At 49.2% G+C, this 70726-nt stretch overlaps 1 protein-coding gene and 2 long non-coding RNA genes across 6 annotated transcripts; all 3 read right to left on the reverse strand.

The window, feature by feature from the left end:
- Positions 1-540: 540 nt before the first annotated feature.
- LOC143435196 (uncharacterized) lies at positions 541-2992 on the reverse strand. Its single transcript, XR_013105269.1, has 3 exons — positions 2911-2992; positions 1347-1423; positions 541-1067 (listed from the first exon to the last, which is right to left on the reverse strand). It is a non-coding gene; the product is annotated as an uncharacterized LOC143435196 (long non-coding RNA).
- Positions 2993-9205: 6213 nt separating this feature from the next.
- On the reverse strand, positions 9206-28486 carry LOC143435163 (uncharacterized). Of its 3 annotated transcripts, XR_013105216.1 has the most exons (8): positions 28017-28486; positions 18449-18793; positions 18220-18298; positions 16576-16746; positions 14449-14528; positions 13154-14261; positions 11877-13014; positions 9206-10600 (listed from the first exon to the last, which is right to left on the reverse strand). It is a non-coding gene; the product is annotated as an uncharacterized LOC143435163 (long non-coding RNA). The 3 variants fall into 3 exon arrangements; XR_013105217.1 differs by lacking the exon at positions 16576-16746 and having other exon boundaries at positions 13154-14257; XR_013105215.1 differs by lacking the exon at positions 16576-16746.
- Positions 28487-48527: 20041 nt separating this feature from the next.
- On the reverse strand, positions 48528-52335 carry Cryaa (crystallin alpha A). 2 transcript variants are annotated; one of them, XM_034524572.2, is made up of 4 exons: positions 52062-52335; positions 51738-51806; positions 50568-50690; positions 48528-49272 (listed from the first exon to the last, which is right to left on the reverse strand). In XM_034524572.2, the coding sequence occupies exons 1-4, from the start codon at positions 52248-52250 to the stop codon at positions 49063-49065; spliced, it is 591 nt and encodes a 196-aa protein (XP_034380463.1). In that variant the 5' UTR covers positions 52251-52335; the 3' UTR covers positions 48528-49062. The 2 variants fall into 2 exon arrangements, with proteins under 2 accessions (XP_034380463.1, XP_034380464.1); XM_034524573.2 differs by lacking the exon at positions 51738-51806 and having other exon boundaries at positions 52062-52333.
- Between the last annotated feature and the right edge of the window lie 18391 nt (positions 52336-70726).

A 70726-nucleotide genomic window follows, 5' to 3' on the forward strand; every position in this document is an offset into this window, starting at 1 on the left:
TTCTTTGACCCAGTGTGAAGGAAGCCACAGGAGGCTCAGACCGTCAGCAGTCCTAGAGATTCATGCCAAAGAGACCTCGGAGAGAATGGAAGGTGACCAGAGGGATGTGTACAGGCTGCTTATGTGGCCAGTGGTAGCCTGGCTCCGTAGCCTCCGGGTGGGGGGGGTGTCTAAGGGAAGTCCACAAAGTGAATTTCCCCAGAAGATTTTTCTTAAAGATGTCTTTATTTGGGGCTGGAGAGATGGCTCAGAGGTTAAGAGCACTGACTGTTCTTCCAGATGTCCTGAGTTCAATTCCCAGCAACCACATGGTGGCTTACAACCCTCTGTAATGGGATCCAATGCCCTCTTCTGGTGTCTGAAGACAGCTACAGTGTACTCACACACACAAGGACTAACATCACTTCACTTTAAAAAAAAAAAAAAAATTTATTTATTATGTATACAGTGTTCTGCCTGCATGCATACCTGCCACCAGAAGAGAACACTAGATTACATTATAGATGAGCCGCCATGTGTTTTCTGGGAATTGAACTCAGGACCTCTGGAAGAGCATCCAGTGCTCTTAACCGTTGAGCCACCTCTCCAGCCCCCCAGAAGAATTTTGACAAGTACAGAACAGGAATGAAGAATAAAAATGTCAGATTTACCCTCAGGGGGCTCCCAAGGCCACCAGAGGATGGTCTGTGCTAGGTGGTGTCGGTCTTTAAATAAAGTGGCCAAAGAAAGCCTTTTATGGTCACAGTTGGACTCATGGCTTGGGGTAGCTCTCGTTCTTAATCAGGCAACCTCGGGCATCCTGGCTGACCCCAGAGTCCACACCCTCCCAGCAGAGTTAATTATAACACATGTAGTAATCCCAAGGGTCGGCATCAAAGTCATGCAGCTGTCAACTGGAGATCACTTTTAAGTGGGCCACAAACGCCCTGAGATTCTGCTGACACCGACATCCCCATTCCACAGTTGGGAAGGAGGTGCTTCAGGCTGTGGCAGATTCCAGACCAGGGTGTCCAACTGTGTGGGCTCATTCCAGCGGGGGCCCTTAAGGGGAGCTGGGGTGGCTGGCTCTGCAAGAAAGCCAAGGATGAGGCCTTAGAAGGTGATTCTGGGAACCTGAGCTCTCCTTGTCCTACTGAGACTGGTTGTCCAGGAAAAGCTGAGTGGCCAGGCAGACAAGAGCAGTTTCCAGGGAAGCTCAATACCAAGAGAGTTATGTACAGGGAAAAAGTGAGAAAGTACCCTTTTCCAGCCTGTGAGTTCAAACGGTGGCAGGTGGTATGCCGAGGACATACAAGGGCTTCCTGAAGGATCAAGGTAGCTTCTTCAACCACACCCCTCAGGCTTACCTCAACCAAACCTTGACCTGTGGTGCTGAGCCTAGAAACCAACTCCTGTGCTCTTCCTTGACTCCAGGACTCAGCCTCTATGGGAGAGAATCGGCCTCCATGAGCCCCAGAGAAGTGGTCCCTCAGATCTGCTTTCTCCCTGATGTCCACCCCCATGCCCATACTGATATCCTCAGCCAGGCCACGTTTTGGAAGCCCACAGCACAGTTTGTGGGTCCCTGGGGGCCCACAGACTGAATCCCATTGGCTCCTGGGGGCTTATGTCCCCTCCAGCTCCCCAGATCCACTCTAGGCAGCATGTGCCAGTTTCAGCACCTTGAATCCAGAGTGCTTTGTTTGGACTGTGTGGATCCAAGAGACTGGGGAAGTGGAGGGAGGGTCCAGACCATGGCGTCTCCATCTTGGACAGTATTTATCCTCAGAGCTGGTCAACAGTAGCCACTATGCTCACCTTCCTGCCCCGGGACAGGGACATCAAGCCAGAACTCAGTGTGCCTAGTGCGGTGACGTGATCCAAAAGTGTGTGTGTCCCCCCCAAATATATGAGTTGATACCTAACTTGCAAGGGGATAGTTACTAGGGATGGGAGCTAACACGGTGACAAGAGAGAGCCCCCAGAAAGGAGGTGAGGTCCTTGAAAGTTAATCCTGATTGTCAACTTAATGGGCTTTGGTGTTGCCATGGAAACAAGCATCTGGTTGTATCTGTGTTTTTAGACTTGGTTGGTTGAATTAGAGAGGCCCATTCTAAAAGGCAATGGCAACCCATAGGCTGGGGTCCCTGACTGAGCACAAAGGAGGAAGAGAATTGAGTACCAGCATCCGTCTCTGTTCCCTGACTGGCCAGCTACCTCAGATGCTTGCTGCTGTCACTTTTCCTACTGTGACAGACTGTGTGCCCCTCCAACTGGGAGCCAAGATAAGCCCTCACCTTCTAAAGTCGATTCTCAGTCTCCTATTTTGTTCATAGTTGTGAGAAAAACAATAAACACAGGGCCCTAATAGAAGGGACACCAGAGCGTCTCCTTTCCCTTCACCCAGTCAGGACTCAGCAAGGAAACACCATCTACCAAGCAGAAAGTCGCCCTCACCTGACACCAAATTTTCGGGTACCCTGATATTGGACATCAGCCTTCAGAACAGTGAGTGACAAAGTTTTCCTCTGTGGCCTATTCATGGTGTCTTTGCAGCCCAGATAGACCCCAGCAGGCAGTAGCAGGAACTGTCCTTTCATTTTAAGGGCCAGAACAGCTGCCCCTCCAACACAAGTTCTCTGTCACGCCACGGACCCAGACAGATCCTACAAGAGCATTAGGATCAGAGAGCTGCCCTCCCCAGGCTCTATTCCTGGGGCTCAGCTGCAGCTGACTCATGCCGGGCACCGCAACCTGTCAACGTGGGACGTGACTCAGCCCGTGTCACTTGGCCCAACCCATGTTACCTGCCCAGAGACCAGATGGGTGTCCCTTCACCCAGGCCAACCCCGCCCTGCCCTATTAGCCTTAACCCAGATGCCTGCCCCTGCCTCCTCCTGCCAGGCAGCCTCTGTCTCCTCGGCTGCTCACCTCATTGCAAGATGAAGTTATCCCAGGAACCAGCAGGCTCAGTGTGGGACCAGAGCCAAGGTCCTAGTCACACAAGCATGGCAGGCCCAAACAGGCTTGCTGCACACTCTGGAGAACAGTAAAACAGCAACACCGCCCCCTAGAGGTTAGCCCCCTGGCCAGCCCTATCTGGAAGAAGGGATTTTTTGCATGGTCTCTGGTGCACCCCCACTCAACCTGGGGGGGGGGGGGGGCTCTTGACAGCTCTTTCTCCATCCCTCGCCTTTGTCCTCAGATAACTGGACCCTGGCACTGGCCCACAGTGATGTTCCTTACAGCGGAAAGCTGGTGTCTCTTATGGTAACTCTAACTTAGCCTCTGCACCCAGGCTGATAAAGGAGGTATCAATGCCTACTCTGGTACCAGGGATTTTCTTACAACTCACATAGACCCACCTAGCCCTCTCCTTGTTCATGTTCCTTCTAGACAAGTAGTACCCATGAGCAGAGCAGGAGGTATGGGTTCCAAAGCCTTGACCTTGACCTTGACCAGACATTCTATGATCAGGAGACATCAGTAGGCCAGGAGCGAGAGGCAGAGTGAGAGCCATACACCGAGATATGGTGAACTCAGGGCAAAAAAAGAACCTAGCTCTTCACACAGTAGCAGAGCCACGGAGTAAGGGGCCTGAAGCAGAGACCTCCTTTGTTCCCTTCCCACCTGAGGGCTTGGGGATCCTCCCGACACCCCAAGCCCAGAAGCAGCAGCCTCTACAAGCCGGCCTTGAGTTCCAGTGAGCTTTCCTGCAGCTCCGCTAAAACTGTCCAAGGACTGGCTGTTGAGCCACAACGCCCTCCGTCCCCTGATGGAGGTGGTGGGAACTAGGCTCTTCCTCAGGGGAAGGCCGCTGTGGCCAGGAACTTCCCCTTTTAGCCCAGGTTGGAAGAACACACTTCCCAGAGTCTCTTGCAAGGCCCTGTGCTTTCTGCTGACTCAGTGCACACCCCAGACAGGGAGGAAGTCTCTGGAGAACACCTCTACTGGGGCTCCAGACAGGAATGCAGATTCCAGAGTAGCTGGCAAAACAGCTCGAGGATTCATCCATCCATTCACTTCCTGTGAGGAGGTCCCACCAGCCATAGCTTTGCTGCCATGCAGTCTGAGGATGAGGCTCTGGGGTCTGTTGGCACTTCCTTCCAGTTAGCCTTTTCAACTGTGGGACGTGGGATGTGGGACTCAGTCCATTCTTCCTATCTCCCCTCAACTCGTCTTCAGGGATGAACCTCCACAGAAGGACCTGTTCAAGTTTATCTTTCCTTCTTATGCACACATGTCCCCAGCCTTGGCAGGACCCCAGAGGACATTGCCAACCTGCTTGGAAGGACTTCTGACCTTTCAATACCCCCTGCCTGGTTATATCCATCTCACAGACCTGTAGCGTCCCCAAAGGGCCCTCGGAGCCTGGATGGAATCCGTTGGTGAGACCTTTACCCGTATTTCTTTCCTCGCCTCGGCAGAAATTGCTAACAGAAACCCTGGCCTAAATGGGGGTTGGGGGAGGGGCACAGCAGAAACTGAAGAGAAGCTGGTTGGTTTCCACTGTGGGAAGAGAAGCAGGCATGTACATTGCAGATTAGTGACTGGGGGCAGCGGGCATTTGCTGAGTAGCTGTTCTGAGACAAGGGAACACGGAACTGGCAAGGGCAAGGCTAAAGGAAGCCGCTGTCACTCAAATGTGTTTGGCCTTGGCACCCCATGAATCAGAGCCTTGGTGAGTCCAGGAGAGGCCAAGCCAAGTTGGCTGGACTCAGCGTCAGACCCAGCGTCAGTCCTTCTGCTCCTTCTCTGGATCCTTGCTTGCCCTTCAAACAAGGCCCTGCACCCAGAGAGAAGGAAACCAGATTCGCAGCAGACTCATGAGATAGGTTAACGCTCGAAGGTAAGGTCACAGCAGGAGCATTCCCTGAGGGCCAACCCTGATTTTTCTAGACAGCTTGATTCTGAGGTACTTATCAGGATACCTTACACCCATCCCATACATTCACTCCTTCCACACAGAGCAAGAAGGCAGAACTGGTCTCCTGCGTCCCTCATAAAGCCAGGAAACTGAGTCCTTCTCATAGCACCAAAACTCCTAGACAGCGATCTAAAAACTTAGACAGAAAAGGAAAAGACGGGAGGTAGCAGAGGACTTTGGGGGTGAGGTGGGGATGGGAAACAGACTTAGTTCCCATCAGATAGTCTGACCAAAAAGAAAAAGAAACTCAAAATGAAATCATGAGAATGTATTTCTGAAGATTTAAAAACCCACTTTAGGATGGGGTTGAGTAGAGAACTCGGACAAGGTGCAGGATGTACCGCGGTGAAGGAGCCCCGAGGAATGGAGCCCCTGAGCACAACAGAGATTCCTCCTTTTCTTAAACATCCTGAGACGCAGACCCCTCCTTTCTTGTTGCTCTGCCGTCTTTCCAGTTCCATTCTCATCTTCAGACCCCAAAACAGCCGCTCCGTGTTCCTCCCCCATCCCCCTCATCTTTACTTCACTGAAGTCAGCCCTTCTTGTAACACACCATGAGGTGTAGTGGCTGGAATCCTTAGCCGGTTCCTTCTCCCATCGCAGAGGTCACCCTGCCAAGCCCCGCCCCCAATTCTGACAATATAACTTTTGCTGCCCCAGGCTCTGTTTATGGCCACACTCAGCACATAGGGCTGGTTCTCGAGGTTTCTGTCACTTTCGTTGGCACCAAATAGCTGTGGCATCTCTGGCGGGGAGGCCTCTTGCCCTGAGAGGATGGGAGAACCAAACAGAGCCAACTTCCCCAGGGAAGGCTTAATCCACCTTATGGTCCTGTGACCCTCTGAGCATGACAACCAACCTTGAGCCAACCTAAGATAGGTTGCTCATGAGAGCCTAAAGGAACTGTGCTGCCAGCCAGTAATTAGTCTCCTTCCCTTTAATCGATCCATCATTGAGTGATAAGTTACTAAGTCACGGAGATGATAAAATCTCAATTCAAAGGGACCCTGGAAAATGTTTCTTGGTTGTGGCAATCCTAGCTGGCTCCACCCATCCCTTTTCCCAGTCCCAGACCCAGAGTGCCTGAGTATACCGAGACTGGAGGCTGCGCGGGGTTGGGTAGCAATCATCTGGCCCTGCTTGACCCCGGGAAGCCTCATCCTCAAACCCTTGCTGCCATGGCTCCTAATGGCACATGATGACAGGCCACCCACCAGCCTGTGGCACCTGACAGGCAGCCTGTGAAAAGAAATGAACAAGAAGTCTCTGAAAAGCCAGTGGCAGAGCCCCCACTGGGCGGGCACACTCAGAAACTCGTGATTTTTCTCTTACTTACAAACTAAAGAGTTGATTTGGGAAATTGCAGCCTGTTAATGTCTCTCTGGCAGGTCCCGAAAGGTACCTCCCTCTGAGAAGAATAGTGCCATCCTCTTTGCCCACAGCCTTCCCTCCCTCCTGGAGCCTCTGGAACGGCTTTCCAGAGGGGCTCCTCATGGTGGGGCAGAAACAACCTCTGTAGGGAGCGGGCAAATGCTTTTCCTCCTGGCTTACTGGATCTGAGGTTTGCTGTAGGTTAGCCTCGGAGACCCACACACTGCTAATGGATTCTAAATGGAGCAGGCTTGGGAGAGCCGAGCTGAAACAGAAGGCCAAGATCCAGCAGGGGCTTCCCAGGGACCACACACACCCTGAAGAGGCCTCGGGTGACTCTGGAAGACACTAGGGCCAGGAGCAGGAAGTGAAGAGGCAATTGGAGGGAAACAGTCCTGTTTCCTTCATTCACTTCTGGGACCCCTGAGCCATTCCTAACCCTGAACGAACCAGTGTCGGGCGAGCGACAGAATGAGAGCGAGGCTTGCTGGCGCAAGCACTAGAAGATTTACAGGAATGGCCTGCACCACCCTCTGCTCGGGTAGAAAGCTGGGAAGAGACTGCAGATCAGGCTTAGACTGGGATTCTTAGGTTTTGCTTTCCTCAGTCATCACGTGGTCATCAGGTGAGCAATGTTGGGGCGGTCAAGAAAGACCACAGCGGAGGTCACAAGGACACAAGCCACCCAACGGTTGCATCTGAAGGTCCCACAGGGTGGATGCTGTTGCCTGGTAAATGGTGGACACCGCCCCCGTCCCACCCACCCACACACCCCCAAAAGACTCATTCATGTTCTTTCCCAGTAATTTGGCTCAGGCTTCTCTTGCAGATCTGACTGAGATCCTGTGATGAGGTCACCCAGTTTATGGCAGACCCTCACCCAAGGGCAATCAAGCATTCTTAGCCACTTAGAGGGAAGGCCGGGTGACAAGAGTCGCATGACAATGATCGAGGAGCCACCAGGACTTGGGGAGTCAGGGACGTCTTCCCCGTATGGTATGCGGAGTCTTGTCTAAATCATGACTTAAAAAAAAATCTTAAGATGTTTTGAACCCTTAAAAATTTTGAATATCAAAGAAAGATCGTAGCACACACACACCCAGCCCCACCTTCCCATCCACCCACCCAATATCTGATTGGCTGAGTGCAGCTTTCATGTTCAACCAACCCCGTTTCCTTTCCCTCCCATTACTTTAACTAACTCTACCCCAGGGCCAATCCCTCTACCTCAAATCAATTCCTAAAGACTCCCTTGAGTGACTCACCTCACCTATTACTCTCTGCTCAGCTTTCTGAAGCCCCTCTAAAGGCTCCAGCTCTGGCTCTGGCTCGGCAGGTCGGCTTTCTGATCTTGCTGCTTTCCCTGCGGCCCTTGCTCCAGACTGCCCCGCCCCATCTGTCAGAATGGTGAGCCGGAACATCCCTCAGTAGCAGAGTGAGCTGACCCCTCTCTGTTACTCATACATGAAAAATGAGGTCACCCTCCGCCCGAGGCCCCTCAGTGGTGGCCATTCGTTGGGGTGAGGATGCCTGGCTAAGCAAAGAGGGTAGAAAACACGCCTGTAAATACGCATAACCTCCATGCTGGCCCATGCTGATAGCTGATTGGCTCTGACAGAGGCTGGCCTATTCACCACCATGGCCCAACTCCATCCCTGACCTTGGCCAGGTTCTTAGGATACCTCTTTCTGCTCCATCTCTCCGAGGTCTGCTCATCTGATGGCCAGCGAAGTCAAGTTTCTGAGGATCAAAGGCTATTCCACAGACCGGAGTGGGGAAGACAGGCCATTCTAGGCCTCTGACCTCTAGTAGTATAAACAAAGCACTTTGATTTTTATTATTAAAACAAGCAAAACATGAAGTTTACAGTTAGCTTAAACAAATACAAGTACAGAGAGAAAATACACCTGGTGTTATGTTTTAATGTCTTTGGCCATGTGAAAGAGTCAATAATATCTCTCCCAGGCTGTCTTAGGGTTTTACTGCTGTGAGCAGACACCGTGAACAAGGCAACTCTTATAAGGACAACATTTCATTGGGGCTGGCTTACAGGTTCAGAGGTTCAGTCCATTATCATCAAGGCGGGAGCATGGCAGCATCCAGGCAGGCATGGTGCAGGAGGAGCTGAGAATTCTACATCTTTATCTGAAGGCTTCTAGCAGAAGACTGGCTTCTAGGCAGCTAGGATGAGGGTCTTAAAGCCCATGCCCACAGTGACACATCTACCTCAACAGGGCCACACCCACTCCAACAAGGCCACACCCACACCAGTAAGACCACACCCACTCCAACAAAGCCACACCCACTCCAACAAGGCCACACCTCTAAATAGTGCCACTCCCTGGGCCAGGCATGTACAAACCAGGCATGACACAGGCCTTGGCCTTTGCCTTCTTTGCAGAGGTAATGTGAACATATTAGAGCATTTTAAAAATGTTTTTATTTTTAAATCTATTTACTTACCATAGTTTATGCAGTTTTTTAATAAAAGAACATTTTATACTGTGTCCCATTTATAGTTCACAGCTTTTTGACACAGGTTCCCACCCACATCCTGAGGCATGGCGGATGGATGTCGACATGGAGAGAGCTCACATCTCCATCCCGCCCACCTGGAGAACCTTGGCGATTCCATCTTACCTTTTCCACACCTGCCTGTCAGGGCTGGCCCAAGCCAGCTCACCAGAGCCTAAGGCCCATCAGCCTACCACACTCCCCTTCTTTGAAAACACATTACCTTACAGAGAAGAAGATGCCCCAACTCTGATGGTGGCAATGTCACTTACCTGGAGACTTCCTGTACCCTTTACTGCTAACACAGGAATAGCAGGGCATCTTTGAGGATGGCAGAACCTTTCTCAGCTCTGGTTGTGTTTAGCATGAGAGACCAGGGTCCTGGAAACTTAAAGGCCACCGAAGCCACTCTAAGCCACTTGTCTCTCAATGAATGAAATTCACAGAGCACAGAGGATGCTATAATAAAGAGAAGTTTATTATAGGTTTGTAGGTAGAAGCAGGGAGGGAGAGAGGGAGAGGGAAGGGAGAACTCCTATTAGCAGAAGGGGGTCCTAGGAAACAGGTACCATGCAGCCTTTAGTCTTGCATCCTTTTTAAAGAATTAATGCCACAACCAGAGTTAGGTAGGGGGTGAGCTGGTCAGTCCAGATATCCACCCCTGTGTGCAGATATCCGCCCTGGTGTTCAGGCGCCTCCTCTAAGTTTCAGGCATGTAGCCACGACGCCTCTAGGCAGAGGTGCTCGTACAGGAGATTTCAGGGAACCAGATGACAGAAGTGTTCTGCGCTCTGTGACTTTGGTCCTCGCCACAATCCTCAAGTAGCCAAAGGTATTCCTGTCCCATCTTCTGAAGGAGGAGGCCAAGGAAGCCATGACAATGTCAGTCTCAGTGACATGTGACACAGAGTCAACGCACTGAATAGGCAGGATTGACGAGCTGACTCATGGTCCCTGAATGCCTTACTCTGGCCCTCTGAGTGTTACTAATATAAAACCATGCACCCTGGCAGACTGTAGGAGACCCAACTACCATAACCTGAAGAGACCCAGTTGTTTCTGGCTGGGGCACTGGATACAAGATTCTGATTTGCTTGTGTTTGCCTAGTCAGGAAAGGATATTGCTGGCTTACCCACAGTGCCTGGTCTTCCCGGGAGGATGCTGTCCATGTACTCTGTGGGCCTCGGAGATACCACAGTGACCTACAGCACAAGTGTAGCAAGCTTTGCCCATGTCTGTCCTGGGAGGTGACAGACTTGTGGGACCAGACACAGGATCCAAGAGGACTGGAAATCCAGCCTTTGCGACCAAGCTCTCCTCAACTCTTTCCGGCAACAGCGTGGTTAAGGAGAGCAAACCTCCAGAAATGAATAATGGCCACCCAGGCAGAACAGTCCATGTAGACAGCAGGAGGGACTGCATGCTTGATGAGGTGGCAGCCCAGCCATGTGACAACTCCAGCATCAGGCTGCCCCTTCCAGAAAGATGACAAGCAGGCACTGGGGGATGAGGCTCTGAACGAACTCCAGCCACCCATGGGACTCACATTGTTGGTCGAAGAGAGAACAGGGCAGCTTTGTAAGCCAGGTCAGCAGTTTTCTTCCAGTCAGTGCCCACCCCTACAGTCCCTAAAACAGCCCAGTCCACACAGCAAGACAGCCTTTAGCCCTTATACAATGTGGAGCTGTGTGCCAATTTGCCTGCAGCCTGTCACGAGGGCTAACGGTTTCTCTGTGACCAGCAGGTCCCCTATTCCTGCTAACAAGGATAGTTGCAGGGAATTGTTGATTTCCCCCAGAAAGCTTCGCCTGCAGGAGAAATAACAGAAACACCTGCTCGCACAAGCACACGAGTGTAGGTAAGGGAAGCTCTTGGGAAACAGAGCTAGCTAGCTAGACACCGCTCATGTAGACTGTCAACTCGGCACAATCTAAAAGCACCCAGGAGCCAAACCTCAGGGAATGTTTGTGAGGGTGTTTTTATATTGGGTTAACTGAGATGGGATGACACCCTAAACATGGGTGGTGTCTCCCGTGGGCTGGGGTCCCAGACTACACACAAAGGAGACATATCTCTCTCTGCTTCCTGACTGTGGATGAGATCTGACCAGGTCCCTCCAGTTCCTCTCACCACTCCTTCCTGCTGTCATGGATTTCATCCTCAAGTTGTGAACCAAAATTAACCCTTTCTTTTTCAAGTTGCTTTAATAATAAAAGTAACTAACCAGCAAGCTTGTTGTATTTAACAAAATCTCAAACGTTCGATTTTACCAAGAAAGACTCAGGAGCCAGATGTTGGGGTGCAAGCCTGCTAGCTCAGAGAGGGAGAGGAAGCACCCAGTGGACCTTCCTCCTTAGCCAAAGTCTCAAAAGAAAGCTCTCCCTCTCCTCTATGTGTCAAAAACCCCTTCAAACTCAATGTCCCACCCTTCTACTTCCTGTGTGTCTCTTGATCCATCCTCCTGACTTCCTCTTGCTCTCTATGGTTCTTTCCTATGTTCACTATGTTCCTATGTCATCTGGTTGCTTGCTCCGCCTCTTGCCCTACGGATGAAGTCATTTAATCTTGTTCACAACAAACAAAAACCTCTTCGATTAAAGGTACATGCTCAGGCTGAGCCACACCACAACTAGAAACAGATTTGCTTTTTTTCCCCCAGTACAGCACTAGACGCAATATCTCAGCTATTCACCTGAGTGGCCCCAGCCCCAATCCACTTGACCGGATCCACTGTGCCTCAAGAATGTCTCCCAGACACAGTAAAGGTCACAGGTGTCTCTCAGCCTCCATTGCTCCCTGATAGTTTACCTGGGAGTCCCCATGGAATCATGCTGAGCTAGATTTTGACAGGCCTGAGGAGGCATGGGTGGGTACTGTCCCCCAACACTAAGGTCTTCCTTACCCAGCTGCCTCCTGACTCCTGACTCCATTACCATCCCAACTTTTCTGTCAGCCGATTAAGATCCAGTAATCACCCATAGAGGAGAACTCTTTTGAAGGAGCGTCAAGCAGGCTTAACTAAATCTGTGGTACCCGCCCCCGCCCCCAACCCCATATAAGAAGCCCTTGGAAAACATAGGCAACCTTCGAACAAGTGTGTGCTAGAGGTGACTGGCTGTTCACGCATGAACCAAGAGAGATGCTCGCATCTTCAGAGGCAGAAATCCGACCTGAGCTCTCGCACACAGAGCTCGGGAGAACAGTATGGTCCCCATCTGCAGATCAAGAGCCTCTATTAAGGTTGAACATTCACTTTTCAATCATGCATTCAAAAGGCCACCCCACCCCCACCCAGCCAGACTCTATATGCCCCTCGCTTGGCTGGCCCCTCGCTTGATCTATGGGTTGGGTAGGAGACACAGAGAGGGACTAGGGAGAGACCCCACACGGCGTTACTCTTTAGGCTATTGGCCCCGTCCCATGAGGTTTGATCAAATATCTTCTGTGCCCGGGCAAGGATGCAATTTTTCTCTACACAAGGAGCCTTTCCCATTGTGTATTCTAAGCACAGGTAACTTCACCCTGTGGCGTAATGGCCCTCTTCCCTCCCTCCCTCCTTTCATTTTCTTTTTATGGTGAAAATTGCTCTTCTTGCAGTGCAGGGACACCAGAAACACACCGAATGAATAGCAGACTGCCCTCCCTCCGATCAACAACGGGGACTGCATTGTACCCAGCCGAACAGAGCTGAGAAGTCAAGTCCTGGGGAGTGAGCCCTCGCCTGGGAGAAAAGATCTTAACAGCAAAGAGGTTGGAATTGATCAGAAGTCACTGGGGCCTCTCTAAGTGTGACTTTCTCTGGGTAAGTATTGACTTTCAGTTTGTTCTTATGACAACCAGCGAGCACCCCAGCCTTCCCATCTCACAGAGAGGTTCTTTTCCACTAACTTGGTCTCGTTAGTCTCTTTCCCTGTTAAATCAGAGCGGTCCTCTCCACCCTTGGCCAAGTGACTCGTACAGAGAGATGGCTTGTTTCTACGCCTGTGAACTCAAGGTCAGGAAGCTTCTTTCGGGCTGATAAGCCACCCCTAAAAAGGCAGGACTAGCAAAAGCATCTCCTTAGGTGTAGCCTAAACACATTCTGGCAGAGCTTTCCCCTCTGGGCCAAGCTCCAGAGACACCATGAATGTCTCTGTACTAGCCTTGGAAATGGGAGAGTAAGTTATTCTGTGCAGTTCCAGTGGAAGGTGGGTTGTCCTTCAGTGTAGTCTACTGAAGAAACCTGCAATGGAAAAAAACACAATACAGCTCACCTGTGTCAACTCTGGGGCCACTGTCTTAGTTAGGGTCTTACTGCTGTGAACAGACACCATGACCTAGGCAACTCTTAAAAGGACAACATTTCATTGGGGCTGGCTTACAGGTTCAGAGGTTCAGTCCGTTATCATCAAGGCGGGAACATGGCAGCATCCAGGCAGGCATGGTGCAGAAGGAGCTGAGAGTTCTACATCTTCATCTGAAGGCTGCTAGGAGAAGACTGGCTTCCAGGCAGCTAGGATGAGGATCTTAAAGCCCACACCTACAGTGACACACCTATTCCAACAAGGCCACACCCACCCCAACAAGGCCACGCCCACTCCAACAAGGCCACACCTTCTAATAGTGCCACTCATTGGGCCAAGCATATACAAACCATCACAGCCAGGAAGGGCTGGGGTAACTGTGGAAATCAAGACAGTAGAGAACGCCCTTCGGTTGTGACAGACTGGGGCTCCTGGGGCTGGAACAGGAGAAATGAAGGCTTGCCAAGGTCAAGGCTTTGTCTTAAGGATGTTCAGAGCCTTCTTTTGCTCTTTCACTAGAATTTTATCTTCTTGAGGTCAGAGATGTGCTTGAATGGACCAGGCTGGAAGCTGGCACTGGACAGCACTGCCCACCACTATCAGAGCAACAGAAAGCCATGTACGGCATCAAGTTACAATAGATCAGAGGGACCAAGGATAGGAACATAGGCTGGGACAGTCAGGGACATTCACCCTTGAGAGTCACCCAAGCCAACGCCTAGTGCTATTGGTCAATGAAGAATTGACCCATAAAATAATAGACCTGTCAAGAGATGGGGGATAGGAAAGAGATTTATTGTCATTGTTGGGGAGCAATGCAAAAGAAAAACATTTATTGTTGTTGTTTGGGACACGGATGTCACAGCATGGGAGCAGATGCAGGAGAACAGGTTAGTGGAGTCGGTTCTCTCCTTCTGACTTTTTTGGTTCATGACGTGTGATGTTGAGAAGCCCGGGGACAAGCTGAGCCTGAAGTAAAATAGCACCACAGCAGGAACCGAGGCGGAAAACACAGACTCGGGACTGCAGAGAGGCAGGTGGAGGTCATGTCCCTTCTCCACTAGGAAAGTGACTTGCTTCTGCACAAGGGCGGGTCAGTCCGGCAACATGGACCAGAGGCTTGTGGGAGCAAGGGCTGGACTGTTGTAAGGCTCCTCTGTCAACTGAGGGCAAGGGGGCTTGCTACCTTTTGGAAACAGAGATATCTCATGCAGCCAACGTGGGTGCCAAGTTAGCCTACAGCTGCAGTGTGCTGGGCCATAAGGGCCTATCTGCAGAGCTAACTTCTCAGTGCTGAGAGGTGAGCCATCAGAAGAGACCCACGAAATGCACACATCAGGGAACACCAGGGGTAGAGGACAGAAAATACTGACCTGAAAAAAACGCTGCCACCCAAAAACACATAGAAAACCGGTGCTGTGAAACCATGCTCCTGAACTTAACCAGCGGGAGACTGAAAGAGGCCGTGGAGAGAGAAATGGTAACATTGTATAAACTTTATAGTCCCTAGAGATTTAAACAAAAAAAACCCAACAAAAAAAAAAAAAAAAAAAAAAAAAAAAAAAAACAACAACAACAACAACAACAACAACAATGATAACGTTAATGACAGAAAAACAGAGAGGGAAGGTCCAGTTTTTAAATTGCTAGAAAGGAAAAATTAGTCATCAAAATTTCAAGAGTCCAAATGGACAGGAGAAAGACTTCACAACGGAAGAAGGGAGCTGGAGAGGCAACTTTTGATCAGAGCAGGCTTGTGTCCACGTGGATGGAAACATTGCTCTGAATCTCATTGACACATATAGTCAATATGCATTGGTTAGGAAGAAGGAAGAATTAATACGTTAGAAGTCGGTAATGAAAAATTGACCAATAATGTAATAGGCCTGTCTAGAGGTGGGGAATATGAAACTGATTTATTATCACTGTTGTTGGGGTTGGGTATGAAAGGAAGGTGGGTTGTTCTTGTTGGAGGAGATGTATGGTCACAACATGAGCGTGCAAGGCACGGAACAAAGGTTCTGGAGACCAAACTCATGACATCATCATGCCTGCCTGAAACACCTTTAACTACCCAAATCAGCTTACCGGCCCAAAAGAAATAAGGACAGAATCTAGGTAGGAAAGAAGGGCATACATCCACTAGAAACCCCAACTGTACAAAACAGACATGATACATAGCAGAGGAGTTGGCTGGGTACCAGATATCTGCAAGCCAGGGAAAGAGACCTCAGAAGAAATCCACTCTCTGACACTTTGGACCTCAGTTTCCAAAACTTCAAGAGATTGAACGTTTTGTTGGCACCCCAGCCTGCGGCGCTTGTGGCTTCAGAATGCCCCTGCTTGTCTGACTTCTTCTCAGTTCTCTCCATTTCTGCCCCTCCTCTACGCTTGGGCAACAAAGCCCTGAGTTCACTGCTCCCTGAGCTGAATTCACTGTCCCTCCCTGACCTCTGGAGCCCCAAGATCTGGTCCTAAGGACCCTGGAGATAAGGTGTGAGCAGGATCGTGTGCATATGATGCTATGCACACCCAGCTGTGTAGAGGGGTGAACTGCACTGTTTACGGATGCAAATGTGAGCTTTAGAAACTGCTTCCCATTCCTTCAGCACAGAGAAAGGAAAACAGGCTCTGGAGGAATAAGCCTACTGAATTTTTTTTTTTTTTTTTTTTTTTTTTTTTTTTTTTTGGTTTTTCAAGACAGGGTTTCTCTATGTAGCCCTGGCTGTCCTGGAACTCACTCTGTAGACCAGGCTGGTCTTGAACTCAGAAATCCGCCTGCCTCTTCCTCCACCTCCCAAGTGCTGGGATTAAAGGCGTGTGCCACCACTGCCTACCAAACTCTTAATCTTTCTTGAACCTGAGATGGGATGGACGAACGTGTACCTGTGAACTAATCTTTAATTTTAAGTATGTTTTCAAGTCCCATAGAATATTTACACCTGTCACTGTTCCTAAAAGTGGACGGACAGTTCTACAACATTGTGGCTCGGGCTGCTGTGGGGCTCTGCTGTGGAGCTTAGGAGGACGTGAAACTTCTGACGCACCTCCTGAATGCTGCATGACAGGTGTGCACCACCACACCTAGTTTATTACACGCTGGGGATTAAACCCAAGGCTTCCTCGTGCTTGCTTGACAAACACTGGATCAACAGAGCTACCTCCCCCGCTCCAGAGCAGTCTGGTTCTTAAGCTTTTGTACATGCACAGTAGGCTCCGCTCTCTGGGGTCAGTGTACCTGGTTTGATTCTTTGAAACTAGAGAGTTGTTACGTTCAGAATGTGGTCCACTTTGGTTAATACCCCAGTCACACCTGCAGTGGGTGTGAGTTCTCTTTGCTGGGTAGAATATAAATGCTAGCGAGACCGTTGTGTGACTGTTCTCTTCCTGAATTCTGAAGGTCTGTTAGTGGGAGTCTTAGTTAGGGTTTTACTGCTGTGAACAGACACCATGACCAAGGCAACTCTTATAAGGACAACATTTCATTGGGACTGGCTTACAGGTTCAGAGGTTCAGTCCATTATCATCAAGGTGGGAACATGGCAGCATCCAGGCAGGCATGGTGCAGGAGGAGCTGAGAGTTCTACATCTTCATCTGAAGGCTGCTAGTGGAAGACTCACTTCCAGGCAGGTAGGGTGACGCTCTTAATCCCATGCCCACAGTGGCACACCTATTCCAACAAGGCCACACCTCCTAATAGTGCCACTCCCTGGGCCAAGCATATATTAAACCATCACAGTGGGTATGGACAAGGTCAGGGTTGTCCTTCTTGCTGGTGTTGCTGGTTTGGGCTTTGGTCAGCATGAATGGTCTCTCTAGCTCTTCTCTGGTAGCCAGATCCCTTTCCCACAGTTCCCTTGGCCTTCCCCCGCTCCCTGTGATTAGTGTATGCGTGGCATGTCATTTTCTCATCCTTCACTTCTAATCTCTGTCTCTGTGTTTCGAGTTCATTTCCTACGGTTAGCATATAATTGAGTCTTGCTTTTTAATTAGAGCGTTTGAAACCACTTACATTCGATGTCATTATTGACAGCAACGGGCCAGAGCCTCCCGGTTTGCTCTTGGCTCGCCATCCCCTGGCTCTCTTTATCTTTCAATTTCTCTCCTTTCTTTATCTTTCAATTTCTCTTCTGGGTTGTTTCAGATGGAGCTCTTAGGGCGTTCATTTTATCTCCGCAGTTATCCTGCTGTTCACCTGTGCTCCTTTCTCAAAATGTGCTCTATTTTTCAATAGTTTGTTTTGCCTTGTGTGCACTGGGCTTTCACGTGCATGTATGTTTATCTGTGTGAGAGTTACATGGGTGTGAACTGCTGTGTGGGTGCTGGGAATTGAACTCTGGACCTCTGGAAGAACTGTCAGTGTTCTTAACCAATGAGCCATCTCTCCAACCCCAAGATATAGATAGATAGATAGATAGATAGATAGATAGATAGATAGATAGATAGATAGACACACACATATGTAAAATGTTGTGTCTCTGGGTGGGATGCCTATGTGTGTGTTAGGTGCCCACAGACTCCAGAGACATCAGACTCGCTGGAGCTAGAGTTATGGGCAGTTGTGGACTGCCTGCCTGATATGGGTGTTGGAAACCAAACTATCCCTCTTCTTAGCCATTGGACCATCTCTGCAGCTCTGACAGAGTGAGTTATCATAGCCCACTACCAAACAGCATTTCCAGTCTGCCAGTCTGGGTCACACCTCTGCCCCGTTTAACTTCTGCATCTGTTACCAGCCCTCAATCCCTTGTTACTTCTGCTTTAAGCTGTTGTCATTTATTGAGGATTTTGAGGATTTTTTCTTTTTTTCTTTTTTCTTTTTCTTTTTCTCTTTTTTTTTTTTTTTTTAAGAAAAGTAAACTACTTAACGTCTATCATTGCTTTCAGAAGTGAGTTCTGAAATTGCTCCGGAATTGTCCGCCTTCAGCCTGAAGGAGTTCTTTAAATATTTACTGAAATGCAGGTGCACTCAGGAAAATTCTTTCAGCTTTTTTTTTTTTTTTTGGTTGGGGGGAAGGACAGGGTGTCTGAGAATACTTTGCCTCTGCTTTTGAGAGCTAGCTTTCGCTAAATATAACATTTTAAGCTATGGATTCTCTTCCAGCATTTCGGTGACACCTCAGCCTCAGCTCCCAGCTGATACCTGGCTGGACCTGTGTCTACAGAGATCCTTCTTCACAGACCTGGAGTCTCGGGGTTTCTCCTCTGGGATTTCTGAAGCTCTGTGGAAATGAGCAGAAACACTGATTTTCTGTCGTCCCCACCCCCACCCCCCATACACACAAAGAACCAGCAAACTACATAAAGGTTATGAAGCAAATGCACGGTGAATATAATTGAGAACTAGGTGACATGGGCCCCTTTTTCCTTACCTTGGGCTTCAGCATCTGAGACTGGTGTGCTCTGGTAGGCTGGCAGTAGTGTTTGTCCCCTGTGAAGCTCATTCCTCGGATCTGCTCATGTGTGCTTTTCGTCAGATTTGGAAACCTTAGGATCGTTATTTCTCCAAAGATTTTATCCCATCGCCTTTCTGCCGTCTCTTCCTTGAGATCCAGATGCACACATGTGATCCAACAGCCCTGAGGCTCTGTCTGCTTTCCTGGCTGCTTCCACTTGACACGATTACTGCTGTCTTCGGGTTGAACTTGATGATCAGCCCAGCTGTGAAGTTTTCATCCACGGTGTTACCGTAATTTCTGGATAGTACTGTAGCATCCCTGTGACAGGGAATACTGACAGATGATATAGCAGGATCTAGACTCACCTGGGACATAAAGCTCTGAGCCTGTCTGTGAGGGTGTTTCTAGGCTTGATTATTTAAGATGGGAAGACCTTAGAGGGGTGACTTCGTTCCCACACTGGACCTGGTTTGAAGGAGAAAGCAAGCAGAACACCAGCATTCATTCCTTCTAACGGCTTCCTGACTGTGGACACAATGTAGCCAACTTCTGTAAAAGTAACTTTTATTTGCCTGAAGTAACTGTCATCTCCAAGGCTTACTGCCTCAGTCAGCTAACATAGGCCTAATCCTGGAAGCTTCTAGCCTCTGTACAATCTAACCTAGGCCTAGAATGCTTTCAGCCTCTGAGACTTGCTGCGTAATTAGTTCACCCCTTCCCTAGTTCTTTCTGAACTCTGGCTGGCTGGTTCAACTCAGCTGTTCTGGCTCAAACTCATCTCCAAGCTGACTGATCCAATCTGGCTTCTCTCTCAGGCTCTGACTTTTTGCTCTGCTTAGCCTTATACTAATGTTTTCAATCCATTTTAATCTTCTGGCTCCTTCTCACTCTCTAGACCATTCTGTCTTCACCCATGTCTAGTTTGTTCTCTCTGCAACCAGTCTCTGTACAACTGTCCCAATAAAACAGCCTCTCTCTTTTCTTTTCCCTCTGTGCTGCTCTCACCTATGTAGCTTCCCTTTCCTCTCTGGTCTCATGAGAGTTGGGCAGATCCTATTCTGTCAAATCTTTCTCTGACTCATCACTTTGTCTGCCACTCAATTAGACATCATTTTCAAACATGGGTGGTTCCTTCTACACACTAACTATATCCTTCATTGTTTGGGGTTAAAGGTGTGTCTGTATTCCAGCCAGAGGGATTAAAGGTGTGTGCTAAGACTGAGCCACACCACAATGAGAAACGGATTTTTACCAGTAAACAACACAATCTCGGCATTCACAGTGTGATCAAATGTCCTGCAACAAACTTTGTTTATGCTCCAGCCACGGTGTCTTCCCCATGGACTGTACTCTCAAACTGTAAGCCAAAAGGTGTTTTGTCACAGCAGTGTGAAAAGTCACAACTGAGGTCTCCTTCCTCCCACCCTTGTGCCCATGCTTCTTTAAGCAGTTTACCAAATTTGTCAACTCCACTTAAAATTTGGCATCTAATTCCACCACTCCTGTCACTTCTGGGTCTGTTTTTGTGATTGATAGTCTCCGGGGTACAGGTCGCCATTGCTGCTGTTTCATCTGACCTGTGATTTTTTTTTTAATTAGGTGCCAGACATTCTCAGGTCTATGATGACTCCTACAGGAACTTTTTTCCTGTGTTAGAGAGTGCTGACATTTGTTCCTTGAACAGGTTGACCCTTTTGCCATTTCTTTCAAGGGTTTCCTGGGATGAGTCTAGAGTAGATTTCACTTTCTTGCCACACGGGCACAGCCCTTTGGGTTCTGCCCCTTGATCCCAGTATTTCATGCTCTCCAACTGCATAGGCACCTGATCAACAGTCTGTTGCAAATCCTGGTGATCAGATCACTTAGTTCATACCTCAGATTCCACCTTAGAAACCCCCCCTGAGCTGGGCAGTGGTGGTGCACACCTTTAATCCAAACACTAGGGAGGCAGAGGCAAGTGAATCTCTTTGAGGCCAACCTGATCTACAGAGTGAGTTCCAGGACAGTCAGGAATACACAGAGAAACCCTGTTAGAGAGAGAGAGAGAGAGAGAGAGAGAGAGATCCTTGAGATGCAGACCAACCCTAAGTGGATTCTTGGAGAAACCTCACAACCTCACACAGAAGACAAAGTTCCTGACCCATATCCTTCCCCCCTGCCCCCGGCTGGGAGTGAGAACTGCCACCAGGAGAGAAAAGGAAAGGAAAGGAAAGCAAGGAAGAAGAGAAAGAGCTGCCATCTTTCTCTGTAGATTGAAGCCCTCACAGCCTACTGTCCTCATGCCCAGCTCCACCTGCCCCGCCTCAGGCTTTGTCCAGTCTGTTCTCTCTCTGGGAAGAATAAAAAGAATCAGAAAGGGGCTGGAAAGAGTGAGGGCCTGAGTTTGATCGCCAACATGTAAGCCAACAGCCACACTCAGCAGTGGGATCCTGTAACCGTGCACTGGGTACATGCTTCATGGGTTCACTGGCCGACCAGCCTAACCAAAGTGGTAAACTCCAGATTCGGTGACAGACCTTGTTTCCACAAATAAAACGGAGCAATTGAGGAAGACACCTAACACCAACCTCTAGCCTAAACACATATACACACAGATACATACACACTCTCACACGCATGTGCACACTCACATACAACATGCACATATATGCACACATGTGCACACACAACATACACTTGCAGGCATGCACATATATGCGCACACAACATGTACATATGTGTGAACACTCATGTACACAAAACATACACTCATGTACACACACACACACAAGCATGCACACACATGCATACATGCACACACATGCACAAACAGGCATGCATGCACACATGCACACACATACACACACATGCATACACGCACCAACATATGTGCGAGCACACACACACACACAGCTAGATGAGTTTTGCACCAGATACTACTTTGCCTCACGGACGACTGTGGGAACTCCAAAGTGTCACTTCCTTCACATGGTAACTTGAGTAGGTTCAAATTCCCGCTTCACTTGACTGCCACAGACCTTGGCCCTGTACCTGTTGGTGCCTGGCCCTGGGGAGACGGACTAGAATGAGAGAGAGTCCCTGATCTGAGACTGTCCCACTGAGGGAGCTGAGCTGTGACCCAGAGCAGAGCACATGGGAGATTCGTGTGACACTCGTGATTCTAACCACGGGTGGCCTTTCGCTTTGTTAGAACCTATTTAGTCCCTCTCAAGAATGCAGAAAAGGAAAGTACTGCAGTCAGGAGAACAAACTGCAGCTTAAAGTGGGTCAGTGTTCCACCAGATGACATTCCCAATAACTGTGCTTCCGGGCAGAGTGACTGCAGCCTGTTGCTAAGCGAGCATCCACCACGGAGATTTATAGTTTTGGGATTAACAATTTCTTCTAAGCTGGGCTATGGTGGTGCACGCCTTTAATCCCAGCACTCAGGAGGAAGAGGCAGGACAATCTCTGTGAGTTCCAGGCCAGTCTGGTCTACAGAGCAAGTTCCAGGACACCCAGGGCTATACACAGAAACCCTGTCTCAGAAAATAATAATAATAATAATAATAATAATAATAATAATAATAACAATAACAATAATTTCATCTGTGCTATTAGATCCTTATAAGGCCAAGTTTCTGGAAAGTTCTATTTGATTTCACGTTGATTGTGTTAGACATTTGCCTACAATTTGGCTATTGTTTGGTGTTTTTGTTTTTTTGAGACAGGGTTTCTTTGTGTAGCCTTGGCTGTCCTGGAACTCACTATGTAGACCAGGCTGGCCTCAAACCCAGAGATCTGACTGTCCCTTTAGGGATTAAAATTGCACACCACCAATGCCCAGAGGCAGCTGGCAGCCATGTTTTGAATCTAGTGAGTTCTGCTCTCTTCTCCAGCCAATGAAATCATTGTTGACACTAGATGGAAACAGTCCATTCAGCTGCGTGCTGACTAGAAAAATTTCCTCTGCTTAAAGAAACAAACAATGCACACCAAGTAAACAAGACACTTAAAAAGGGAGAACTGAAATTTACAAAAAAAAAAAAAAAAAAAAGTTAAGAATAAGACTAGTTTGGAACTCTGAGGCCTTCCTCACTGAAACCTGTGAGATAGAAAATGGAGATTGTGGCTACCCATTCATGACCTGTGGGGATAATGGCGCAGATACAAGATAACCTGATTTTCACAATGACAGAGATGATGACAGACAAGGACCTCAAGCCACCTGGGGTCTGGAGCCTGATGCTTAAGAGGGACCTTCCCCAGTGGTCTTGCTTCGGATCCCTGTGAGGCTCCGCCCCTCTTTACACTGTCACTCACTCACAGAAGCCCCTCCCCCTGGAACTCAGAACAACCCTTGCTATTCCCCTTCAAAGAAGCCTCACCCGGAACCAGAACCGGAATGAGTGGCCACCCATTCAGCGGGATTCTGTGCTGAGCTGGAACCAACAAACTGTGAATTAACTCTGAGGTTTTTAGTAAAGTTAAGGCCAGGAGGACTTTGGCAGACGACTCAAATTAGTAGTCAAAGATCAAAAAAAAAAAAAAAAAAAAGGTGGGCCACCGTGGTAACTCGCTGGAGACAACTCAGGGGGACCCGTGAGCACTGGGTGCAATCTGCCCTTGACTCATTTGCATAAATCTGTTTGGGTAGCGATTTAGTCTGTGCAAATTCATGCTTCTGACTTTAGCAGTGTTAATTGCTGCTACACAGGAATTTACGGCTAATGACTTTATGGTGTCAAAGAAAACACTCAGGGCTCACTGACTCTTAAGAAGACCGAAGACGCCGCGCATCCTCTCACCTCCGACTGTGCAGGCTGAACTGCTACAAGACAGAGGTGACCAGAGGGCCCTCCCTCTGCACTAGAGGTCATATCAAACTCGGTCAGAGGACGGGGAGGAGAGTCCAGGGATGGCCCTGGGCTAACACACCATGCCTCAGGTGTTTAGGGGAAGGGCTAGGCACCATGTCCCAAAAGACAATGTCAGCATGTGAGAGTTCACAGAAGCCGGAACCTGGAGCCTGTCCACCAGAAAGTGCCTGGCCAACATGTCCCACAAAGGCAGAACCAGACCTGCCAAGAACCATCATGATAAAGAATGTGTAGAGTCAAAGAAAGACCAACACTGGAACTTGCAAGCAAAAGACTTCATGAGAAGAAAAGAATGTTAAACGCATGAAGACGCTGGGCCTCAGTAGTAACTGGGAAGCTATAAATTAACAGTGCAAATGGCATTTCACATCCTGTCACGTAGGCCTGAGAGGCAGAGTTACCATGGGAAAGAGCAGTTACAGATGAGCACAGACGTGCTCCAGGACAGGAGACAGGCTCCTGACGCTCTGTGAGACAGGACATCAACGCTCACACAGCATGCCTGTAATAGCCCCATACTGGAAGCAGCCCAGACGTTCATAGCAGTGGGATGGACAGGTGGACTAAGGCATGAGAGCACACAGGAAAACTATGCACGTGTGAAAACTATGACCCACAGCCACTGACGTGGACAGGGCAAACCTCACAAACAAGGCCAAATTAGGGCACACCCAGGGATGGCAGGTTCCCTTACATCTCCAAATGGTAGGGCAAGATGGCTATTGAAGGACCCATGCAAGGGTGGGCATCATAAAAAGTCAAACATCATAAAAAGTCAGCCACACAGTTGGGGCTTTCATCTGTATTATCAAGTTATTAGAATGATGTTTGTTACATGGCAAGGAGTCCAGAAGGATTTGCTCGTGAATGAGTGTGTAAATGAGTGAATGGAGTAAGGGAACGAGTAAACGAGTATATCCATAACTGAATGAGTGAGTGAGTGAGTGAGTGAATGAATGAATGAATGAATGAGTGAATGAATGAATGAATGAATGAGTGAGTGAATGAAGAAGTAGAGTGGATACATAGTAGGTGAATGAATGAATGAATGAATGAATGAACAAAAGACTGAATGAGTTAGTAGATATATGACTGAAGGAGTAAGTGAATGAATGCATGAGTGAGTGAATGAATGAGTAGAGTGAGTGTGAATGAATGAATGAATGAGTAGAGTGAAGACATAGGTGAGTACATGAATGAGTGAATGAATGATCAAAAGTATGAATGAGTGAGCTAATGAATACATACATGACTGAATGAATAAGTGAATGAATGCATGAGTGAGTGAATTAATGAGTGAATGGATGAATGAATGAATGAATGAATGAAGGGGTAAGTAGAGTGAATGCATAGGTGAGTGGGTGAGTGAGTGTATGAATGAGTGAATGTGTGAAATGAGAAAGTGAATGAATACATGAATGAATTCATGAGAGAGTGAATGGATGAGTGAGAATGAATGAGTGAATGAATGAGTGAATAAATAGATGAATGAATAAGTAGAGTGAATGCATGAGTGAGCAGTGAATGAGTGAGTGAATGAATGAGTGAGAATGAGTGAATGAATGAGTGAGTGCGTAAATAAATGAATAAGTAGAATGAATGCACAGGTGAGTGCATGAATGAGTGAATGAATGAGCAAATGACTGAATGAGCGAGTTAGTGAATACATGACTGAATGTGTAAGTGAATGAATACATGAATGAATGCGTGAGTGAGTGACTGATTGAGACAGGGCTGTGGAGGGCTCACAGCTTGAGTCTTAGGTTCTGGCCAGTGCTCTATTTCCCAATCTGGAAAGAGGCTGCATGTATCTCCTCTACACACTGCATATTCCACAATAAGGTAGAAGAAAGAGACAGAGGAAGGAAAGAAGGAAGGAAGGAAGGAAGGAAGGAAGGAAGGAAGGAAGGAAGGAGAGAAGGAAGGAAGGAGAGAAGGAAGGAAGGAAAAGTGTCTAAATCTCAAGATGTCTTTAAAAATTATAGAACCGGGAGCAGTTTCACGAACACACCACAGACAGAAACTCTAAAACCCAGGTCAGCAGGAAGAAAACAGCAAGAACGAACGATCAGGGAAGATATGGAACCATCGATTTTCTTTCCTGAGATGCCAAAGAGGCCAAGGAGCCAAGCTGGGCAGGGCCCCACTCCTTGGCAATGTGAAGGGTACCACGGCTGCCAAAGGAGCTTGGCGCGGCCACCCCATGCGCACTGCCAGGTCCCACCAGGCCCTGGGATGGCCAGGAGGAGTTCTGCCAGACCATGCAGAAATGCTACTCCAGTGCCAAGCCTCCCACAGGGCTGCAGAACTCCCTGATTACAATGATTACTGAAGAAGGGGAGGGTGCCTGGAGCAGACAGGACTGCTGTAAGGGGGAGGCAATCAGAAGATCCAGTAGTGATGGATGACAGTCCTCCTACTTATCCATCAGTGTCACAGCTGTGCACACACACACAAGTGTACACACATACAAGTGATGTGTGCCAGATCTTAGCATGGAACAAGCTTGTACTCTGATACATGACCCCTGGGCTTTGAAACACAAGGACACCATGTCCAGGGACCTCCGCACCACTCAAGGCAAGAGAGAGCTGGATGCAAGCGCAGACTCTGCGCTCAGAGCAAGGCAGCCAGCAACCGAAGGCTCCAGGCTGTTACCAAATAAATGTCAGAGTCACGTTCATCTCCTGAAGTCTGAGGCCGAGTCTTTTTGTCTTCTTGATTTTATTTTTTTAAAGACATATTTATTTATTTTATGTATATGAGTACACTGTCTCTGTCTTCAGACACACCACAAGAGGGCATCAGATCCCATTACAGATGGTTGTGAGCCACCATGTGGTGGCTGGGAATTGAACTCAGGACCTCTGGAAGAGCAGTCAGTGCTCTTAACCGCTGAGCCATCTCTCCAGCCCCTTTTGGTCTTCTTGATTTTATTTTTTTAATTAGTCTTTTGTGAATCTTGCTGCCTGGATTTCCCTTTTCACTCTGTTGTTTGTTTGTTTGTTTGTTTTGTTTTGTTTTGTTTTTTGAGACAGGGTTTCTCTGTGTAGCCCTGGCTGTCCTGGAACTCACTCTGTAGACCAGGCTGGCCTCGAACTCAGAGACCCGCCTGCCTCTGCCTCCCGAATGCTGGGATTAAAGGCGTGCGCCACCACTGCCCGGCTTCACTCTGTTTTCTAACGCTGGTAGGGACGCAACTAATTTCATGAGCTACCAATAGGCTGTGCTAACAGCTCAAAAAGTGTCCGTCTGTTTTTCCTTGACACAGAGTCATACTGTGTGACCCTGGCCCATCTTGGACTTGCGATCCTCCTGCCTCTGCCTCCCCAATGCTGGTTTTAGGTGTGCTCCACTATATCCACAGAAAAAGCCAACCTTTTAGAAAATTATATTCATTTACCTCTGTGTATCCACATGCATGCCGTGGTGTGCATGTGGCAATCGGAGACTTAGTTCTTCTCCTCCACTACTCCTGGGACTGAGATCAAGTACTCAGGCCTGGTAGCAAGCACCCGCTAAGCCATGTCACCTCCCACCCCACCTCACCCCACCCCCAAAATTAAAATTTTTTTCTTCTATTTTCTTCTTTGAGAAAGGGTCTCTCTATGTAGTCCTGGCTGGCTTCAGCTCTCTGTGTAGACCAGATTGGCCACAAACTCACAGACATCCACCTGCCTCTGCCTCATGAGTACTGGGATTAAAGGCATATGCCACCATACTCCATCAAAAAAAAAGCTTTGATGGTTTTGATCCCAGGATTCATGGATGAGCCATTCTGAGTACAAGCTCTGTGATGGTGGTGGTGGTGGTGGTGGTGGTGTGTGTGTGTGTGTGTGTGTGTGTGTGTGTGTGTGTGTGATTTACATGTTTGTGTATGTACATGTATAAAGGTGTGTTCTCTATATTTATAGGTGTATGGGGACCTATGCCTGCCTTCCTAGAAACAAGTTTGTGTCTTCGTGTCTTCGAAGGCAAGGCATCCTTGACCTTCTGACTCCCCACCTGACCCACTGTGTTACAGAGGAGGAAACTCAGGTCCTAGATGCATCTGGATTTCCACCTTCACACTCCCTTGCACAGGTACCCTGGAGCCCCAGGGCAGCCTTGGCCCAGGGAGGAAGCTGTCTGAAATCTAAACTTGAGCTGCACACAGTCTTACAATACAGTCTCCTTGGACCAAGCATCTTACACTGCCAGTCCTCCTGGGCAGCAGCCCAGAGGAGAGGGCCAATCCCAGCCACATGGTGGTAATTCTTAGCTAGCAACTGTGAGCATTGCACAAGACCAGACACAGGAGGGTGTACTGTGCCCCACTAGGGCAAAGTGGATTGGGGGAGGATAGAAAGCTCTGGGCTAAGGATTAACCCACTGAACAAAACATGAGGGGCCCAAGCAGAGCCAGCCCTACTGTAGAGCAGACCAGAGCAGCAAGGTAACCCACAAAGTGGAAGCCCCAATACACATGAATATTGTAAGAGGTCACCTGACCCCTGCTATCGAGTGGCCGCTGTCTGTTTACAGCCCAGCAGGGTACAGAACGCAAAGGCGACCTAGCCTAGACTCATCTGACTCCTGGCGTTTGAAACTAGAATTCATTTGCTAAATGTGGATGGTGCTGACACCTGCCCTGAGCTGCAATGACAGGGGTCAGGACTGGGTGTGTCTGTCCTCACACTCACCTCCTCCATTCAGGGCAGCCACGAGAGGTACAGTCAGACCCCAGAGGGTTCTAGGACGCAGCCAATTGAGCCAGAGGTTGACCTGCCAAGGGCTTATAAGCGTGGTTATTTCTGTCCTTGTGACTGGACTGTAGAGGGATTGGCTGTCCATAAAACATCAGGAGTCGTGAGCCCTGTGTCACGGTGTAGCTTAGGTGACACAGCCAGGCGCTTCCACAGCTAGCTCTTTGGTCTTTCCACCAGATGTATATTGCCGCTGTGCCACACAAGAGCTGGTGTCTTCCTGTTCCAAGAGATCACCTTGTGTCACCTGTAAGCATGGCCTTCTACACTTCAAGCCAGGCTGCAGCTGTGGAAGGTGTGAGCCCTGCCTTGCTTTGTAAGCAAACTGTCCTCTAAAATCCTCTTGTTCAGAATGTACATCCAAGGATGAGTAACTGGGCATACGCATTCAAAGCCTCATCCTCCACTGAAGGGCTCACCTTCCAGCTCCTGTAAGAACATGGAAAACACGGGGCAGTGGTGGCACATGCCTTTAATCCCAGCACTTGGGAGGCAGAGGCAGGCGGATTCCTGAGCTCAAGGCCAGCCTGGTCTACAGAGTGAGTTCCAGGACAGCCAGGGCTACACAGAGAAACCCTGTCTCAAAAAAATTTTTAAGAAAAGGAAAAAAAAAAAAAAAAAAAAAAAAGAACATGGAAAACAAGAAAATCTCACTCCACGAATCTTCCCAAGTCTGACTAAATGTTTTTATGTCTTTATTCTCTTTGCATTGATTTAAAGTTTTGTAAAGTTCTCTTATTCTATTAGGGAAGTTGTTGGAGTTTTTTTTTTTAACTTTTAACGTATACACTTAGTTTTCAGCAGTGCTTCTCAACTTCTTTCCTAAAGCTGAGGTCCTTTAATACAGGGTCTCATGTCGTCGGTGACCCCCAACCATAACATTATTTTCATTGTTACTTCATAACTGCATTTTTGCTACTGTTATGAATTGTAATGTAAATATCGGTGTTTTCCAATGCTCTTAGGTGACGACCCCTGTGAAAGGGTCTTTCATCCTAAAGTGGGTTACAACCCACATATTGAGAACCAGTGGTCTAAAAGTATCTCTCTTGCTCCTGAATAATACAAAAAAAAAAAAAAAAAAAAAAAAAAAAAAAAAAAAAAAAAAAAAAAGAACATTTTAGACCCTTCTTTAAAAAAAAAAAAAAGTAATCATTATGTATAAGTCCCTAGATGGGGCTGAAGAGATGGCTCAGTGGTTAAGAGCACTGGTTGCTCTTCCACTCTTCCAGAGGTTCTGAGTTCGATTCCCAGCAACTACATGGTGGCTCACAACCACCCATAATGGGATCCAATGCCCTCTTCTGATACGCAGGTGTGTATACAGATAGAGCACTAATACATAAAATGAATAAATAAAATAAATCTTTTTTTTTTTTTTTAAAGAAATCACTAGATAAGTATCTGGGCTTAAAGATGTCTACTTTGGCTAGCAATCTCAATTGATAGTTTAGCTGGGTATACACAGGCTGATGTATTTGTATTAGTACAAATATAACATGTTTGTTTCTGGTCTTTTTGTTGTTGTTGTTGTTGTTTGTTTTGGTTTGGTTTGGTTTTGGTTTTTTTGGTTTTTTTTTTTTTTTTTTTTTTGAAACAGGGTTTCTCTGTATAGCCTTGGCTGACCTGGAACTCACTCTGTAGACCAGGCTGGCCTCGAACTCAGAAATCTGCCTGCCTCTGCCTCCAAGTGCTGGAATTAAAGGCATGAGCCACCACCGCCCAGCACTGCCCAGTGGGATATTTCACTTTGTTTGTTTGTGTTTTGTTTTTCAAGACAAGGTTTCTCTGTGTAACCCTGGCTGTCCTAGAATTCACTCTGTAGACCAGGCTGGCCTTCCAAGGGCTGTGATTAATAAAGGCGTTGGGCCACTGTGCCCAATCTACATTTCCCTTTCAATTCATAAAATATAGTATGTGTCTGTCTTCTTATTGAACAACTAACTAGTGATAGTTGTTCTTCAGCAAAGAGTCCCTTCCACTGAGGCGGTGCTGTGTATATAACATGCTTGCATGCGTGTGGGCACACATGAGTATGGATATGCCAATTGTCATCCTCAACTCCTCCCCACTTATTGTTTGAGAGAGGGTCTCTCACTGAACCTGCAGCTCATTAATTTGATGGGGCTGGCTAATCAATCAATCAATGTGTTTCAGGACTCTGTCTATCTCTGCCACAACCTTACATACTGGGGCTGCAGATGCATGTCACAAAGCTGGCTTTCTAGATGGGTACTGGAGTCTGAACTTGGTCTTGGAGTTTACCCACAGAGCCATCTGCTCAGTTCCGCTGTAATAATTTCCATATAAATTATTTTTATTTCTAATTCCATCCCAGGGGGAGAAATGAGATTATTGAATTCAATCTAAGCCTTCATTAGTAAGATAGTTAACAGCCTCACCCCCATGACCCCACTTTGACAGCTGTGAACATGCATACCAGCATAGAAAGATTTGATGACTAAGCCCCTCCACAGGTGTGTGCCACCATGGGACTCTGGGCTACAACTGACTGGCATCTCTGGAGACCAACGTGATCCTTGAAATCACTTTAGTTCTGAAATCAGAGGGCATACAGGTAATGACAGGGCCACATGGAGGCTGGCTATAGTCCCCCCCAAGCCTCCAGGTGTTATGTAGGTAGGCCCTCAGATATGGCAACCCACACTACTTCCATAAGCTCACCATGCACACTGTGCTGGTGCCGCACCCCTCCTCCGGATACTGTGTTCATACCACAGCCTTGAGAGGAAGCAGGGGTGAGAAACCCAGGACAAAAAAGACATGGAGCAAATCCTTCTGAGGAGGCAGTTAGGAAAGCTGCAGCAACACACCAGCACTGGAGAAGCAGAGGCAGGTGGATCTCCAAGTTTGAGGCTGGCCTGGTCTACAAAGTGAGTTCCAGGGCAGCCAGGGATACGCAGAGAAACCCTGTCTCACAAAACAAACATCAGCAACAAAAAAAGAGGATGGTGTCTTAGGGTCTTACTGCTGTGAACAGACACCGTGACCAAAGCAACTCTTATAAGGACAACATTTAATTGGAGCTGGCTTATAGGTTCAGAGGCTCAGTCCATTATCCTCAAGATGGGCGCATGGTAGCATCCAGGCAGACGTGGGACTGGAGGAGCTGAGTGTTTCACCTCTTGTTCCAAAGGCAGCTAGGAGAAGACTGGCTTCCAGGCAGCTAGGATGAACGTCTCAAAGCCCACGATCACGTGACACATCTTCTCCAACAAGGCCACACCCCCTAATAGTGCCATTCCCTGGGCTAAGCATATACAAACCATCACAGACGGGGATGGGTTACATTACTGATGGAAGTAAATTGCCTGGGCATCTAGTTGGTGTGTGCAGAATGGCCACTCCCCTCCTACCAGTGACAACTGTGTGTCTTTTATACTCCTGGACACTTGGCCTTGACCCCCACTACAGGTCATGGTACAAATGCAAGGTATCAGATGCCAACTGCCTGAGTCCTTGTGTTTCCATTGTCTCTTGGCTAGGTCATCTGTACGCACTTCCCAGCTCCAAAATTTCATGTGACCGGTGCTACCCATAAGCAGCCCACCAACTGCTTCTTTTTCCACACCTAGCTCCAGATTTGAAAATTCCCCCGCTCCACCTCCTGCAGGTCCAGGCAAATCGACCCCCTCTGCTTTCTAGGTTGTACTTAATCCTGGGTCAGTCCAAGGCCCTGCAGGCTCTCAAGATGAACAAACCAAGCAACTTGGTATACCCACCAGTGGGCGGCAACCCAGCAGGGAGGTGTCAATCTTGGCTTGTTTTTTTTTTTTTTTTTTTTTTTGGCAGCTTCAGAAAGCTCGAAGAGGTAGCTGAAATAATTCCCCCTTAGGAGCTGCCCTGCGGAGGGCTCCGTCTTCACTCAGCAATCAGCCAGGCAAAGTGCCCCTTGCCGAGGAACCTCGCCCCCAAAACGCTCGATTGCTAATTTACCAGAAAGCTCCAACTGTACCTTGCATGTTTTCTGTCTAATTTAGTCTGATCACAATTTGGAGCAGGTGCAGCCCCAGCAGGCAACTCAAGCAATCAACCAGGCTGGCGGTTGCACTCGCAAGTCCCCTGCCTTCTGGGGTCGGTGTGAGCTGGCAGACACACTGTGACTACCCCATCACCGCCTCCACCCAGTAGACACACACCCCAAGGGCCATGGAAGCCCATGTCCCCTGCCCACCCAAGCTCAGACCTGGCGTACTTGAATGGTACCCTTGGATACCGAGACACACTGAGCCCTGTGGGGGCTGGGTCTGCTTCCTGTCCCCTACTCTGGCACAGAAAAGCCACAAGCCCACCTGATACCACTGGGCAGCCTACCCTGACCAGCATCAGCCCTGTAGGAGAACAGGACAAGCTGGAAGTAAAGTGATGATTTGAATCCAGAAGAGGCCAGAGTCAAATGGTACAATAGCTTCCCCGGCCTCTGCCATGTCACACTTGACTTGTGTGTAACCTTCTGACATGGCCCAACCCACCACCGCCAGCAGAACCAGTTGCAAAGAGAGCCTTCTGTGGGGCTCAGGACACCAGACAAAGCCCTTAGATATGTCTTCCCAGGGCTAGCCTTGGTTAATACTAGACACTTACCACCCAAGAGCCCTCAAGTGAGCCATTCGCCCCTCAAGACCAAGTGTCTGGTGATCAGGGCCTGTCCACACAGACACGTGCAGTAAATAGACACTCGGCATATGCATCCAAGCACACGGTTTAAACACACACTCAGCACATACATAAGACACACACTCATTAAACAACAACATACGCATAGGAATAAATACACCATCCATATGCACACAGCGCATGCACGAGATACACACAGGATAAACAAGCACGCGGCACACACATGTGGATACGCACGCCATTTGGAATCCACTTCCCAAGCTATGACCCTTCCTCCTTCTTCTTCGTCTCCATTCATGTCCACCCCCACTCATATTGTATAGGGCACTTGTCACCTTTTACAGTCTCTTTGTGTGTATGTATGCGTGTATGTGTATGCATGTATGTGTATATGTATGTATACATGTATGTAGTGCATGCATGTATACATGTATGTGTGTATTGCTGTGTGTATGTATGTATGTGTATGTATGTTCGTGTATATGTATGTCCATGTGCATGTATGTATGTGTGTGCATGTACATGTGTGTGTATGAATGTCTATGGGTATGCATGTATGTGCATATATTGTGTGCATGTATGCATGTGCATATGTGTGTATACATGTATGCATTATGTGTGTGCATGCATGTATGTGTGTGCATGCACATGCATGTGTACATATATGTGTGCATGTATGCATAGGCATGTGCATGTATATATGTATGCATGTCTATGTGCATGTATGTGTGTGTGCATGTGTGTGTGCTCCTATGTATGTATGCACACATATGCATGTGTGTGCGTGTGTGTGCATGCGTGCATGCGTGTGTGTGTGTGTGTGCGTGCGTGTGTGTGTGTGTATTTGGTCTGTCTCTCTGGCAATGCTGGTAACAGTGATGTGGAAAAGGAATGATGACTGCAATTACAGTTGATGATGAAAATGGCAAAGACAGTAATAATAGGTGAATAAATGATGCTGATGCTGATGTGGTATACTGATGGTGATGGTAACAGTCATGGTGATGGTGGTGATGGTGATGGTGGTGATGATGGTGATGATGGTGATGATGGTGATGATGGTGATGATGGTGATGATGGTGATGATAGTGATGAGGGCAGGCTGTTTGGCAGTGGATGCTGACCTGATGGTGATGGCGTTGGTAGTGGTGACAGCGATAGTAACAATAGAGTGGATGATGATGTCACGGTTTATAACGACTCACCTTGAACCCCAGCCTAAGTGTGCTGAATATTTCGCATCTCTGCTGCTCATGACAGCAATCTCCTACCTTACAGGAAGAGGTGGAGACAGAGATCTCTGACCCCAGCGGGCTTCCCCAGCTTCCAAAGTCCCACAGCTCACTCACAGTAACAGGACCCGTGAACCAGTGCTGGAGACGGTTTTTTTTGTTTTGTTGTTTTGTTTTGTTTTGTTTTGTTTTGTTTTTATGGGAGAGGATGAAAGGCAGGGGATGGGAGGGGGAACTCATAGCCGAAGCTGCCAGGAGCCTGCTTGCTTTGAGAACACTCTCTCTGTCCCTCTGAGGCTCGTGAGCACTCTGTACCCCGTGGGTGCTGAGGAGGCTCTGCCAGAGGCAGGAATGAGCTTGGCTGAGGGTGGGCAGGGCAGTCACAGCCCCCTTCCTGAGCAACCACCGCACTGGCCATGGTGAAGCTGGCCGGGTCACTCCTTGGCTCCGGGCCATTGCAGTCTCAAAGGGCACACAGGACACAAGCTCAGGGGAGCTTGGTGGAGCACAGCGGTGCCTCCTGCATGGTCCTGGGGTGGGGTTCCAGAATCCCTATAGGGTAGGGGGCAAGAATTGATCAAGAGCAAAGTATAGAAGCAGATGCCTTTAATCCCAGCACTTGGGACACAGAGGTGGATGGGGGGTGTGGAGTGGGGGGCTCTCTGTGAGTTCAAGCCCAGCCTGGTCTACAGAGTGAGTTCAAGGGCAGGCAGGACTCCATAGTAGAGAGATCTTGTCTCAAAAAAAAAAAAATTCAAACAAACAAGCAAGATTGTAGGAGGGTCCCAGGAAAAAGTGACCACAGCCTTACAGGCATACAGGAGCATCCCAAAATTCTGGTAATCTATAAATAGTAAGCTTCTCAAAACATCCTCCTACCGAACACTCTCCACCAAGTACAGTAGCACCTGCCTTCCAGGGACAGCTAACATTAAGCGTGGCGATATTTTCATGCAGCTAGTACAGACCGAAGCAGAGCTCAGCTATGGCCACCCTTCCCTCCTCCTGTCTTCCCTCCCAGAGGACCCAGGAGCTAAGGATGCACTCCATGAAATCCAGGCTACAACCTCTCTCTCCGGCACTGTAAAGGTCAGTGCCAGTATGGCAAAATGGATGCACTTCTGTCCCCAGGGAGCACATGCACTCAGCACAGGCACACACACAGGCGGGCAGTGCACGATATCCAGAAACACATTACCACACTGATAAAATATGAGCACCCACCCCAGTACACACGCATATGTTTGTAGGTCTGTGTTTACATAGCCGACACATTTTACATCAGACAATTGCACACGAATAAACACACACAGGATCCCAGTCACACAGGCAGACACAAAGGTCTACCTGCTTTAAGATCTGTGACAACCCCGCTGAACAGCAGTGCAGATCTTGGCAAGCTGGGCTCAGGTCACCGTACAGATGACTTCCATTTCTCTTGTGCAGAGTACACCCCCCACCCCGTCTCCTCCCCACCCCTGACTTTCATCCACAGCCTGCATCGTGTGCAGTGGGTGTGTGCGGTGGGTGTGTGTGCATGTGCCTGCCTGTGTCTACTGAATCAACTCAGTCCTCACGTGGAGGCAGGGCACAGTGGGGCACCTGTGGGGACGGGTCCCACCCATTGAGGGCATCTACGCTTCCAGAGGACGTGGGATCCAAGAACAAGTTCAAATCAGCAAAGGAAACGCATAGAAGTTACATCAGCCTCTTACTAGTGGGTACCCAGAACTTCCCACTGCCTGTCTTCCCCACCCCCACCCCCACCCTTGCTCTCTTGGTTATTAGCTGGCTGAGTTCCATCTGCCCCGCCCCTCAACAGCCCTGAAACTGACAATTGGAGTCCCTAAGTAATAAGACTTAGGGAGAAACTGAAGCCCAGAGCAGTGGGCAACTTGGCCTTGTGCCAGAGAGAGAGAGAGAGAGAGAGAGAGAGAGAGAGAGAGAGAGAGAGAGAGAGGTGGGACTGAATGAGGTCACTGCTCCTCAAACCGGAGTTATTCTTGTCTTCTTGGTGTCGCGGTGACATTCAAGGCATGCTTTTGAGTCACAGCGTGGGCACCAAAGAGCTTTTGGTGGTGGTGGTGGAGAGGGCCCCTTTCCAGGGTGAGGTCGTGACCTTACAAGAGGGGTGACCAAGCAGGACTATTCACCGCTTATCTCACCTCATCCTACTCCGTCATCCTCCCGCCCCTGCATGTGTCCTCCTCAACACCCCCCCCCCCAACTCCTCCCTCCCAGCAGGCCAGTGGCCCACCTTTGTGCGTCAACTCCAGCACTGCTGAGGCACCTTGGGGATAAGCCTTGAGGGAGGAGGGGAACCGGCAGCCACTGTGGGCCCGGCACTGGGTAGAAGGCGCCCCCTGTCGGCCATGTGGAATCCAGCAGCAGCCTCGGTGTTTATTAGGAACCAGTTCCCAGCCCTTGGGGACTACAGATTTCCCAATCTCCAGGGTGGTTCTGTTGGAAGGGTGGGTAGAAAATGAAGTTTGTTCCCTCCACACCGTATTCCTGAGCGAGGTATCCTGGTCGCTGCCTAAGCTTCATGTCCTGGGCTGAGTGTAAGATGTTCATCTTCAAGCCCTGGTACAGAAGGGTAGTGCTATTGGCAGGAGCCAACAGCGTCTTGGGATAACAGCTTCCTGTTGTGTGCTCTGAACCTTTTAGAAGATGACCAGCTACTCATGCACAGCCTAACCCTAACCCCAACCTCTGGGATTTCACACACCCCAGCATAGCATCCCGGCTGAGCTAGCGTCTCTGAATCTAAGCTTCGGCTAGACACTCTGCCCAGTGGGTGCCCACTCTGCCCACCTCTGATTCACCCCTACTCAGCCAGGCCAGGCTATAACAGAAGCATCCATGGCCTGGGCACTGAGACCCTTCCTAAGGCTTCTAGCCTGCCTCATAGGCAGACTGGACCTCAAAACTCCACCTGTCACCTGCTCCAGAGATAAGACTGCCCTGTGCCCTGGAAGTCATGTGGCCTCTGCAAGAATATTAACACAAAGATAAGAGCATTCCTGTTGAGTTTTTAAGTGCTGAAATCCAGTCTTCCTCGTGTTTCTGTCGTTTTGATTTTTAAAAGATTTATATCTATGTATTTTATGTATATGAGCATTCTGTCTTTGAACACACCAGGAGAGGGCATCAGATCCCATTACAGATGGTTGTGAGCCACCATGTGGTTGCTGGGAATTGAACTCAGGTCCTCTGGAAGAGCAGTCAGTGTTCTTAACCACTGAGCTGTCTCTCCGGCCCCTCTATCACTCTTAGTTGCAAAGTAAATGCTGTTTCTTTGAAGTGAAATGCACACTGTGCTTATGCCAAGCTTCTTCCCACACCTGGGGTCTTTCTACTACCAGTGACTTTGTGACCTGCTCAAGGTCATTACCTTTAAGGACATGACCCCTGGCCCAAGTTTGCTGATGGAGGAGGGGGATCCTGGAGACCTGATGACGTTAGGAAAAAGAGCAGCTTCTCTTGGACAGTAGCCACCCAGTGCAGTTGGCTCTGGCCCTGGGCACCATCATGCCAACCCTTCCTGTGGTCCTCGCTCTTCTCTTCTGCAAAATGGAGCAACAGTGTCCATTTCCCAGAGTTCCATGCCCAGCAGGCATCAGAGCCGCCCACAGACACTGTCCTCCTGCAGTTTGGGGAGCCCTTCTGACTTGGAGGCTAGTGTCACTAGTTCCAGGTGGGCTTCAAGGGCCACCGTGGCAGGTCACTGAGAAGGCCAGCCATGAGTGAGATCACTAGGGGTATTCAAACCAGTCAGCAAGCTCTCATCACTGAGCCTAAATTTGCCCAATTATCACACACCTGATTCCTGAGCTGCACAGGATGTTAGATATCTAGCTCTCCCACCTCCCCATCTCCATCCCCTCCCCGGGGCAGTTGGGGGAGACGTGTCCTATATCAGGCTTTTCTGTGACGCTGGCCTTGAGAGCCCTCTAAGAACAAAAAACAATCCCTTCCCACCTTCTGCTCGCTACCTCCTTGCTTCAGATATCCCCCCTGCCCCTACACATGTCCCCAGGACTGTTTCCTCTGAGCTACCTAGACCACCCCCACGAGATGAGTGTGTGCTTGCACTAATGCACACTCAAGAGTGAATAGCTGGTGAGATCTGCCAAGGAACCCAAGGCCCCCTCTGATGGGTGGGGAATTTAATAAACGAGAGAGGCCCTCTGGCTCCACCTGAGAGATCCACCAGGAAAAGACCTCCGGACCACAGCCAAATGGGGTGGGGGTGGGGGGGACCCCATCTGCAGCTTCAAGAGCTCCTCAGTGAACCCAGTGTTCAATTAGAGCCAAAAGCTGCCAAACCAGGGGTGGTGGAGGTTGTGGGGGACAAGATTATGCCGGGAAGGAGGGTGTGGATGGGTAAGATGCTCTTATTGGAGGGGGTGGGGGTCACTAGACTCGACCTCATGCACTGACCTGCTTGCTCCTTGTTTATTTATCCTACAGTATTTGTGGAGGGTGTCAGAAAATTAGGCAGACCTAGTCCCTTCTGGTAGGAATAATGCTTTCCTAGGAAAGGGTGGTCTGATGGTTTGTATATGCTTGGCCTAGGGAGTGGCACTATTGGGAGGTGTGGCCTTGTTGGAGTGGGTGTGGCCTTATTGGAGTGGGTGTGGCCTTGTTTGAGGGGGTGTGTCACTGTGGGTGTGGGCTTTGAGACCCTCATCCTAGCTGCCTGGAAGCCAGTCTTCCACTAGCAGCCTTCAGATGAAGATGTGGAACTCTCAGCTCCTCCTGCACCATGCCTGCCTGGATGGTGCCATGCTCCCACCTTGATGACAATGGACTGAACCTCTGAACCTGTAAGCCGGCCCCAGTTAAATGTCCTTTGTAAGACTTGCCTTGGTCATGATGTCTGTTCACAGCAGTAAAACCCTAACTTAGACACTACCCCTAGCTGCATGTGTGTCACCACGGTAACATAGAGTCCCAGGAGCTCTGTCTACAGAACTCTTAGGCCACCCTCAACACTTGTGAAGACAATCCTACAGTTCAGGAGACCCAAGTGACTCTCACAGAAAGGGCAAGCCCACAGCAAAGCAGACGGCCATGAGGCATGGTGTAAACTTTTCAATAGCCCTCGGCTCTGCCTTGGGGCTGAGCCTGCAATGCTTTCTTGGTGTACAGGAAGGCCAATGTCCCTCTGTCTGACCTGGATGGTTTTTGTCAGCTTGACACAATCTAGAGTCATCTGAGAAGAGGGAGTCTGCTGAGAAAGTACTTCCATCAGATTGCCTGTAGGGTTAGTGATTGATATGAGGGCCCTGCTCACTGTGGGAGCAACATTGTAGGGCTGGTGGTGCTGGGTTGTGAGAGAAAGCAGGCTGAGCAATCCTTAGGGAGCAAGCTGGCAGGTAGCATTCCTCCACGGTTTCTGGTTTAGCTTCTGCCTCCAGAAGTCCCTGCTCCAGGAGTCCTGGGGGCGGTCCCAGCCATCTGGGGGAGGGCCCAGGCTCCTCAAGCCTTCCTACTCTGAGTGGGCCCAAGTGTCTCATTGGTCCTCCAGGTGGAAAGTCCCGCCTCCTGCTGCCTGGGGGGTGTGTCTATCTGTCATGGGGAGTGGCCAGGAGTACTAGGGGGCGGTCTCAGCCATCTGGGGGAGGGTCCAGGCCTCCCAGGCCTTCCTACTCTGAGTGGGCCCAAGTGTCTCATTGGTCCTCCAGGGTGAAAGTCCCGCCTCCTGTCGCCTGGGGATGTGTCTAGCTGTCAGTGGGAGTGACCAGGAGTCTCCTGCATTGACTTCCCTTCATTGAGGACTGCAGCTGTAAACTGGAATAAACCCTCACTTCCACACTGGCCATGGTGTTTATCACAACAATAGAAACCTAACCAGGACATTTCTGCAAATATGGCTTTGTCCAGTCTGACTTAAGTGGTATGACAGGCACAGGGGCTGTGTGACTGTGGGACTATTATGTCACCCACATGGCTCCTCACTAGGACTGTGACCGCTGCCCTATGGGAAAGACAAGGCTCTGAGCAGGCAGGTGCTGCAGCAGCCTGGGCCAGCTTCTCTCCCAATGCTGTTTCCAAGCCTACTCTTCCTCCCTCATCACAGAACAACAGTGAATCGGGGGATGCTCCCTCCATCCATTGCCACCTGCAAGATTCCAAAGACACCCATCCTTACCCTGCATGAAAAGGTGTCAGCCTACATCCCTGCTCCACCTTTTTTGGTCAAGCTAAGTCTCCACCCATAGTCTCAGGTATCCTTGACTCCCAAGAACCTTTGGGGTCTAATTACAAGGCTCCTCACTTGACTCGGTTTCCTGTTGCCTGCCAAGAGGCCGGAATGGAGAAGGCTGAGGTTTGGTAAGGGGATGCCTTCCTGCCTTCCTTCCTTCCTTTTGATCAGATAGCACAAGCTAGTCTCCAGTTCTCTATGTAGCCGAGGATGGCCTTGAATTCTGATCTTCCTAATTCCCTCCCAATAAATTACAGGCATGTGCCTGTAACCTGGGTTTATGAAATGCTGAGGATAAAACCTAGAACCTCGTGCATGCGAGGCAAGCACGCCACCAAGCTACCCACATCCCGAGCCCTGGTGCCAATCAATGTAAACCCCTCCCACTTTCCCTTACCTTCAGCCCCCTACATATCTTCCTGTGAAGATGTACCCAGAAACTATGCACGCTATGGAGGTTCCCAAAAGACCCGCTCCAACCAGCCCTTCAGCCCTGCCTCCCCTCCCAGCTCTCAGGGACAGCCAAAGCCACTATCTCTCTTGGCCTTACGGCAGGAACGTGGCAGAGTGACAGGGGCCCTGAGTACTATTTGAGGTCGTGATTTCTTCCTGGAAAGAACGGAGGTCTGGTCCCTGACGGCAGAGACCCTGTCCCCAGGGGAAGCTCTCTTACATTCATGGGTTCCTAGAACAAGTATCAGGGCCAGAAGGTGGCGGTACCCCAGGCTAGGTCAGAAGTTGCCTTGAGCCTGTTAATAGGTGACTCATGGGATGGATGCTAAACCAGGGTCATCTGTGGGTGTGCACTGTGAATCGCCATGGAAACATCTAGAACAGAAATACAGGCTTTCCGTCCATCAGAGTGCAGCTCAGCCCTTGGGAATCAGGAGTGGGCGGCCCCTTGCTGACTGCTTCAGGCAGACGTGTCCACAGTCAGCTCTGCAAAGGATACTGAGGGCGGGAAACAGGCTGGGCTACTTTTGTGGTTTGTTGATTTTTAATTGCATCACGAACCATTTGTTTCAATTTACTGAACAAATCTTGAAATTTTCTCAAAAGAAGAGAGGAACTGGGGACGGAAAGGGACCTCGGTGGTTAAGAGCACTCACTGCTCTTCCAGAGGACCTGGGTTCGATTCCCAGCACCCACGCAGCGGCTTGCAACCAGTACCTCTAGCTCCAGAGGACCCAACACCCTCTTCTGGCCTCTGCCCAGTCCCTGGCATATGTGTGGTGCAGGCAAAAATACTCAAAGAATAATACGACGATAGTAAATTTTTAAAAGAATAAATGAACTTAGAGCCCTTGAGTTCATGGGCCACTGTGTGTGCTCCTGGTGCGGCCAGCTGGAGGCTGGGCTCAGGCCTGTGGCTCCCCACCCTATATACATTTGTAGACATCAGTTTCTTCATCATCAAAGTGTGTTGATATCTGTCCTCAGGCAGCTGGGGCTTCCTGGGGAAGACAGACACAATAGTGTGTCTGAAACAACTCCAAAGGCGAACTCAGGGACATTAGGGACTTGTGGGTGGCCTCCTGTTCTCAGAAAGATATGACTTACTTCTAATGGCCAGACTCAAACGTGTAAGCTTGTATGGAAACGAGTCTTCACGGAAAAGACTGCGTTAAAGATAGAATTATGGTGCTGGAGAGATGGCTCGGAGGTTACGAGCAGTGACTGCTCTTCCAGAGGTCCTGAGTTCAATTCCCAGCAACCACATGGTGGCTCACAACCATCCGATGCCCTCTTCTGGTGTGTCTGAAGACGGTGGACAGTATACGCAAAAAATAAGTCTTAAAAAAGAAAAAGATGGAGTCATGATATCCTGGGTGAATTGATCTTGAGAAGTAGGAGCAGGGGCCGATGGGAAGAACTATTGCGGCAGGGATAGAAGTTCAGGGCAGAGAATAGCAAAGGCTGGGCCGTCCTTCCTGATCCCAGAGTGGAAGAGTCACCTCAGAGGGAGCTTGAAGTGTCCGAATGCTGACTTTGGACGTTGCTCCTCTCAGTTCTTTTCTGTTTCAAACCACTGGCTTGTGATCATTTGTTATAGTAGCCTGGGGCATGCAGGGACCACTGATGGGCGGGGCTCACTGAAACCCAGCCCATCACAGCCACACAGAGCACTGATGGGCGGGGCTCACTGAAACCCAGCCCATAGCAGCCACCGATGAGCAGGTCCGCAGCGCAAGTAGAGAACTCAGAGCAGACATCCGGGTTCATGCGCCAGAGGCCACGTATTTAATTAATTCAGTTTTACATCACATAATAGGCGAGGGCTCAGCAGGCACCTGGTCGAGGTTCCTGAGTGGGCCCACACGGGGAACACCAACACTGTCCCACAGGCTCCAAGCCACCCAGCAGCCCACACCACCACCATTTGTTGGTGATAGTCACTGAGCACGCTCTCTGCCTCTGCACAATCCTAAGGATGTGGCACTGGTGTTTTAGCATGGAGCCTCCGCGTCCCTAGAAGCTGGAAGTGGAACCTGGGGTGTCCTGTCTTCTCTGTCCCTGTCCCCTCAGCCCACTGTGCATTAGCAGTCTGCGATGCTAGCTGGCCGGGTGTGTAAAGTTGGGTCTGACCCAGGCTGCCTTTTAACTGGAGTTCCGGTTCATGCTGGGGGCACGGCATGGCATGGGGCTCACAATTCAGATACAGAAGAGAGGAGTCCCCTCCCCTAACTCCACACAGCCCCTCCCTCCCAGTGACCTTCAGATGCCCTTGAACCTAAGGTAGAGGTTTTTTTTCCTCAGTGGAAAAATAAAAACAAAATCTTCGTGATTGCCTGAAAGTACAGATCTGGCACAGAAGGAAGCTAACACAAGACAGGCACATAACAGAGGCCAAAGCATGGCTGTGTGTGCATATGTGTATATGTTATGTGTTTGTGGTATGTGTGTGTATGATGTGGTTTTGGTGTGTGTGTATGTGGCATGTGTTTGTGTGTATGTGCATGTATGTGTGTGTGTGGTGTGTGTGTTTGTGGTTTGTGGTATATGTGTGTATGTGTGATATGTTTGTGGTGTATGTGTGTGGCATGTCTTTGTGTGTATGTGCATGTATGTGTGTGTGGTGTATGTGTTTGTGGTGTGTTTGTGGTATATGTGTTTATGTTTGTGTGTGGTATATTTGTGGTATGTGCGTGTGGCATGTTTGTGTATATGTGCATATATGTGTGTGTGTGGTATATTTGTGGTACATATGTGGGTGGCATGTGTTTGTGTGTATGTGCATGTATGTGTGTGTGGTGTGTGTGTTTGTGGTATATGTGTTTATGTTTGTGTGTGGTATATTTGTGGTATGTGCATGTGGCATGTTTGTGTGTATGTGCATATGTGTGTGTGGTATGTTTGTGGTGTGTATGTGTGTGTGGCATGTGTTTGTGTATGTATGTGTGTGCAGTGTGAGTGTGGTTTGTGTATGGTGTGTTTGTGGTACATGCATGTGTGTATGTGTTTGTGTGTGGTGTGTTTGTGGTATATGTGTGTGGTGTGTTTATGGCATACATATGTGCGGGCTTTTGTGGTTATGTGTGTGTGTTTGTAGTGTATGTGTTTGCACGTGTGTCCACGTGTGCATTCATGCATGCCTGTGACACGACTCCTACGTGCCTGCGTGTTTTCCTTTCTGTTCTGTTCTCATGATGACAGCCTGCACACACAGGCTTGTGCTCTGCCTGCCTCTCAGTGAACTCAGTCCTCAGCCAGGAATCTTGGAAGAAATCCCACGTCCTTGGGGCTCCCAGCCTCTCAACTACAACAGCAACCCCCATCCCCCTGCCGTGGGAGGGAAGAGCAGAGGCTGAGGGACCTCCTAACAGCTGCAGCCTGGGGCCTTGCTGGGCTTCCAGCCTGAAAGGGGGCTTTCCATTCAAGCATCCTGAAGTGAGAGATGGCAAGGGCGGGAGATAGAGGTTAGGGGTGGAGAGTTCTACCCTGCAGAGAAGGCTGGTATCTTGGGCTAGCCTCCAACACGTCCTTCATGCCTTTCCTTCTAAGCTAAGACTGTCCCACATGGGACCATAGGTCTCTGGGCCCGTTGTTGGTGACAGCAAGTCGAGCCAGGCGGATAGAACCTATGATCTCAACCCCTCTGTTAGCTGAGGCTGCCTCATAGGTCCCAGCCTCCCAGCCCCCCACATGGGTCTCTGCAGCGTGGCCGGAAGAAAGCAGTTCTGGCTGTCTCTGCCAGAGGCTTCCCAGGAAGAAGCTATAACCCCTGGGGCCCAGCCGGCTCACAGCTCGCTCGAGTTATCGTGCACTGGAGCCGCAGCAGAGAGAGCAGGCGAGCATGGTGCTGGCCTTATTAAGCGACACCCCCCCCCTTCGAATAATTATTCCAACAGGCTCATGATGAAGAAATTGGCCTCCACAGAGCCTTTGTGTATGTCCAGTTCAGGTTCTCTGCTGGCCCAAACTCCTGGGGCCAGGGGCGTCACCTACAGTTCCTTGTCACACAGACAGTGGTCCCCAGAACCAGGCCCCGGATGTTTATTGCAGCTGCTCCCTGTCTCCTAGTGAAGGTGACCCCTTAAGGCTGATGTTCTTGAGTCGGTGCCCGCCAAGGTCTTGTCTTTCAGGCAATGCCTCTGCTGCCACCTGGTGGGCAGACTGTGCCACACCATGTTAAACTAACAACGGGAATCTATTATTTCAGAGAAACTGATAAACCAGCCGGCAGCCAGCCACAAAGCAAATCCCCAACAGAACAAGATCAGCATCTACCTGCCTTCCTCAGATACCCTGGCCTGCCTATTTCCTGTGACTCTATAATAACCTTCTACCTGGGGATCCAGAGTGCTGGCTTTAAGACAGTGGTCCTCAACCCTTCTAAAGCTGCAACCCTTTAATACAGTTCCTCATGTTGTGGTGCCCCGCCCCCTAGCCATAAAATTATTTTGGTTGCTACCTCATAACTGTAATTTTCTACTGTTATGAATTGTAACATAAATATCTGATATGCAGGCTATCTGATATGCCAGGATTTTTCTCACCTAATATATATGACCAAGTCACAGGCTTCTGGGTAGGTTGCATGAAGCCTGCCAGTTGCCAGTGTGGCCAGCATGCTGGGCCAGTGATGACATCATCATGCAGGTGACTGTCCTGGTTAGCATTATTTATCAGCTTGGCAGAGGGGGCATGGAAGGGGGACAGAAGAGAAGAGTCTCAATTGGGTACTAACGTCTTGATCAGATTGTCCTGTGGATGAGTCTGTGGAGGCTGGTCTTAGTTGTTTAATTGATTTAGAGGGGACCAGCCCACTTACGGCAGCACCATTCTTCAGGCAGGTGATCCTGGGCTATATACGAAAGCTAGTTGGGGCTGGAAGGACAACTAAGTGGTCAAGAGCACTGGCTGCTCTTCCAGAGGTCCTGAGTTCAATTCCCAGCAACCACATGGTGGCTCACAACCATCTGTATTGGGATCTGATGCCCTCTTCTGGTGTGTCTGAAGACATTGACAATGTACACATATACATAAAATAAATAAATGATTTTTTTAAAAAGAAAGAAAGGAAAGAAAAGAAAGGAAGGAAGGAAGGAAGGAAGGAAGGAAGTCAGCAAACGTCATCCTCCAATGTCTCTCCTTCAAGTTCCTGCATGATTTCCCACTCCAACTCCCCTCCATGATAGGGACGTGGAACGGTAGGCACGGTAAACTGAATAAGCCCTTTCTTCTTTCCTCTAAGTTGCTTTTAGCCAGAGAGGTTTACTACAGCAACAGAGAGAGACCTAGAACCGTGAGGGTGGCTGGGCGGTGGTGGCACATGCCTTTAATCCCAGCACTTGGGAGGCAGAGGCAGGCGGATTTCTGAATCTAAGGCCAGCCTGGTCTACAGAGTGAGTTCCAGGACAGCCAGGGCTACACAGAGAAACCCTGTCTCAACCCCACCCCACCCCACCCCCAAAAAAAAAAACCTGTGAGGGTGGTAGTGGTGATGATGTCATGAATGTCATGATGCAATTGGTGACAGTGGTGATGGCAATGACATCATCAGGTTATTAGATCCCCAAACCTGGGACAAATGGCTAACTGAGGTGCCTATTCATGTATCAAAATGGACGCTGCCCTCCAGCCACCCTCAGCATTACCAGTACCTGTTAGGGAATCGTCCTAGCTGGCATGCCCTGTGCTGTACACTCGGTTCTCCAGCCCAATGGTTCAGAAGTTCTTTCCATAGCCTGTGACTAGCAAAGACAGAAGCCTCGTGTCTGAGCAACCTCTGACAGCTAATCACACCCCAAGAGGGCAGCTTGCCCTAGACACAGCTGTACCCAGTGTGTTAGAGCTGAGTCATCATAGCCTCCTACTGGGATAGCATCTAACAGATTTCACTGTGACCCCAAAAGAGGTCAGGGTCACCTGCCACAACTCCTAATACATAGGGCCTGTGAAAGAAACCCAAGTGGATCTTGAGATTTCCAGGCCTTGCAATGTGCTATCCCAGGCCTCACTGTGTCCCTGGCTAAGTGTGGGTCCGTACTGATTGTTAGCATTTCATCTAAGCTCCGCCCCACAGTTACCTGGCAATAGCCAGGTATGCCTGACTCCCTATAAAAGGGGCTGCTTCCTCCCTCCTCCCCCTCTCTCTCTCTCTCTCTCTCTCTCTCTCTCTCTCTCTCTCTCTCTCTCTCTCCTGTTCCTGCTCCATCCCCATTCCCCTCCCCCCCTCTGCCTTTCTCTGCCTCTACTTTCCTCCTAACTCCCCTCCCCATGCCCTGAATAAACTCTATTCTATACCTTGGTGTGGCTGGTCCCTCGGGGAAGGGATGCCTCAGCATGGGCCCGCTGAGACATCCCCTCCCCACACCTGACTACTCCTCTTTTGATAAACACATCACGGATCCCCAGAGCTGCCTTAGGATGGCCATCTGCTTTGTGCCTGCACTGGATCTTGTGACCTTGGTCCCCTAGCAGGTGTGATGACATAAAGTCACCTGAAATCCTGGGGATGGAGGGCAGCTGGGGAGATATAGGCTATGGGCAGCCCCAGAAGGAGTGGGCAACCAGGCCCCAGGACTAGTTTTGTCTGTTTTAAGAAGAGGAGTCTCTTGGGGATCCCCCATGCCCCAAGATCCCAGAGCATCTTAGAGAGGGAAGCAGTCCCAGCTGTAGCCTTTAGGGCTCCCATGTTTAAGAGGCACAGAGGATAAGAGAGTGGTATTGGGGAAGAAATGGAGGGAGGGTAGGAGGGAAGGAGGGGAAAGGGGAAGCCCTGTTCTCCTCTTCTTGTAGTGACACAATCAGGTTGGATCGGGGTCACTTGATGACCTTGTTGCACCCAGTCACTCTCTAAAGCTGTCCCCAAAGACAGCTTCATTCTGAGGACCAGGTCAGATAACCTTGGATAGTCACCATACAGCCCACACAGCCAGCCATCTATGAGGGGCATAGGCTTGGACAACCAAGGACTGCGCAGCCTCCTGCCTGCAGCCTTACCGTAACTCAAGATGCCAGGTAATCCAACTGAAGGCTGGCCCAAGATAGAGATTTCCCAACCCCCACACGTGAGAGCCATTTCTGCCATGGGGTTGGGGGGTGGGGGGACTCTCCACTATATATAAGTGGATTAAAAAGTGGAATAGCCTGTGATGGCTTGTGGGTGTCCTGTGGTGAGGTATGGAGTGGGCTAAGGGGGGAATTTTTCCTGGGGGAAAGCCATTTTATACAAATTCAGCAGGCGGGACTGGTGTGTGCTGTGGTGCATGTGCGTACAGCATGCAGAGTGTGTCGGTTGTGCCGCGTATGTGTGTGGCATAGGCACACTGCATGGGTGCTGTGCGGTGTATGTGGCACATTCTATGTTTGGAATGAGTGGCACGCGTGCGTGTGTACGTGCATGTGTACACGCGTATGTGTGTGTCGTGTGACATGCACTGTGGTGTGTGTCCCCCATGTGATGGGTAATGTGTGCATTGTGTCTCCTGGGTGCTGGGCCATCTGCAGAGCCTGGCTGCACAAGCTGGGCCTGTGTGTCACTCCTAAGAACCTGTTACCTGCTGCCTCACCCCAAGTGGTCTTCCAGACAAGCCCCACACCCAACCACCACCACCTCCACCGGGATCTGAATAGCCTGCTGTAGACATATAAAATGAACTTCAAGGTCCCATTCCTACTCTGATGGGGAAGGAGAGAGGGAGGAGGGCACTCCCAGCATACGTTAGAAGATAGCACTGCAGAGCTAGCTACGGAGGGGAGACCACAGACTTAGGAAGCAGGGTAGGATGCCAGAAACTCTCTCGGGAGCAGGCAGGAAATGCCTCCTGCACCCTCCCAGGCATCACACACACACACACACACACACACACACACACACACACACACCGCCCCAAAGGGAGACAGCATGACACCAGACTGAAATTGCTTCTGTCACCTGCTCTTTATTGTCTGCCAGGAGCTCCATTCCCATGGGCGACCAGGGTCCCCAGGAGCGATACTACATAGTAGAGAAAGTCACAGGAAGAAGGTATGAGAGAGACGGGCTGTCAGAGCCCAGCACATGTGCCTGCAGTAGTTGTGGGCAAAAGGGGGAAGCTGCCAGCCAGGGCCTCGGCAGAGGGCTCTTGGAGTTGGTGAGCCACCATTGATTCTGCCTGTGGAGCAGGTGCTCAGATGCCACTTTCCAGGAGAACAGGAAATCTCAAGAGTTCAAAACCATCATTCCCTCCGTCGGCTGGGGGTGAGCCTAGTCACCCTGAATCCGCAACATCTCAGACCAAGTCCCCAAGCTCTCTAAGCCACTCTCTCTCTCAAACCCTCAGCCCTCTGAGAAAGTGGAAAGGAAACAAAGAGAAAGAAAGAAAGAAAGAAAGGCAGGAAGGGAGGCAGACTCTTTGCTGTGGTCCCTGGGCTAGATGGATCAGGGGCCTCAGGGGACAACCAGGGTGAAGCCTGCTCAGGATGAAGGTGCCGAGCTGGGCTTCTCCTCCCGTGACACAGGAATGGCCCTCTCGCTATGGCCAGCATCCAAGCCGGACTGGACCTTGGGGCCAGAAAAGGTCAGCATGCCGTCCGCAGACAGAGAGCAGGAGAGGGCGGACTGGTCCACATTGGAAGGCAGACGGTAACGACGGTGAAATTCACGGGAAATGTAGCCGTGGTCATCCTGGGGGGCCACCAGGGAGAGGCATGGTCAGCGGTGATGGACAGCAGTGGCCACCATCCCACACTGGAAAGAACTTCTCAGACTATACAAGGTAGTCAGGGTGCAGGTGATCTCATAGGGGCTGGCCTTTAGAACCAGAATACCAGTGCCTAGCCATAAGAGCTACAAAGTTGCAACCAGGTTCCTTAAGCCCTGGGCTTACAGAAAGCCCCTGAGGAACCTCTAGAAAGGGCCAACCACAGAGGATGGGACTGCCTGAGGCTCAGGCTGTGAAACTGGCTTTTACAGACTCTACCCTGCCTCCGATGAACTATGCTGTCCTGGCTCTGTAAACTCCTCGGCTTACTCATTCCTTGAATCCACAGGGACTGTCCAAGACCTGACTGTCAGCCTCACCCAATAGAAAGCTTCAACCAGGCAGAAAACTCACTTCCTCTAGAATTCTGGGTCCCTAGACTCAGCTCCCTGGGCCCAACTTCCTCCTTCTCAAGGACAAAGGACAAGAGGTAGAAAGTATACCCCCCCCCCCCAGCCTGGCCTAGGTCAGGGAAGCCTTGTCCTGGTCTCAGCCACATAAAGGGGTGTTCATCCAACACCCCTTCTAATGCTGATGGAGACTTAGAAGTGAGAACCTTGCTCCTGGCCCCTCTCTGCCACCTGCCATGGGTATGACACAATGTAGCTAGGGCTACATTGGCCTCCTGCATACGCCCACATCTGTCAGGAGATACTACTTCCAGCCAGCTCCAGTTCCCGAAGCTCCCTCAATCCAAAGACCTGAGGGTTCTTCACATAATCAGGAGCCATGGGGCAGGGTGGGTGACCGCTGAAGAGAAGCCTGCTCCTCCTGGCCAGGGATCTCCTTATACCTCAGGACTGCCACTCACTAACAGAAATAGCACAGGGGTTGCTCAACTTTTGGTGCATGTAAAGCCAGCTTTTCTGTTCCCTCCCCAGTCAGGTTGCTTATGAAAAATATGGCTTGCTAGAGTTGGAAGGGGGGCGGGAATCTTCAGCTCCTTCCTGTCATCCTTTCTAATCCCGTGTCATCCAGAAGATTCAGGGGGACAGCTAGAATTGTGCCTCATACAAGGGTCTTCATCCTGCATCCCCTGAACCCCACTTAATCCTGCTGCCTGGCCCTGCTAGGGCTGAGGACAGTGACCTGCATAGTCCTGGGAGGGGCCAGCCCAGCGCAGGAGGGTGCAGCCCCTCCCAGCAGGAGCCGCTGAGCCAGAACAGCCTCCCATGCTCTGTCTAGGACCCACACAGATGGGGATACTGCCCAAACTCACCTGCCTCTCGTTGTGCTTGCCATGGATCTCCACAAAATCCTCCAGTACCTTCACGGTGAGGTCCTCAGGAGAGAAGTGCTTCACATCCAAGAAGATGACAAACTTGTCCCGGTCAGATCGGACCTGAAACCCAAACCCACGTATGGAGCTTCCCAAAGGAGCCATCAGCTCCAGGGACCAAGGATGGGAAAACAGCTGTATGATCCCTGATAGGCTGGATAAGACCAGTCAAGGAAGAGCCCAGCCATCAGAACTGACAGTCACTCCTCTGCTTCCTCCAGCCAAGAAAGCTGACGTGTCCTGGAGCTGGGACTGTCACCTAGCCCCACAGGTAAGACCCCCACTGACCTCCAGACCCAAGGACCAGGCAGTGCTGATTCATTGCTGGGTGTACTGGGTCAGCCAACTGATTATAGGCTGGCAGGCTAATTGGTTATAGGTTAGAGGGTTGGTTATAGTAGAATGGCTGGTTGGCTAATGAGTACCTTGGTTGATTAGAGTCCAAGTTATTGCTTATGAGTTAGCATTAGCTGCTTGGCCGTTGTCAGACGGCTAGTTACAGGTCGGCCGGTTGTTTGGTTATGGCCTAGTGGCTGGTTATGAGTTGGATGGGTCTTAACGGGTTGAGTAACTGGTTGATTAAGGGTAGGTGGTTGGTTATGGTTGATTATGGGTGGTGGGTTCATTAAGGATTGTTTGCCTGACTAGTTGGGAACTGGCTAGCCTGTGGGCTAGCCTGTGGTATAGCCACAATCCCAGGAGCCCACCTCACCTGTCCACACTGCCAACAGTTCCACACCACTACCAGCTGCTAACACAAAGCCTTTCCCTCTCCTCTCTTCCTACCCTGGCTAGAGCCTGCATTTGGGCAATTTGCTTCCTGGAGTTGTGGCTGAATCTGCTCCAGGAGCTTTCTTTTGATGTGAAGGGAGACAGCTCTTCTAGAACTGTGGCTCGCTTGGGCAGGGAGGGATGTGGCCTTTCTTCAGCCATCAGGGAAGCTGGAAGGGAGGGAGCCCCATCTGCAGCTTTGTAAGCTACAGAAGGTTCTTGCCTTGCTGTAAGAAAGCCCCTCCTCTAGGGGCTTCAGGACATCCCAACCCCCACACCGAGAAGAGAAAGTACAGGGAGCGGCTGGCCCAGCGTGCTTGGCTTTGCCACATAACTTGCCTTGATTGGGTTGTTCTTGGGGTTTCCAGCATGTGGTTGGTGCATTACAAACCACATATGGGTCATGAGCTGATGGGAGGAAAAGACAGCAGTTGGGCTCGGGCTGGTTGGTCTCCTCCTCTGACCCCGTTCCCGGTGATGTTGGGTGGCTTTGGCATAGGCGTGTGGGCTCCTGCCCAGCCTCTGCAGGGTATGAGACTGAGAGAGGCTGGGACATTGCTTAAGGAGAGCACAGGGTCACGGTGCCTCTTGAGGATCCCTAGCTGTCCTCTAGACAAGACCAAGACCCCCTCTGACCGGCTAGGAGAAACGGTTGCATCTTACCTCAGAGATGCCCGAGTCGAGCACGGTGCGGAAGAGGGACTGGCGGTAGTAGGGGCTGATGGTGGAAGACAGGAAGGGCAGCAGGTCGTATTCAAAAAGGCCCTCACCGAAGAACTGGTCGAACAGTCGGCTGGGGTAGAAGGGCCCCAGGGCGCGCTTGAACCAAGGGTGCTGGATGGTGACGTCCATGTTCTATTTGGTGATGCAGCAGGGACCGAAGGCTGGTGGTAGTGAGTCAGGCAGGAGCCTCTGAGCAGTGCAGTGGCGAGCTAGCATTCTGGCCCTCCCTATATACGCCTGCACAGAATGGAGGAATTAAGGGATTTCCCAAAATGCCTATGCTCAGCTCGGGAGAGAGGCTGCACCGTCAGCAGCTGGAATGCTCACCCCGCCACTGCCCAGTCCCAGACACACACTGAGCTGCAGGGGCCAGCTCTCAGACCAGATGTCCCCAAGAAGGTCTGTGGAGTCTTCTCCTCTGGGCCAGGAAAGAGACTATTTCTTCCCACGTTGTATTGAGGGATCCTCCTGGCCTGCTTTGGTGGACGAATTCAGAGCCCTGTTTCACAGGTGGGGAGAGCAGGCCGCCCGCAGATCTCGAAACCTCCAGAGATCTCGAAACCGCCAGTGAAAGTACATTGTTCAAAGCAGAACATCCTTTGTTTTTTGTTTGCTTGTGGTTTTTGTTTTTCTTACTCAGAAAAAAAAAATTATACAACTCACAACGTTTCAGGGAAGACAGAAGACAATGAAGAAACCAGCCAAGAATCCCAACCAAACCCTGCTCCAGTTCCTGCCCTTCCCAGGGTATCTGTGTGCTGGGTGTGATTCTGGACTTTCCTCTGGCCACCATCCTAGGCAAAGCCTCAGGTCTTCCCAACATGATTTCACCACAGATATTATTAAACCGGCTGCTTCTGCCCAGTCCTGTGAATGGGAATCAAGTCTTCCAAGGTCTTATGGGCAAGGATGGAGAGGATTCAGCTCCTCAACCTGGGGTTCTCATCTGGGTACCACCAAGTAAAAGACATCCCTGAACTCCACCTGTGTGTAGCACAGGCAGATGTGATGAAATTACCTGAGGACCTCAAAGACCTGAAAATTTGTCATCCCAGGGGAGTGATTTCCTGGGGTTCTAGAAACAACTGCCAGCTAGGATGTACATGATAAATGTTGTGGAAGCAATGGGCACCCCACAGTCTACCCCCCAATACTCGTTAACCATGACTTAACAGCTCTTCAGACCACACTAGGAGGCAGGTCTCAACATCACCTGGTGGGAGTCTATTCAGCCACTGTGGTCAGCAGAGCGATGATCTCCGGAAGGCAAAAACAGTTCAGTTCAACCTAAGTAGCTGATGTTGGTTCAAACCTCAGGAGTCTGACCCAGAGTGGCTTATTTTAGGTGTGTTCAAGAACATCACAATTTTCTTGAGATAATGAATTCACTTCTTTGTACATGATAAAACACACATAAATCAGAGAGCAAGCTAAATACAGATCAGACATGACCACATCAAAAGTCTTTGTAAAGTATCTACAGCATGGCTGGAGAGATGGCTCAGCGGTTAAGAGCACTGATTGCTCTTCCAGAGGTCCTGAGTTCAATTCCCAGCAACCATATGGTAGCTCACAACCATCTGTAATGGGATCTGATGCCCTCTTCTGGTATGTCCAAAGACAGCTATAGTGTACTCATACATTGAATAAATAAATAAACAAACAAATAAATCTTTAAGAAGCTTATGATAAGGGCCTGGGGAAGGGTCTAGTGTGGTCTCCAGCCACACAGATAATGCAAAGGTCACCAGGTTAGAATACAAGTCTGATCCCAGCCTTCTGGATGACAGATATCACACTCCTTCCTTTGAAGGAACAATCCTGGATGCGGAAATTCCAGGTTCCCCTGGTGTTTATCTTTTTTGTTTGGTTGGTGGGTTTTTTGTTGTTGTTGTTGTTTTGTTTTGTTTTGTTTTTCGAGACAGGGTTTCTCTGTGTAGTCCTGGCTGTCCTGGAACTCACTCTGTAGATCAGGCTGGCCTCAAACTCAGAAATCCACCTGCCTCTGCCTCCCAAGTGCTGGGATTAAAGGCATGCACCACCACTGCCCGGCTCCCCTGGTGTTTATCTATGAGCACGGGCACCTCTATGCCTCCTACATCACCCTGCTTTACAAACCAAGAAAGTGGGGAGTAGGAAGGATGAACCGAATGACCACATCGCTCCACTTGGAAGAAGGGAAGAGCATCCAAGGCAGAGGGCCCAACTGAGTATTGAACTGGGCTAACATCTAGACAGTGGCGAGGGGTGAGTAGGGAGGGTACCTTACTATGTAGAGGGCCTGAGTTGGTAAACTGAGAGGGGCTGACCCAGGGCTACGTCCTCCATGGAGAGGCTCAGTCACACCAGGTCCATGGTCAGGGCTATAAGGAACTGTCCTAGAGCTTGAGAAAAGAAAAGATGATAATTTCATTTATAGTCAGGCATTGGGGGTTCAGCAAGATGGATCAGCAGGCAAAGGAGCTGGCAGCCCAACCCATTTCTGACCCACCTAAGGGTGGAAGGAGAAAACAGATTCCACAAAGTGAGCTTCAATCTCTGTACAAGGTGGTCATACACACACATGCACACACACACACACACACACACACACACACACGCGCGCGCACACACTCACTAACCATCATTGCCATCATCATTTTTTAAACAAAACAAATGAACAAACCGATCAACTCTAGCCTTTGGGGCCTGGTAGCTACTCCAGAAGCTGAGATAGAAGGATCCCAAGTTCAAAGCCGACCTTGGCTAGGGTAAACTCAAGATGACACGGAGCAGCTTAGTGAATAAGAAAAGCAAGGGGGGGGGGTGCTGGGGACAGAGCTCAGTTGGTAGAGGGCTTTCCTGGCATGCATGAAGCCCTGGGTTTGATCCCTAGCACCACAGAGGCCAGGGATGGTAGTGTATTCCTATAATCCTAATCCTGGCACTTAGGAGGTGGAAACAGGAAGGTTGGGTGTTCAAGGTCCTTCTTGACTACTTAGCAAGTTCAAGGCCAGCCTGAGCTACATGAAACCCTGTCTATAAATAAATAAATAAATAAATAAGAGTTTGGGGGAGGATTGTGGTAGTGGAGCACCTACCTATATAGCACCAATAAACCCCTAAATTCACTTATCAATATCACACACAAAATAAAGTTTTATAATTTTTTATCGTAGATTTTATTTTAAAGTCTTGATTCTTTTAACTGCTGCATTAAGGACCAGACATGGTGGTGCATGCTTTTAAAGCCAGTAGGCAGATCTCCGAGTTTGAAGCCAGCCTGATCTACACAGCCAGTTCCAGGACAGCCAGGACTACACAGAGAAACTCTGTCTTAAAAAAAAAAAAAAAAAAAAATCTTGCGTTAAGACAAAAGAACTGTGTGTTTTCAGGTCCCACCCACAGCACCAAGCAGAGAGGACAATATTCTGTTCTGTCTCCTAAACAGACCCTGTGTTGGGGAGGAGACCAAGCTGGTACTACAGGCAGGAATAAGGCCAAGGTACCAGCCTGAGACCTCCTCCTGTGGGTCACACAGCTCAGTGTCATGGAAGACAAAACAAGCTTTGATACCCCTTATATTTCTGCTCCTAGAAAGATGCTGGATTCTTATGTGCTACAAGCTGGGGGATTGACTATAAGAAGCACAGACCTCACCACAGGGCTTGAAGTCAGCATAGTCAGGCCTGAGTACACACCGAACAGTGAAGTCTACAGAGGGACACTTGAAAGTCACACTGTTCTACCTCGGTTCCTGAGTGAGTTTCCTGGGGCTGCTGGGATACAAAGCCACACTCTGGATGACTTAAACAACACAGATGTGTTGTCTTGGAGCTCTGGAGGCCAGAAGTCCAGTTGTCACTCTCCTACCTGTCTTAGAAAGATTTGTCCCAGCCAGGCAGTGATGGCGCACACCTTTAATCCCAGCCCTTGGGACACAGAGGCAGGTGGATCTCTGTTTGTTTAAGGCCAGCTTGGTCTACAGAAGTAGTTCTAGGACAGCCAGGGCTAGAACAAAGAAACCCTGTCTCAGGGCCCCCAGTAGAGGGTTGGGGTTATCAACCGAGCTTCAAAATATCTGACCCAGAATTGTTCCAGTCTAAAAGAAATGCAGGGACAAAAATGGAGCAGAGATTGAAGGAAAAGCCATCCAGTCACTGGCCCAACTTGGAATCTGTCCATCCAATGAACAGGCACCAAACCCTGACACTATTACTGATGCTGTGTTGTGCTTGCAGACAGAAGTCTAGCATGGCTGTCTTCTGAGAGGTTCTACCAGCAGCTGACTGAGACAGATATAGATACTTACAGCCAATCATTGGACTGAGGCTGGGGACCCCTATGGAAGAATTGAGAGAGCTGAAGGGGATGGCAACCCCATAGGAAGACCAACAGTGTCAACTAACCTGGACTCCTGGGAGCTTCCAGAGACAAAGCCAACCAAAGGGAATACAGAGGCTGGTAGGCTTTTTTTTTTTTTGGTTTTTCGAGACAGGGTTTCTCTGTATAGCCCTGGCTGTCCTGGAACTCACTCTGTAGACCAGGCTGGCCTCGAACTCAGAAATCTACCTGCCTCTGCCTCCCAAGTGCTGGGATTAAAGGCGTGCGCCTTTAAAGGCTTTTTGTTTTTTAAGGATTCATTTATTTTATGTATATGAGTACACTGTAGCTGTCTTCAGACACACCAGAAGAGGGCATCAGATCCCATTACAGATGGTTGTGAGCCACCATGTGATTGCTGGGAATTAAACTCAAGACCTCTGGAAGAGCAGCCAGTTCTCTTAACCGCTGAGCCATCTCTCCAGCCCAGAAGATTCTGATGGAGCTATAGCGGATACCAGATGTACTCAGGAGGTGGAGGTGGAGGCAGGCAAGATCTCTGTCAGTTAAAGACCAGCCTGGTCTACCTAGGATGTTCTAGCCATGATTACATAGTGAGACTCTGTCTCAAAAAAAAAAAAAAAAAAAAGGAGGAGCAGGCTGGAGAGATGAGTTTGGTCATCCCAACACCCATAAGGGTCAGCTCACAATCACATGCAACTCCAAAACCAGGAGATCAAGTGCCCTCCTCTGGCCTCCATGGCTACCCTCACACAGCATTAACTCACACAGACACACATGCACACATAAATACAGTAAATCTGAGAACAGGGGGTCAAAACAACATTTCTCTGTGTAGCCCTGGCTGTCCCTGGACTCTGTCAACCAGGCTGGCCTCAAACTCAGAGATCCACCTGCTTCTGCCTCCTGAGTGCTGGGATTAAAAGCGTGTGCAGCCACCACCGGCCTAAAATAAATTGCTTAAGGCACTAAATAAAATTGAGTAAAGGAACTTCTTCGCTGATATGATACCTGAGGAAAAAAAATTCTCCGCCATTCTCCACGCATCTTTGGAAGATGGCAAAGGCTCTGTGCCTGTTGATTCTGGAGTCTCAGATGTTATTTGAGCAAACAGGTGCCACTGCCCCGCGGTTCACACAGGTGAGCTGAGCCTCCAAGTTCACACGCTCAAAGTCCTAACCTTCGGTACCTTAGAGGGTGCGTTGAGACAAGGCCTTTCAGAGGCTAATAAATATGGAATGAGGTTACACAAGTCTAGACCTAGAGAACAAGGCTGGAGATGCACCCAGGAAAGACCACACTAAAGCACAGCAAAAAAAGGATGCTCTGCCAGCCAAAGAGGGAAGCCTCAGGGACCACAGGCTACACAGATGGTGCCACCTTGGACTTCTGCAGTTGCCCCCACCCCTTCACTGAGATGTTGCTTTCTGCATACTAACCGTGGTTAGAAGCATTATATGAAGTTTCGGGGGGAGGGGGGTTTGGAGGGAGCAATCTGTGTGTTTTGAAGTACACAGTGTTCTGAAGAGCCTGCTGGGTAGCGTCCTTCTGCCCAGTGTCTCTGAGCTATGTGCTACCAGCCCTCAGTCACCTAAAAGATGTGAGTTGTCAGAGGCAGACTATTGTGACATCCCCGTGTTCCTGTGCCCCCCCTTTTTTTTTTTTTTTTTTTTTTTTTTTTTTTTTTTTTTTTTTTTTTTTTTTTTTTTTTTTTTTTTTTTGCTTTAAAATCCCCTGAGTACAAACATAGCAATGCTGACGACTGGGAAAACCAGTGAGAAGCTGAGAGGCCTCTCCTGGGTGAAAAGGAGAAAGTGCTTAACTGCACAGAGATTGCCAAGCTCTAGAGAAAGAACATCCCAGCCGTGAAACAGGGAGGAAGGGGCGGGGAATTCATGCTGTCTCCCCTCAGACTGCAGCGATTGTGGAAAGAGCACCCATCCCAGGACTTGGTGCTGTACAAAGTGCATCTAAGGTCTTAGAACCTACTTCCGGCCCATGGGAAGAGCAGAGGGTCCCTAACCTTGTCCTACAGCCCTGCAGGCTTGGTCTGTAGGGAGCTCCCCACAGTCTCCCACATGGGCAATGGGTACAAGGCTTTCTTGAGATGGATCTGAAGGTCCAGAACTCCTCTTGGGGGCTCAGAAAAATCCCTGTTACTCTACGAATCTATATGTATCAATAGATTTCAAATTATCTCATTTGCAGGGCTGGGGGTGTGTGTGTAACTGTTGGATCAGAGCTGATTCAGCAGCCCTTGGGGCCTCTTGTATTTTTTTTTTAAGATTTATTTATTTTTAATGTATATCCACTGTCGCTGTCTTCAGACACACCCGAAGAGGGCATCAGATCCCATTATAGATGGCTGTGAGCTACCATGTGATTGCTGGGAATTGAACTCAGGACCTCTGGAAGAGCAGTCAGTGCTCTTAACCACTGAGCCATCTCCTCAGGCCCCCAAGAAGCTCTTGTACTTTACTGCAGGTTTAAAGTTTAAAATTGTGAAACTGAGCCCAAACCAGGCATCTCATTTAAGTGCAAACATTGGCCCATGCCTGACATATGTCACTGAATAGCTATGTATTCTTCTTTCTAACTGCTAATGCTTTAAAAACAAATGGCAAAGATTACCACTATCCACAGTTAACATTCCGTTACACTGAAACTAATTTTGTCCCGTGAAGGGTGAAGTGTTCATAAAACAACCAACCTGTGTGCAACCGTACATTCTGCCACCAGACAAACGACAGTGTGAATTCCCTGACCCATCTCTCAGCTTCTTTTTGGCTTACACCGGTTGCCAGCATCACGCTTGTGGTGTGGGACATTATTGAGGAAAGCTGGGGTTACAGGAGCACAAATTCACCTGCCCTGGCCAGCGGGTTCGACCCCTGTTGACTTGAGCTTGGGAAGCCACCAGCCCAGCATATCCCATCAACATGACGTCCCAGTAGCAGGTTGAAATTTTTATACAGAGAGAGAGAGAGAGAGAGAGAGAGAGAGAGAGAGAGAGAGAGAGAGAGTGTCTAGCATCCTGGAACCTATAAATCCAGGACACAGGGAAAGGGGAACCCTATAAGGTAGGCCTCAGGCTGTCAAAGCTGCAGGAACACCAGTCACCCTTGATCAGGGGATGGAGAGTGTGGGTTTGATGTCAGATACGCTGAAGGTAGAAGAGGTGCCAGAAGCCAGGGGACAACGGTGGAAGACAGAGGTGGAGGGTGTTAGTACAGAACCCCAGTGGACCACATGTTTGGAGAGCCATCTCTACTGTGTGCCATGTGTACTGACTGTGGGATATGTGTGTGTGTGTGTGTGTGTGTGATGTGTGTGTGATTGTGTGTCTGTGATGTGGTGTGATCTGAGTGATACGTGTGTGATATGTATGTAATGTGTGTGTACTTCATGTGTGTGCTTGTATGTCTATGGAGTGGGGTTGGATAGAGTTGGGGGGGTAAATTTGCTATGTGTGTGAAAGAGTGCTCTCAGCAGAGTGTGAGCCTCCACCTTGAAGACCCCCTTCTCCAATGTTTAAGCACAGCAGGCTAGAAGGCCCTAGTGGGGGGCTGGAGAAATGGCTCAGTGATTAAGAGCACTAGCTGCTCTTCTGGAGGTCCTGAGTTCAATTCCCAGCAACCACATGGTGGCTCACAACCATCTATAATGGGATCCGATGCCTCCTTCTGGTATGTCTGAAGACAGCTACATACACATAAAATAAATAACTCTTTAAAAAGTAATAATAATTATAAGTCACTAATGACTTGCTTCCGAGTCCTCTCTGTCTGGTTTCAACAGCAGCTTTCCCTCTAGCTACAGCATTCCAGCTGGGCCCCAATCTCAGCATTCGGGCTCGGCTGCACACAGCTCAGCCGCCCCACCCTGGCAGAGCTGACATTCGCTTGATCCTGAGGATTCCCGCGACGCCAGCAGTCTGCTGCGCAGTCAGAAAGCCTCGCTCGATTTTCCACCCCAGGGGCCAGGGCTCCTGCACAAAGCAAGCACAGAACGACCAGCATTGTGGTGGGGCAGCAGGAATGCGCCCAGCTAAGCCCTGGCCCCAGCCTCAGGGGTCAGCGGGTCAGACAGGACCGTCCATTGCAGAAGCCACCACATCCGGGAAAGAAACGAGGGCCAGCCATGCTTGCCAACCCCTTGCAGGGCAAAGCCACGGCTGAGCATCAATGAACGCCCCCAGCGAGCATCTGAAGAGGCCAGCCTGGGAATGTACCAGCACCCAACCTTACCGCCATCAAGGACTCAGAGGGAACCCAGCTCCACACACCAGGCTCACGGTTCCCACCCCCACCCGCTCTGTTCATTCATACTTGGCGTCATTGATAATTTTTGCCTCCTAATTTGATAATTAGGAAGAAAAATAGCACAATGAGCTTCCACAGAGGCATCGGCCGGATTCAGCAATTGTGGTTTTGCCCCAAGGGGTGCTTCTTATCATCATCCTCATCGTCATCGTCATCATCACCACCATTATAATTATTATTTATTTAATTATTAGTTATTAGGTGGGTTTTAGGGGGTGTTTGTTTATTTTGTTTTGTTTTGAGATACAGGCCCACTATGTAGCCTTGGCTGGCCTAGAACTCATTATATACACCAAGCTGGCCTCGAACTCATAGAGCTCGGCCTGTCTCTGTCTCACAAGTATTAGGATTACAGGTAGAAGCCACCACCACACCCCGCCTATTAATTATTTAAAGCAATGACCAGGCAGCATACCATTGCTGTCTTTCATGCTCCAGGCAATTCTTTTAAAAATACATGCACTTCCTGGCAAGACCACAGGATCCATGATATAGCTGGCATGACCAGATACAGCCTGCAACTACCCATATCAAATGGTCCTAAATTCCACATGGGTCCTTTCGTATTGATCTCAGATGCCCGTAACCCTACTCTCTGCCCTGGTTATTAGTCAAAGCTTTATTTTACTCTATTTGATTTCATTGTGTTGGTTTTTTGAGACAGAATGTTTCTCCGTGTAGCCCTGGCTGTCCTGGAACTCATCATCCTGTAGACCAGGCTGGCCTCGAACTCACAGAGATCACCAGCCTCTGCCTCCAGAGTGCTGGGATTAAAGGCATGCACCATCACAGCCTAGATTATGCAAAGTTCTTCTAACACGGCTTCTGCATCGTAGAAAAGCCGTGTCTGCCTTTCTCTTTTCATCTGCTAATGTGGAGAGATATGATTAGGTTTAATTATCTAATTGTTGCTCAGCCTGGCTTAGTCATTGCCTTAGCCTAGATCCCTGAAAAACAAAACCTGAGGTAAAGTTTACGTGTGGCTATGTCATGGGCAGGATGGAGGGTCACTTGAGCGTAGATTATAATGGCTGGTGTTACCTAGAACTCTCAGGGCACCGTATGGTGCTTCTTGACACCTCTCTCACTCCATCTCCTCCAGAGGGCAAGAAACGCTGCCCCCACTCCTTCCTGGTCCTCCCCCGACCCCACCCCCATCCTTTGGGTCTGTAATATCTTGAATACTTGATGCCCAGCTGGTGACATTGTTCTGGTTGGCTGTAGAACTATGAAGGCGTGAGTGTTAGCTAGTCTCAGCCTTTTCCTGCCTCCCGGTTGGTCACGTCATCAACAGCTGCTCTTGCCTCACGCCCTGTGCCACACTCTTTGTACTCTTGATGAACTGAACCCCGGGAGGCAAAAAGGAAACGTTCCACAAGTTGCTTCTGACAGGGGCTTTGTCACGACTATAGGAAAGTTACAAATGTAGCCAGCCTTGTGGGGAACCCGAGTGCTGGAATCCAGGCAGCTCGGTCTAAGGTATTGAGGGCTGCGTGACTTTGTGAGTGAGATCAGGAAAGGAAAAGTGTATGTTACCTATTTACCACAGTGTGTAACTATCCGGAACCTACCGGAAGGTGGACACACATGCTGAACCCACACCCCGAGGTGGGGAGGGGGGAGTTACCATATAGGACACCCTGAAGATACCACACACACACACACACACCAGATGAGGATGAGCACCAGGAAGAACAGTAGCTTCAAGGTAACAAACCCGTGCTTCAACGCTATAACCGCATTCTTGGTCAGACTGAGGCATCTTCCACAGATGGAGCAGACACTTCTCTTCGCATCCTCTCTGGTTGCTTTTACAGGCACCAAATGACTCCAAATAGGGGATTTCTGGCCATGTCTCACACTGATTTTTTTCTGGGCCATGCAATGTGCCCCAGGAGATAGAAGCAGGCCAGGTAGTCAGATAAGTCAGGGACCCCAAAGCAGCAGTTCTGAGAACATCCTTGCTGGAGACCGGGATGCCAGGAGAACGTCCTAGTTCCCTGTTATCTCCTGCACTCTGCCTAGAGGCTGCACATGATGTCCTGAAACTGAGAGAAGAGCCCTGGTCATCTCACAGTTGGGTCAACTGCACTGAGAAAAGCTCACACCCCTTACCATACTTAGCTTCTGCCACAAATCCTTTAGAACACACCCCCAGAGTTCATGGTACCGTTTCCTGCTATACAGAAATTCTGTACCCTCCCTCCCTGTGAAGCTCCTGCTTATGAATCTATATTAAATTTATTCCTAAAGAGTATCCTATGTGGGGGCTGGGGAGAGGGCTCAGAGGTTGAGAGCACTTGGGGTACTCTTCCTGAGGCAGTCTTGAGATCAATTCCCAGCAACCCCATGGTAACTCATAACCATCTATAATGGGGTCTTCTTCCTTCTAATTTGCATGAAGACAGAGCACCCATACCTAAAATACATAAATAAATTTTTTTTTTTTTAAATACTTTCTTGGGCTGGAGAGAGATGGCTCGGTGATTAAGAGCACTGTCTTCTCTTCTAGAGGTCCTGAGTTCAATTCCCAGCAACCACATGGTGGCTCACAACCATCTGAATGGGGTCTGATGCCCTCTGCTGGCCTGCAGGTGTACATACAGATAGAACACTTGTATACATTAAATAAGTATAAATATAAATCTGAAAAAAAAATACTTTCTTATATGATCTATAAATTCTTCAAGTTTTCACAACAAAACAAACAAAAAAACAAGATAACAAAAAAAAAAAACAAAAACAAAAAAACAAGCCTCTAGCTCAGGGTAGCATGGGGGACATTTTGTTTCCTGGTACCCTTGCTCTTCCCCCACAACCCAAGTTCATTAAGAGCCAAGAAAGAGCCGGGTGGTGGTGGCGCATGCCTTTAATCCCAGCACTTGGGAGGCAGAGGCAGGTGGATTTCTGAGTTTGAGGCCAGCCTGGTCTACAGAGTGAGTTCCAGGACAGCCAGGGCTAGACAGAGAAACCCTGTCTCAAAACAAAACAAAACAAAACAAAACAAAAACAAAAAAAAAAAAAAGCCAAGAAAGGTTCCACAGCTCTCAAAGGACACCCCAATATTTGCATCTCATTAAGATGTTCATATTCTCCTTGCCTGAGCAATAAGGGACACTGGCTATGCTTAGTTTCAGGTTCTGCCCTGAGGAAACATCCTAGAGCATCCAGGTGTAGCCAATGCAAGATGGCTGCCAAGTCCTGGAAGGGAAAGGCTCAGAAATGTAGCTTCCTCAGTGCAGATGGCTGTGGATCAGGGCACCCTGCTTCCTGGGAAAACCTTGCTTGCTGGCCCACTATGGATTCAGACAACAGAACTCTTCTGCTCCTCACCAGAAAAGCAGCAGTAGCTTCGTGGCCACACGTTTTTTTCCACAGGGAGCTCAGCATCCGTGTTCGTCGGACTGACGGCCAAGTGTCTGCGAGGGAGACTTTCAGCTCCATCTTGTTCTGCTTGGCTTATCTCACTGTACGCAGTGACCTCAAGGTTCTCTCAAACTGGAGGATGGGTAAGAGTTTCCTTCTTTCTCAAGGCTGTATTAATGCCCTATCCTGCAGATGGGCCACACCTTGGGAAGATCCTGGGGATCCTGGTGGGATCTCCCCACCAGAAGGTGGGAAGTGGGCAGGCTGAGATCTGGTCCTCGGGGAGCTCATACAGAAGAGCAAGCTTGAGGACCCTGAATGAGACTAGTTCAGTTGGTAGAATGCTTGCCTGGCATGTATGAGGTCCAGGGTTCGATCCTGAGCACTGATTAAAATAGGGAGGGTACTGCATGCCTTTATCATATTATGTGGGTGGGTGGTAGAGGCAGGAGAATTACAATATCAAGGTTTGGCTGCATTGGAGGCTAAACTGGGCTAGAGGAGACCCTGGCTTTGTGGCCACACACCTTCCTTGCGGCAGCAAAAGCTACAGTTCTGGTTCTGCTCCTATCCTCCTTGGCCATGTTCTTCCCCTGGGGCCCCAGAGTGCTGCAACAGGAAGCTGCCTCATAGTGACACAACCAGATTCTTGCCAAAAGTTTGAAGCTTAAGTGGATCCCAAAATCTCCAGGAAATGATGCAGGTGTGAGTCCAGAAGGCAAGGTTGGCACCCATAGAGCCAGCAGGGGTACCCTCACTGTGCCGACTTCCAGAGTGCTAGAAGCTTTTCCTTTCCTGTGCACAAGAACCCAGCCACAGAGCCCCAGAAGGCACCCGACTCTGGGCACCAGAAGGGTTGAGGTTCTATTTCCAGGGAGCCTCCAGATCCTGATGCTGTAGGATTCTGTTGACAGGGCTGGTGGGAGCACTGTCTTTAGGGAGTTCCAGACACGGGGAGGAAAAGGAAGGCCACCTACAAAGACACTTGCAAGATGACATCACCAAAGCCAAGTGTGGGTACCAGAGGAAATGAACTCACCCCCAAAAGTATTCATGAGCAAGGAGGAAATTATTCATTGCTGTTGATAGGTAGGACCATAGATGGCCACGTGGGTCTGGAAGAAACTCTCACTCTTTCGAGGGGAATATCTGGGGCAGAAGGGATGAACGGGCACAAAGTCCAGGTTTTAATCTAAATTAATTTGAGGCAAGATTGGGGAGCAGGAAACACAGGATAGCTGCTGAGAGGACAGCCCTCATTGACTGTGGAGTGCACACCGTGATTGTGTGAGACCTCACTGTGCTGTTGGCTCCTGAGACTCCGGTTAAGGTTGTACCCTGCAGGACCTTTGCAACAGGCCTCTGCAGTGTTGCCTATGGCCTAAGGCAAAGACACCTAAATAAACTGTTATGGTTTGTATATACGCTTGGCCCGGGGAGTGGCACTATTAGAAGGTGTGGCCCTGTTGGAGTAGGTGTGGCCTTTTGGAGTAGGTGTGTCACTGTGGGTGTGGCTGTGGCTGTGGGCTTTAAGACCTTCGACCTAGCTGCCTGGAAGCCAGTCTTCTCCTAGTGGCCTTCACATGAAGGTGTAGAGCTCTCAGCTCCTCCTGCACCATTATAGGTCCCTGTTCCTGAGGGGGTTCCACGAAGATCTCCAGCCCAGCTGGGGACAGGGTGCGGGCAGGGAGGGTCTGCTACTGCCATTGTTGCTTCCCAGTTGCTCCCAGGTGCTGCACCCTAAGCCGGTCCAGGCAATGGGGAGGGGAGAATCCCTAAAGTGTTTCAGGAGAGCAGAACTCTTCCCATGTGTTACGGCTCTTGTGACAGAAACAAGACAAGATGATTCTTGCACACCTTTACTTCTCCTGAATTAGCTCAATATATACAGAATTGGGGTAGGTTAAGGTCTGGTAACAGATAACCCCTATTGGCTTGGTCTGAGAGCTTGGAGATGCTTCATCTACATGTGGGAGAGCCCGAGGCACCATTCCTATGTGACCAGTGGCCATAGACCTCTCTGTGGGAGGGGCTGTGGGGGGCTGAGACTGAGTGAAAAGAGCCAGGCGCCAGGAGCAACGCCAAATGCCTTCTGTTCCATGAGGTCCCAAGCTTATGCTTGAACAGGTGCCCAGCTGCTTCTCACAGCCCACCACCCCACCATGCCTGCCTGGATGCTGTCATGCTCCCGCCTTGATGATAATGGACTGAACCTCTGAACCTGTAAGCCAGCCCCAATTAAATGTTGTCCTTAAAAGAGTTGCCTTGGTCATGATGTCTCTTCACAGCAGTAAAACCCTAAGTAAGACACCAGGGACACAGAACTAAAGGGAGATGACAGATAGCTAAGTGGATAGACAAACAGTCAGACAGAATCTTAGTTTCATTTATATCACTGCGATAAAAACACTCTGACAAAAGCAACTTAGGGGAGAAAGAGGGTTTTTCTGTTTTTTTTTGTTGTTGTTGTTGTTGTTGTTGTTTGGGGGTTTGTTTGGTTTTTTTGGTTTGTTTAGTTGGTTGGTTGGTTGGTTGGTTTTGTTAGCCCTGACTGGCCTGGAACTCACTCTGTAGACCAGGTTGGCCCCCCAACTCGGAGATCCACCTGCCTCTGCCTTCTGAGTGCTGGGATTAAAGGCATTTTATTTGCGAGTGTGTGTTTGTATGTATGTATGTTGGTATTCCACTTGTGTGTGTATGTCCACAGAAGCCATAAGAGGGCGTCAGATTTCCTCGACCTGTAGTTACAGGTGGTTGTGTGATGTGTGATGTCATACCAGCAGGAGCTCAAGAGAACTAATCACAAGACCTCTACCGACGAGCACAGAAAGCAATGAATGCATATATTCCCATGCTAAGCTTCTGGTCTCCTTCTCATCTGACCCAGGGCCCAGCCCATGAATGCTGTCACCCACATTCAGGGTGGGCTCTTCCTCTTCAGTTATCCAGAATTAAGAAAAAGAAAAGAAAAGAAAAAAAGCTCTCACCAGGTGTGGTGGCATATATTGTTAATCTCAGCACTTGGGAGGCAGAGGCAGAAAGATATCTGTAATCCTGACCTGAGCCTGATCTCTGTGAGTTCAAGGACAACCTGCTCTATAGCGCTTGTTCCAGGACAGCCAGGGCTACACAGAAAAGCTCTGTCTTGAAAAACAACAACAAAGGGATATTAATTCTCCTGGCTAAAGGACTTTCTATGGTCGTGCCCCCCCCCCTACAATGAGTCAAGATCCAGAGGGTTCCAGACACAAGTTTTAAGTACTTCGTAAGGATATCCATTCAAGTCTTTACCCATTTATTTTTGTTGTTGTTGCTATATCAGACTGCTTGAGACTGGGTAATTTATAAAGAACAGAGATTTATTTGGCACAAGGCTCTCAAGGCTGAGAAATCCAGGAGCATGGGTTTGGCACCTGACAAAGATCTCAGCTCCATGTCATGCCACGACAGAACATAAAGCAGAAAGGCAGGGAACAGGGAAGAGGAAAACCATGAGACACCTGTAATGGCTATTCCTGGTTGTTAACTTGACTATATCTGGAATGAACTACAATCCAGAATAGGAGGGCTCACCTGTGATCATCTGTGATCCAGATCTTGAGGCTGGAAGATACAAGTGTCTAACCTAAATCTTGGCATGGAGATCTTGAGGCATAGTGGCCATGGAAAGCTTAGGCCCAGGCAAGGTAGTACATGCCTTTAATCCCAGGAGACTGAAGCAAGGAGATCTCTGAGTTCAAAGTCAGCCTGGGACAAAGCAAGTCCCAGATCCAGGCATGGTGGTACACACCTTTAATCTGGGCCACACCTTCTGCTAGAAGCCTACATAAGGACATTGGAAGATGGAGGATTCACTCTTCTTCAACTGTTTGCACTTAACGGCCAGCACATCTGTTGGAACCGACTTCTACAGAAGATGAGCTGAAACAACTAGCCTTGTGGGACTGAGCAACTGCTGGATCCTTGGACTTCCCACTCACAGCTGCCCATTGTTGGGGAGTTGGACTACAGAGTGTAAGTCATCATAACAAATTCCCTTACTATATAGAGACTACCCATAAGTTCTGTGACTCTAGAGAACCCTGACTACTACAGCACCAGAGCATCTGGGCTCCCGAGTGTTTATTGACAAAATCGAACCTGTGAGATTTTGTGAAAAACAACACTAGACCCATGACACCTTCAACAGGACCCTGTTCTCGCCACCACCGTAACAGTACTCATCCGGTCACCAAGACGAAGCCCTCTTGGGTCACACCTTGGAAATGCCCCACCTCTCCACAAGGTGGCACTGGGGACCAGGTTTCCCACATGAAATCTGCCTGGACAGGCTGCAGCAGGGAGAAGCGGGCAAATGCAGCGGAAACCCACCAGCCACGGTTGCTTTACACCCAAGTAGCCAAAACCAAAGCCTTTTCCCCGATTGCCCATGGCCTCTTCCTCCAGCCCAGCCCAAACTCCCCGGAGTGTCCTTCCTGAGTGTCCACTAGGATCCCACCAGGTTCTCCCTGGTTCTTCTGCTCCCTGGGTATCACCCCACCCATCTCCTCCTGCACCCGCTTCTCGACATCTCAAACTCCACTTTTTCAAGCACCAGTATGGAGACATAGCTGACATACCATCAACTTCAGCCTTTAGGAGTAACTGGTGAATCCTATTCACAGTATCACAGAATCACACTCCTCACTGTGGAGTTCCCGGATCCTCAGGATAACCTTTTTGTTTGCGTTGCTGCTGTTTTAGAAGGGTTGTTTTCTTTTGGTTTTGGTTGGTTGGTTGGTTTGATTTGTTGTGACAGGGTTTATTACAAGCTCCAGGCTAATCTAGAACTCACTAAGTAGCCCAGGATGACCCTGAACTTGTGGTAACCATCTTCCCTCAGGCTGGGTGCTGAGTTCTAGTACTACAGATATGAGCCTCCACACTCAGCAAGTTCCAGGATGGTTTTTTTTTTTTTTTTTTTTTTTTATCACCCCAAAAGGAATCCCAGCCTGTTGCAGAATATTTGATCACACTGTGAACCCTGAGAGATTGTATTATTTACTGGAAAAAAAAATATTTTCTAGTTGTGGTGTGGCTCGGCCATAGTATACACTTTTTTTTTTCTTTTTTCTTTTTTTTTGGTTTTTGGAGACAGGGTTTCTCTGTGTAGCCCTGGCTGTCCTGGAACTCACTCTGTAGACCAGGCTGGCCTCGAACTCAGAAATCCGCCTGCCTCTGTGTCCCAAGTGCTGGGATTAAAGGCGTGCGCCACCACTGCCCGGTTTAGTATTCACTTTTAATCCAAGATCTTTCTGCTTGAATATTGTAAACAGGATTAAAGTCAACCGTAGGCCAAGAGGTGGAGCGAGCAAACAGTTGAGCAGTAGACAGGAAGTGAAGACAGGACAAAAAAAAAAAGAGGAAGAGGAAATCAGGAGGACGTAGATGTACAGGAAGTAGACCGCTGGGACATTCAGTTTGAAACACTTTTTGAGATGGCATCAGGAGAACTCCCTTTTGCAGATATAGGCTGTGGAGGAAGTCCAGCTGTGTGCTTTCTGTGCCTCTCGGAGCTAGCAGGCTTGCACCCAAGCATCTGGCTTCCGAGTCTTTATTGACAAAGCCGAACCTGTGAGATCTTGGGAAAAACAACACCAGACCCATGAGTGGTCATCCCCTCCTGTCTTTTCCTAGCCCTGGGTAGCCTTAAATCTGCACACACACACACACACACACACACACACACACACACACACACACACACACACAAATAAACAAGCTTAAAACTTGAACCTAAAGAAAGCAACCTAGTTTAAAAATTGGCTGTGTAGGGGCTGGAGAGATGGCCCAGTGGTTAAGAGCACTGGCTATACTGGCTATTCTTCCAGAGGTCTTGAGTTCAATTCCCAGCAACTACATGGTGGCTCACAACCATCTGTAATGAGATCTGATGCCCTCTTCTGGCACATAGCTGTACACAGAATTCTCAGATATTAAATAAATAATTTAAAAGAAAATTGGCAGTGCAACTAAGTGGAATTACAAATAACTAGGAAATTGTTTTTTAAGATTGTTTTTAGGCCCGGGGAGACGGCTTAAGGTTAAAGGAAGTTGCTGCTTCACCAGAGGACCCAAATTCAATTCCAGCAGCCATATGGTGGCTCACAGATACCTTGCAAATCTAGTTCCCAAGGACCTGTTGGCCTCTTCTGGCTTCTTTGGGCATGCAAATGGTTCACAGGCATACAAGATATCCACACACATAAAATAAAAAAATTAATTTTTAAAAATACAGTTTTAAAAAAACAAATTCTGTGGGATGCCAAATAAAACTGAAACTAGTAAATATGGAAGGGGATTTGTGAGAAAGGAGAACAAACAGCCAGGCAGTGGTGGTGCACGCCTTTAATCCCAGCACTTGGGAGGCAGAGACAGGCGGATTTCTGAGTTCGAGGCCAGCCTGGTCTACAGAGTGAGTTCTAGGACAGCCAGGGCTACACAGAGAAACCCTGTCTCCAAAAACCAAAAAAAAAAAAAAAGAACAAACAGGCAAAGATAGGAGAAAAATGAAAGGGGGAGGGACAGTATGCAGAATGCATTATATACGTGTGT

The sequence above is a fragment of the Arvicanthis niloticus genome, chromosome 20 (assembly GCF_011762505.2).
Source record: "Arvicanthis niloticus isolate mArvNil1 chromosome 20, mArvNil1.pat.X, whole genome shotgun sequence".
Taxonomy (NCBI): domain Eukaryota; kingdom Metazoa; phylum Chordata; class Mammalia; order Rodentia; family Muridae; genus Arvicanthis; species Arvicanthis niloticus.

What these genes read in the sequence shown, in the direction of transcription:
- Cryaa (XM_034524572.2), bottom strand. Translation starts at nt 52,250, where the DNA reads ATGGACGTCACCATCCAGCACCCTTGGTTCAAGCGCGCCCTGGGGCCC. An exon ending in CCAAGAACAACCCAATCAAG is followed by an intron (nt 50,691 to 51,737) that starts GCAAGTTATGTG and finishes TTTGGGTTTCAG; the next exon opens with GTCCGATCTGACCGGGACAA. An exon ending in GCAAGCACAACGAGAGGCAG is followed by an intron (nt 49,273 to 50,567) that starts GTGAGTTTGGGC and finishes GTGGCCCCCCAG; the next exon opens with GATGACCACGGCTACATTTC.